This window comes from Ruditapes philippinarum, unplaced genomic scaffold, assembly GCF_026571515.1.
Source record: "Ruditapes philippinarum isolate M1 unplaced genomic scaffold, ASM2657151v2 ctg5516_1_1_1_1, whole genome shotgun sequence".
Lineage (NCBI taxonomy): Eukaryota > Metazoa > Mollusca > Bivalvia > Venerida > Veneridae > Ruditapes > Ruditapes philippinarum.
This window is the reverse complement of record NW_026854530.1, coordinates 1-67,803: the sequence shown is the minus strand read 5'-3', so window position 1 is coordinate 67,803 and position 67,803 is coordinate 1. Positions and strand designations below refer to the sequence as shown.

Here is a 67,803-nt window from a genome sequence, read left to right as displayed (position 1 = left end):
AAGGAAAAATTTCCTCGGCCACCCTTTCACAGAACAAGCCCGACCAGGCACTGTATTTTCAGAGGAAATAAAAACAACTGTTTAACAAATGATGGCAGTGAAATGTCTTTGGACAAGTAATATTCCAATCTAGTAGTCGACCACCCTAGTCGATTCAAATCCTAATTTCTAACTTTTTTAAGAAAAAATTTTTAAAAATGTCCAAGAAAAGTTTTTTTATAGAACTATATAATTTATGTATATACAGTATGTATTAAATTTTTTACTATCTACTATACTGCCCAAAATTTAAAAAAACAATATTTTAAAACCCATTTTCTCAGAAGTTAAAAACCAAGTGAAAAAATTGCTGGGGTTTGTATTACGTAAAAACCTATCAAAAAAAGCTTAAAGGGACTTTTATGATGAGTCAGGCCCTACCCTGAAAGTTTGTTTTTCAATTTTAAAGCAACCCATTCAAAAATAAAAAAGTTATAGCCACTAATAGAAAAAATAAAAAAAAATTTAAAATTTCCCTTTAAATTTAAATGGGGTCAAGTTAATTTAGTTTAGTCTGGTTTTTTGAAGGGTTTGTTGGGCCAAGTAAAAGACAAACCCCAAGATCTGAAAAATTTATACCAAGGTTAAATTTTGATGACGCAATGGGAAAGCCGCCCATACTAACCAAAAATTTTTAAAAATTTTGCCCTAATGAAAAACTGAAAATTCTAGCCAAAAACACTGTTAACTAGCTGTTCAGCATTTTTCAATAATAAATAAAGGGGAATTAAAGTCGGTAACTTGCAAGCTTCAAAACATTTTTACAAAGAATGAACTATTAAAATTTTTTTCCTTTTATTCTACAATGAGTTCGTCATTTATATTTTAACAAATATCGGGAAAGTTATAGATATACAGAAATGAAATTGGCCCTGGGCTTTAATGTCAACATAGAGCTCTTTTGCAAAATGTAATGGGAAGCAAACATCCCGCATGAAATTTTCAAGTAGCCAAATTTAAAAAAAATTTTTAAAAATACTTTTTCATATTCAATTTCTGCTGGAAATTTACCCCCCATGTTTTATAAAATTTTTTACAAAATAGCCTAAAAAAAAAATTAATTTTTAGTCTCTTTCCTTTTTCGCTTTCACAAGATTTGAAATTTTTCAATCCATGATTTTCAGAAGGAAAAAAAACTTCGATCATCAAAACTAAAAATTACTAACCAACTGAAATTTCAGTCTTGCGAAAAGGGTCCTGCCCCGGACCTGCCAAAAAAAAATCAAAAGGTCATGATAAATTTTTATACAGTTATCGAATATAAAAAGTACACAAATTAAATATAAATATTTATAAACTTTTTTCTATTTTTAAGTATCTTATACAATAGAAATGAAAAAGAAAATCCTACACAACAGTCAAACTGAAAATTTGGGAATGGGGGTCAGATGGGCCCCTTAAACGTACTGAAAGCTCGGCCCTATTAAAACTCAGCCGGGTCAACGGGGCCATAATTACATATTATTAAAAATGATTACTTTTCTTACTTTTGATATTTTTTCCCTCATAACTTTCATGGTTTAACATTTTCAACTAACAACATCTCTGTTGTGGTGGTCTGACCTAAAAAATATAGTGGTGTTTGACCTTTGGGGTGAGATGGGGCCCCAGTACCCCTCAGCCACATCCTGGTTTCCTGTTAAATGGAAACATTAAACTGCTCAGATTAATCTATCTGATTAATCCGTGTGTCAAAGTTCCAAAGAACTTGAACTTTTGTAAGTTTTTTATCATTATAGTTTTTATTTAAAAAGGGTGGCAGGGGGTGTTTAAAATTCTAGCTGGGCCTGTATTTTTAAGACGCTACCAGTCTTCGGACCACAAAGGTTTTTGTACCATTGTGGTTTCAAATTGGATATTTGATACGGTATATATTTTTTTTCTTCTATTGTTTTTCCCAAAAACCTAGAAATTTTTTAAAAGAAATTGCAGGGGAAATTTTTTAAGAGTGATATTTTCATAATATTGCTTTTTTCGGGAAAAGAGGTGGGTATTTTTTTTTGCATAATTAAAAAGGCGTTTTTTTTTTTAAATATTGTTATTTAGTTACTGTAAGGCCAATTTTGTAGATTGTGCGGTGTGGGGAAATAAAAAAAATTTTTTATTTCAAAAATTGGTTTACAGTAACGGAAAGGGGAAAATTTTTGATGACCTGAAAATTGCCAAAATTTTTTAAATTATTTGAAATAAAATATTGTAATAAGTAATTATTAATATGGAATGGCGATGGATAGGTCAGACACAAAGGCCCCCCACACAATAAATCAAATTTTGCGATTATTTTCTTCTGAGGAGATTGGGTTTAAAAATTTCCCGGGGGTTGTAAAAAAGGTTGCTGCTATTCCCCATTATGGGGGGGTGGCGGTGATTACAGGCGACATATTGTCTGCAATGTTGTAAAAGTTTAGGGTGAGGAATTAGATATGATAGATTTTTCCCCAAATGAGGTTTTGGAAGAATTCCCTAGGAACAGGGGGCTTTAGATATTACTGAGCTACTGAAGGGGAAGGGCCCCTTGGATAAGTATTAGGCCCTTGGGGTCAGTCATTTTTTATTTTTTCGGAACCCCAAACCCTGGGGCATAAAGCCTGATGGGGCCAGAGGGTAGCTGGGGTGAAAAGACTTCAGTATTTTGGGCGTAGAGAAGGTAGCCCTTATGGGGGGGATAGATGGGGGGTATAAGGGGCATATGTTTACACACCTGGGGTTTCCCCCAGGCTATTCCTGCTGATTTTGGGTCTGAGGGGTCTCTATGGAAAGAAAAGGGGACCACTCTTTGGGGGATAATGGTTTGACCCATTATCTCGGGGGGAGGGGAACCAGTTTTCGTAACAGCCGGGGTCAAGACTATCGTTAGAAAAAATCCCCACAAATTTAACTTTTTGATGGAAATTCATTTGGGGAAGCTTTCATTTTTAAAATTTTTTAAAATATGCTGAGATGTGCCGGGTCAAATGAGGATAAACTGTGTGGTTGTGTTGACGTTAGGGGAAAAAGCTTTAGATTTTATGAAATTTTACAAAATGTGGTAAAGTGCAATCGTATGCTTTTTTATACGAAAAACTGGAGGCTGGGGTTTGGTGACCAAATCTCACCAGGGGGCATCGGGAAATTTTTATAAGCTTTTAAAAACCCCCGGGCGAATCTTTGATGATTTTGCGACAGGTTAATCCCTTAGCCGATAAACCCTTTTTCGGGGGTATGTCCCCCCTTTTAACAATAGGTTTAAATGGGTTTTTCCATGGTTTATTAGCCCAACAGCGGGGTTCCTTTTACATGCTGACCCACCCCCGGTGAAAAACCCAAAATTATTGGCCCGAAAGTCCCAACAGAGCCTGGGGCCCTTTTTTTGGTAGGAGCAAAACGCAGTAAAAGGGTAAAGGAAAAGAGGGTTTCTTCAGTCGTATGATACTATGAAGTTCTTTGATGAAGATAACTCTTCTGTGACTTGGGAAACTGTGTAGAGGCTTTGAGGAACTTGAAGATAAGTTTTTGAAAAGGTTTTTTCACAGTTGATTGGGGGCCAAGGTCAAGGGGTAGCCCTAAAATTTTATAAAATGCTTTTAGGGTTTTTTAAAGGGTAAAGGTTGGGTCGATTTTCATTTTATTCTAATATTGGTTCTTCTAATTAAAAAGGGGGGAAGGGAATTGGATAAAATAAAATGTAGGAATGATCTGGGAAAATCGGGTTGAAAACATGGTGTTTGGATCCAGGGTGCCATGTGGGAAAAATTCAACTTGAGGGAAAATTCCTTGTATTGGAAAAATAATCTTGGGAATAAAAGCTCCCCTTTTACCATTTAGTACTGGTGGGGTGGGGTAGCTGCAAAAAGGGAACCGCCTTTGGGGGAAATTTAAAATTTTATCTGGGGGTTTAAAATAGAGAAAAAACTACCAGGGGGTAATTTAATTTATCTGGTAGTTTATTTTGATTGATCCCATAGACTGATCATCATATAAGGGGGTTTTATTGGGTTTTGGGAGCCAAAGGTAAATTTGGCGGGATGGTTGAAGGATCTAACCGGTGTAAGTTGCTGCAGCACAGATCAAATCGTAATCATGGTAAAAGGGGGATGTGATGTTAGTAATGTGGGAAAATCGATTTGGGGCCCAGAAAAAAAATTAATCATGGAAAAAATGATTAATTTTGGTCCTGGGGGAAAATTTCGATTTGGGGAAATTGCCTTGCGGTAGGTGTCAATTGTATATGAGGGCCCCCATGAATTGGGGGATCCTTTATTGAGATTAGATGTGGTGTATTGGCAAGTAAAAAATCACTTGGGTCACTAAGGTCTTGGGAAAAACCTGCCAGGGGAAGGGCCAAAATTACGGGTTTAGGTTAAAATCGCATCTGTTATTGAGTGTGTTACAATCAGTCTTGGTAATTAGGAAAACCCTTTGGGACGAATCCCAAAGGGGTGTAAGCTATTATTAGGAATCATTTAGTAATAAAAGGGTTCGAGCTTATTTGGTGATTTTTTTTCAAAAAGGCCCCAGAGTCCCTTTGGGGGTTTTTTTTCAGAAATCTGAGTCCAGAACTGAGTGTTTTGGGAACAATAAGTCCCATTTTTGGACGGTTAGCTCCCCAAAAGACAAGCAAGTTGCATCTGGTCAGTTAAGTTTACTGCTATGTAGGGGGTCACCAAGCACGCAGTTCCCGTCTCTTTAAACTAGATACTATAAAGTCATTTGGAGGTTGCTTGTTAGGGCCCAAAACATTTATATGACAGTTTAAAGGATCTATTTTGGGTGCAGGGATCTGTTAAAAGTGATCTTCTTTGTAAAAATTGGTTGGTGGTTGGGGGGTTTTTTTGGCGAAAAGTGGTTTGCAAATGAAAATTTTGTCATGATGTTATTGTTAGGTTGAGCTCTTGAAAAAATGTCGGTTATAAAAATTATCAAAAGGAAATGTGTTGTCTTTTTTGGGGGGGTTGTTAAAATGGGGATTTATGATTTTAGTGTGGTTATTTAATGTGGGTTTACAGGTTGTGGGTGAAGGTTATTTTGTTGGTTATTGAATATAAATCTAGTTTGGATCGTTTTTTGTCCCGATAAGGTCTTTATTGGGATTGGGTTTCCCCGGTGCCATGCTGTTAATGGGAGATGTGTGGTGTTTTCGGTGCTCTGTTAAACTGCTTCCCTTTCATCCCAGTGTGAACCAGTGCATGAGTGGGTTAGAGTGTTTTGGAGTGTAGAGATAAGTCTTCAGTGAATCAATTAGACCGGAGGTTTTATGTTTGTTTGGGGATTGTTGAGGCTAATGTTGGTTTTCTTTTTCCCGGGGGCTCTGGTGAAATTTTTTTTTTGTGGGTGCTGGTTTTATGAGGGGTCGTAGAATTCTGCTCGTGGGGCTGCTTAGGTGATTGATTTTAGTTTTGTGAATTCTGCATAGTCGGTGCTCAGGGGAAAATTTAGTAAGTCTGTGGGGCTGCTAGCTGATAAGTCATAGTGAGCTGCTCAGGTGTTGGTTTATGATAATCACCTATTTGGTACTTTTTACTGAGCAGGTTTCAGTACAGTATGGTAAGGATCCAGGAAATCATTCAATGGCTCGTATTGAGTGCTGGATTAGATACTAGAAAGGTCTTTTCTGGGAGCCGCCTTTTCAAAAAGGGCGGGGGGAGTGTGGTGGTCACTGACCCCCAAAAAAATAGGGTGTTTGACCTTGGTGAGATGGGAGTAGTATTCCCCCAGTCCACATCCCCGGTTTCCTGTTGAATGGACAACAATAAATGCTCAGATTTTCTTCTGATTACTCCGTGTGTCAAAGTTCAAAGAACTTGAACATCTTGTAAAATTTTTTAATTATAATTTACTATGTACTCAAGGGGTATTGAAAAGTATGTGAAATTTGTAAGAAAGAAAAGAATTTACAATTTAAAAGCATTTTATGCTATCCAGATTTTTTTTTAAAAATATCGTTAAAAAGGCATTTTTTTCCAAATTAAAAAAAAAAACCAGTTTTCAAAAAAATTAATGTCCCCAAAAATTCAATCTAAAACTCTATTTATTGTTAAAAATTTAACATATATTGTCTTGATATCTCCTTAAGATAAATTTTTATTTAAATAATTTCAAAAAAATATGTTATTAACTAAACAATTAAAAAATCTATATCCAAAAATTTTGGGTTTTAATAGGGAAGGGGTTTACCTGTCCCGAGTTGTATAGGGCCCAATTTACCCGAAAATTTTAATAATGTAAACAAAACCTTGACCTAAAGTTTTTCTAACAAATTAAATTGCAAAAAAAACGATTTTGAACAAAGAAATAAAAACATTTCCCCAAATTTGCGGTGTTATTCATCAGCAAAACTATGTCTTGGATGGAGAAATCTGAAAAACAAAAGTTATTCTGTCGATGGTCCGAAAATGGCGGGTGTGCCCCCTAGTCAAAACCCAAATTTTCCAAATTGCATCCCTTAAATTCCCGAATATTTTTTAAAAAACTTGATTGTAATCTTTTTTTTTATTATTTATTGATAATATTTTTGTTTCAAATTTGATTTTAAAGTTTGCGAACCCTTTTTTTTCGAAAATAGTACGCTTTTTTAAGGCCAATATTGTATCCCTTGTTTCCCCTTGAGTTATTGCGTAAAAAAAAACAGCGGTGGCAAAAATGTATCAAAAAATTTTCTTAATTTTAAAAAATAAAAACTTTCATTTCCTTGGTTGAACTTACATGTGAATTTTTCGCGCATCTCTGCTCAAAATTACACTTTTTATATTAATTTATTGTACATAGTACATTGAGGACACAAACTTTTCTTTGCTACATGGCGTAATAATTACTGATGTTTTTTTTTTGCCGTAAGCGTTTAGATTATGGGTTCATTGATGTAAGCTAACATTGAATATCATCATTTCAAGTTTTTTTTTTGAACATAGCTTTTTTCTTCAAGTCATCCACGTTCGTGAAAGTATACTATAGTTCTGCCTAGAACTACATTTCTTGGTCGCATTAAACTACCTTATTTTCTATTGAGCTTTAAACAGAAATGCAAAATTAGGTGTTGTTCGTTCTTTTTTAACATAGGCAGACCGATACTATAGAAAAGGAATTTTTTTTTGAAAAAATTTCCTTCCAAAAAACCAGAAAAAACACACCCAAAAAAGATATTATACTGCAAAGGGGGTATATTTTAAACCCTTAGATAAAAGGGTTTTTCGCTCTAAAAAGGAGCGATCATGCCCCCCCTTTCAATTGAAAAAATTAGCAACAAAAAACCCGATAAGATATTATATTTAAGAAATTTAAATACAAATGGAATGATTTTTAAAACAACATTTTAGATCAGGAGCCCAATTGCAAATTTACCTTTTTTTAAAAATTTATTTTTTAATGATTTGAAAAAACAGTGGGGACAATTTTGGTCAAAAATTTGAAACTTAAAATATTTTTAAACAGATGAAATTAAGAAATGTTAGTGCCCAAATTTTTTTTCAAAACTGTCAGTTTTTAAAAATGTTCTTTGTTTTGAAAAAGAAATTTTGTTTTAAAAACATTTTTGTTGAGGGGTTTGATATAGAATTTTGGGAAGAAGGTAATAAGTTTTAGAATCTTTAAGGATGTTTAATATCTAAAGACAGCTTATTTTTAGAAAAGGGTTGTTGTGAAAATAAGGTCCCCATTTTTTTTAAATAAAAACAATTGGTTTTTTTTTAGAAAAAAAAAGAAAAGGGGCCTTTTTAATTTAAAAAAAAACAGGAAAGAAATGTCTGAGATAGAAATTTAAAGAAAAGGTAAACCTAGAGATTTTTGGAAATATTTTAAAAAAGAAATGAACAATTTTAAAAAATATTACGGAAATAGAACAATTTAAAGAGTTTTTTCTAATATAAAGTAACGACTTTATTTGCTTTGTTTCAATGAGGAGGCTAAATTCAGTTTTTGGTAATTTAATAATATTTTTTATGAAGTCAAAAATGATTATTTTTCCCCAGAATTAGACCAGCCAATTACAGTTTGGGTGAAAAGATTTTAACCTCACCACCGGAGCCTGAGATGCGTTACTCGCTGCAAAAGTAAATCAACTGCTGTAAATCACTAAAGGGGTAAAAAGCGTATGGTAACGAACTGTTATTAAACGAGTATTTTTTAATTGAAAGTATAGATTATTTTACAGGCTCATATTCTGGGTGATTTATTTAATGGTTTATTTTAGATTCGGGTTATTTTCCCCGATTAACAATGGACAGAGGGTTTTATAATTCCCCTTTTACACAAAAAGGTTGTTCACGATGACGTTTAAATTTAATTACAGAGGGAATTTACTCTTGTTAGTTTATTGTCAAAAATTGTTTATATGTTATTAATAAATCGAATTGAGAAATTTTGTAAACGAAACATAAACACTATTTCGGATGCTCAATTATCGGAATTTTCCGTAAAGGAAAGGTTACTGTAGATGCATATTTGTATTATGTCATTAGTTGAAAAATTTGAATGAAAATTTAAAAGATTAATGTTATATTTGGTTGATATGGATGAAGTGTTGTTCTTTGATAGAAATGGTTTTTATGGTTAAAATGTATTAATTTTGGAAATACGGGTAAATTTAATTAAAATTGTTCGTTGAATATGTAACCCAGAAAATTAAGTCTTGTGTTCAAACTTTTAGTTCAAACTTAAATTCTGGTGAAATATTTTCCAATATGTGCTGTTTGGCCTCGCGTAAAGGGGAGGTTTAATGTCACCAGTCTACTTTTTTCAATTTTTTTTTGTAGAAAGACATTGAATTTTGTATCTTCAAAAATCCCGGATCAGGTTAAATATTAGATGATTATTGTTTTTTAATTCTTTTTCTTTTTCGCAGATGATTATGGCAATTATAGGCAAAAGCCCTGAGGAAATACAGGAACTTTTAGATCTTTTGTATTTATATTGTAAAACAACTGTGGCCTTAAAGTAAATACAACAAAAACTAAAATAATGGTATTTTGAAAAAGAGGGTCGTATTTTACCAAACGAGCAGTTGGAATATCTAATGGCCAAAAATATTGAAGTTAGTTTAAGATTTTAATTATTTGGGACAGTTTTTTAATTATACGGGGCAATTTTTACATTAAAAATTCGGAATAATTTGAGGTGGTAAACGCTTTTAAAGGCAATGAATGTTTTTTTGTAAATTGAAAAAAATTTTACTTTTCTCCCAGAACATTTTTATAGTTTATTTGACTCATTTGTTTCATCGATATTAAATTTTTCTGTTTAGAAATCTGGGGGGATATACTAAGTCTTTAAAGAAGCTGAAAGAATAATTTAAAAATTTTGTAAAAGGTTTTAAGAGTTCAACCCTAAACACTTTGGTAATGTAGTGTTATTGGCGAGAACTGGAAGATATCCGCTTTAAAATTTCATGGTTTTGTAAGGTAATTTAAATATATGGGTTTTAAAAATTGTGAAAACTTGATAAAAAAAATCCCTTAAGGGCAAGTATATAATCAAGCTTCTTAGATTGATAGAAAATGGTTCATAAAAATTTGGGGTTTTTCGAATGTTTAAAGAAGCTTTTGAATGATTTATGGATTTTCATATGGTTAAATTTGATAATTTTTTAATATTTATTTGAAAAAAAAAATATTTTTTTCTTGAATTTTAGAAGTCGGTGTTATTTTGATTCTTTTTAAACAAGGAATGGTTATGCTACTTTTAGATAATAGTTTGTATTGTATATGTACAAAAATGTTAAATGTAGTTTTTGGTATGAAACTTTATTTGGATTTTCTTGCCAAGATGTTTAAGTTTTATTTCTGGTAGATTAAGAATGGGTACTTTGTCTTTTGAGGATACAAATGGCAGATATTCTTAGACAATAGAATTGTTAGAGAAGAAAGATATTGTTTATGCTGTAAATACCTCAGACATTGAAGATGAATTTCATTTTGTTTGTATAATGTCGTTGTTATTCAGAGTTAGAGAAAAAAATTTTTGAAAATTAAATATTACCAGAAACCCGTCAGTTTAATAAATTTTTTTACAATTAATGAATTCAAATAATAAATATGAATTAAATTCAGTTATCAAAATTTGTTAAAGAAGCACTTGCTTTGAGAAACACACTGTTAAATGTTGAGCGTTAAACATCTGATAGCTTCATTTCTCCTTTTCGTATGTCTTTGCTTTTTAAGTTCGTAGTATACATATTTATCATTTAATTTTCCTTGTTTACTAGATAAATTAAGATAAAGAATTTTGAAAATGTCATGATTGGCAATTACCATTATATTGACGTTATGCTTGTAAAAATATTGTATTATAGATGATGTACTATGTACAAACCTTAATAAAGTATCTGTTCTGTTCTTGTTCTGTTCTGTTTTGTTTTTAAAAACTCGAAAATTGCTTTTGAGTAAGGGACGCACGTTTCGGAAAAAAACATGTTTTAATTCACTATATCATTTAAAATCTAAAATAAAAGATATTGGGATTTTTTTTCCCCGGGGATTGGTTTCTTTTTTTTCGTTATTTATTTTTAAAAATTTAATTGATTTTATTATTTAAAAATTTGGGCGGAAATTTTTAAAAATCATTTTCTTTTTAGATATACCCTGTTGTTGTTAAATTTTTAAGGGATTTCTTTTTCTACTATATTTTTTTTTCCCCTTTTGTTTTTCCCCTTTTAAAAACTGGAACCCCAAAAAAAAGGTTTGCTTTATCTGTGTAAAATTTGTTTTTTATCTTTTTTATTTTATAAACGTTAGGGGGTCCCTGGGCGCTCTTAAGTTTCTATTGAATATCCCACTAATTTGGGTATTGAAATGAAACGAATATTCTTATATTCTAACACAGATGCTTGGGACGTTGATTGGTCACTTTACTCACAACCCCCTCTAATACAAAAACATCAAAAGCATCACTAAAACGATGAACATTTTGTCGGCATATTTTTTTAAATTTGAAAATTAATTACTGAAGAGACAGAACAAAAATTTTGTACTACTTTCTAGTCCATTTTTTTATTGGTTGTTAATATTTAACATGATCTTCCTATTTTTATATACCTATCAATAAAATGCTCTTAAACATAAAAAATATATGTACTGTTTACTTTTCAGAAACAAAGTTCTTAAGATTTAGAGATGGAAGCTTCTCAAAACGAATCACGACGATCTGTACGAAGAAACATATCTCTTTTATCTGCCATAGCAAGAAGGGCTAATGAATGGACTGTCTTAGATGACCTTAATGATGAAGAGGTAACTACATTTTTGTCCAAAATTTAAACACACATTATAACATTTATATAACTAGAAAATTGAGCAAAGAATTTTCAAGTTGTGTTAAAATGTGTTAAATGATTCTTGTCCTGCATTTTATAACAATTTTACAACTGATTTATAACATGATGGTGCATTGCTTTTTCAAGTTAGACTTAAGAAATTATTGAGCAGTATGTTTAATAAATCTAATAATAATCGGTGTCTTCTCAACCGTGCAAGTAAAGATTATAAACACACAATGAAATTTTACCTGAATAAATATACAATCAGGCCAAGCTAAGAAAAATGCAAAAATCCGATCCCAAATCATACTGGAAATATTTAAATAGTCTTAAAACAAATAACCAGAGCAAAATGCCATCAATTAATGATTTTTACGAATATTTCAAAAATGTAAATTCGAACAATGAACAGTCAAACCTGTTCGAAACCAATGAGACTGATTTACGTCATAACGACAGCATTTTAAATATCCCTTTTACCGAAAATGAAATTTCTAATTCAATAAAAAAGTGCAAAAATGGAAAAGCAGCTAGTAAGTCGGATAATATCTTTAACGAATATATTAAATCTACAGAGAACATTATGTTGCCAATATTTACGAAACTTTTTAACATTATTCTTGATACCGGAATTATTCCTAATAGTTGGTCTGAAGGCTATATTATACCAATTTTTTAAAGGAAAAGAAATACTGATTTACCGGAAAACTATAGGCAATTACGATCCTGAGCTGTCTCGGAAAATAATTTACTTCAGTATTAAATGATAGGTTGACTAAATTTGTAGAAAACTCATAACATTATTCATGAAAATCAGGTAGGCTTTAGAAAAAATCACTCTACTATGGATCATGTATTTACCTTAAATTTTTTTGATAGAACTAATGCGTATGAAAAAAAGTAAGCTTTTTGTAGCTTTTTGTTGATTTTTTCCCGAGCTTTTGACAATGTAAATAGAGCCCAACTTTTTCAAAAATTGATCGATAATGGTATTGATGGCAAATTCCTAAGAATTATTCGCACATGTACAATAACATTAAGTCATGTGTTCAATCAAATGGGGAAGTTTCCTCCATGTTTTCGTGCGACTGTGGCGTGAGACAAGGGGAAAATCTTTCCCCTCTTTTGTTCTCACTTTTTCTTAATGACTTACTCGATTTTCTGGAATCTAAATGTAATGGCGGAATTTCTTTAGAATGCCAAATTGACAATATTGATAGTTTTTTAAGTATATTAGTGTTACTTTTTGCAGATGACACGGTTCTTATTTCAAAAAACCCGCAAGAATTCCAAAAATGTTTAAATGATTTTAACGATTATTGTCAAAGATGGGAATTAAAAATAAATACCAGCAAAACCAAAGTTATTATCTTTGGTTCAAATACACGTGGGGTACGCAATATGTCATTTACGCTTAATGGAAATGCTCTGCAAATAATCGATAGTTATAAATACTTAGGCGTTATGTTTAGTCCTAATGGGAAATTTAAGAAAGCAAGAGATCATTTAATTACACAAGCTAGAAAAGCAATGCACCTTTTGTACAAACGAATAAATAATCTTTGTTTACCTCTTGATTTACAACTCAAACTATTCGATAACACCATTGTTCCAATTTTGTTATTTTCATGCGAAATATGGGGAATAGAAAATACTCAAGACATCGAAAAAGTACATATTGAATTTTTGCGTAAAATAACAAATTGCAGAAAAAGTACTCCTGCGTACATGCTCTATGGCGAATTAGGTAGATATCCGCTTGAAATAGTTATCAAAACACGAATTATTAAATTTTGGAAAAATTTAGTGCAAGTTCATCAATATAAATACTCAAATTTTATCTACAAATTTATGTTAAATAGTGATTATACATTCAAATGGCTTGATTATGTTAAATCTACCCTTGATCTAACCGGTCACAGTGAAATATTCCTAAATCAAAATTCTTCGAACTTATGTAACGTTCATTTGTTAATTAAACACTGATTGATCAATTTATTACCGACTGGTTTAGTAGAATGCAACTATCAAATAAAGGCAAACTCTATAACTTGTTTAAATATCAGTTTGAGCGTGAAGACTATTTGACATCATTGCCAAAACACTTATACTTACCTATTCTCAAGTTTAGGACTGCAAATCATAAATTCCCTGTTGAACTGGCCGTTGGTCTAATATCCCATATGTTAATAGAAAGTGTCCACTATGCCAAAATGACTTAGGTGATGAATTCCATTATTTGATGGTTTGTAATTATTTCACCGAAAAAAGAAAGCAGCTTATTCCAAATTATTTTCACAGATATCCAAATATCATTAAATACCAAGAACTCCTTAAAAGTAGTAACAGCGATATCCTAAAAAATCTTAGTATATTTATAGCGCACATCATGAACACATTTACACGTTAGTTTTACTTTTTGAAATAGTATTTTACTCCGTCAATGACATTCCATAGTAACACTAATGAATGACGTAAATAAGTTTTACACGCTTTCCACGTGCTCCACTTTATCTCCTATAGAAATTAGACAGTTAAATATCGCTGTCCCCATACTTAAATTTATATTAAGTTTTAATGTTAAAAAAAAATGTTTCTTGTTGTATTACATGTACTAATTTTCGCTTGATTATCTATCATACTTGACGTGAAACATGTAATTGTTTTCTATTTGATACCCACGCATGTATTTATTTACTTGATTATTGTAATGTCTGTTGTTACAAATGTAACCTTGACGAAATAAAAGAATGTTGTATTGTATTGTATTGTATATTGTTTATCCAGCGTTATTAATGCTCTGACAGAGTAATAAACAGTCTAAATTTGCAGTATTTCAATTACTTTCTTTTAATTTTTTGCAGAGAAAAGCGCTTGATATCAAAGGTCTCAATGAAATTATTTCTTTTGACTTTCCGGAGGTTATCCGTAAATTGAAGCTAGAATCGTATGCAAAGTTCTTGGTTACTCTTGAAGAGGAAATCAAGTTTCCATTAATGTTCCGACCGACACCTGCTATGATTTTTAATCTGAATGAGATCAGTTTTCTAGGAACAAAACCGATGAAAGAACATGCTGAGAGAGTGAAATCAAATTTGATACAAGTCGTGACAAAAGAAATAAATAGAAAATATTGTGCAGACACACCACTAATACATCTCTCCGACGGTGAATTCAACGTGCTTCTTACTCTCCGACCCCTTCTTGATGGTGTCAAATATCCCGATACTGTTATGGCTTTACATTGGAAAGTTATCGAAAATAAACTTGACACACATTTGGATAAGCTAGCAACAGATCACGATTTTGAAATAGAGAATATACGCTGGATAATACGCCTTCAAACGGATGACAATTCACCAGAATTCATAAGAAACAAAGCTCTGAAGCTACGTAAACTTAACGAAAACTATGTGATTGAAAGGTTGTCCAAGAAATATGATATACAAAGCGATGTGCATGATTTAACTGAAACCGAGAAAATAGTTCTTGATAGACTTGATGTTATACGTAATAATTACCCTCCAGTTGTCGAGTGCCTTCATTGGAAAGTGGCTCACATTTTCCTATGCAAAGAATTTGATGATTTCAAGGCTGGAAACTTACCTGGATATTCACTGAAAATCATGCCTAAGAAGCTGAAATTCCTCATGACAAACGAGCGGGTGCCAGACAAAACTAAGGACAAGGCCAGAGAATTCAATAAGATATTGATGTGAAAAAAATGTTCACATACAAAAGTTGTATGGATAATTACACAACTTAACTCAAAATGAAAATTACATAAAGTAGTAGTTATATACGCTATATAATTTGTAATAGTTTTGTTACGATTCATCATTACTGTTATGGTTCTGGGAGTATCAATATTCTTTAAAGTATGTATTGTCGTTCAAAATGTTTGGTATACTTAGACAAATCATGACACAATTTTCTTTTTAAATTGTTATCTCAAAATTATCTCTTGATTAAAAGTGTAACTAATCCTGACTCAATAAAAGTCTTTATAATTAGAATGTTATGTTCTTAAGCAGTCGTACACAATGGATTAAAGTGAATCGCTTTTAAGCTACGCATTGTACATACAACAGTCTGGCATGAAAATGTTTATCATCAAAAATCGCTAACACCGTAAAAACATGTATATAAATTAGATAAACGAAAGATACGAAAAAGATACGAACTGAAAACAATTTAACAACTATCCAAATTCTAAATTATTCTAACACTCCGTGCAAAGTTTGCTTTTCAGCTTTAATGTCATTCTTTTGCGAACATATTGTTTTTCACCTAGTAAATGTAGGTGTAAGTGTCACGAAATACGAAAATGTTTATCTACCAAAATGAAATCTCTCTAGATGATGTCTTTTTTTGCGTTGTTATCATGTACTGCAAATTTAATCTTAATATTCAGTCTTAAATTATTACAGTTTGACAAGTGTGTTTTTAAAGTTGTTAAGTGCATGAATGGGTATCTAATATCTTTCTACACATACACAAAACATGTTCAGTTAATTTCTTTCTTTCACAATTCAGATGTTTAAAAAAGCATATCCAAGTAAATAACACCTCGCTGATTAGAAAACAATCATTCGGAACACCACGCCGATGACCAATCAACACCTTATCCGAAGTTTGACGGGAAAGGCATGATTACATCATACCATAGTTTATCTATTTTAAAAATAGATTTATTATGGCATTATGCCATTTTATTATCTCAAGTCAAATAACCAATGAATGATATAGGTAGTTAAGATAACCACAGTTTACCCGTTTATCATTATACATGTACACTTCATTATCAGATAACTCATGTATGACTTAACGCTTATTATATACGTTTTCAATGTGCAAATATGTAATACATGTAAATACATGTTATTCACATTCATTTGTACTTCGGGAGTGAAAAATAAAACATTTCAGTCTTGCTTGTATGTCAGATTTTGATGAAGTAAGTGCCTCTAACTAGTTACTTGAGTGATCGAATATGAAAAACACTAGGTTTTTATAGGCACATACTGAACGGTGTCCTTTTATGATTGATCTTAAGTTACAAATTATTATAGTTTAGATTTGTAAAAAGCTATAACAACAACAACATTTTATTTTGTACATAAAGGCCTCCGGCCCAAAATACATAATATAATCAAAACAGATATGCATATTTAGCTGTGTCTACAATATACGTTGTTATATATGACATGCTTTCCTATTTATATTAATTATCAACAATTTTCATAATTTCATGAACAAAAAAAGCAATATTCTTTATTTTTTCTTCATTTTGAGTTTTAATCAAATTACAAAAATTATGGAATGTATAATCATGACTGTACCATGGAGATATATAACGTTGTCTTTGTTGGGAAAATCTGTTACAAATAAAAAATACATGAAATTCATCTTCGATGAACGAATTGTTATAATTTTGCAAACAGTGATGACAAATTCGCTCATATCTTGGTATACCCAAATGTCGTCCACTTTATATATATAATTTATGACTAGAACGTCTAAATCTCGATAATGATCTTTTTACATAAAATGGCATATCAATAGATAAATACTTTTCAGGATTATAGATTTGAAAAATTTATAGGTGTCACATCGGGGTGAATTCTGAATTTCTTCCATCCAATTTTGTGTTTTACAATCAATAGTCCTTTGTTTAAAATGAAACAACAAATAACTAGATTGATATCCCCAATTTCTTGACTTAGCCACACAAAGCCAAACCCATAAGTATACAATAAGTTTTTTACTGAAGTTGCCCAATTTTTCTTTCCAACATTATCTTGTCTAGTTAACATCAAATAACAATTTCTAGGATATCTGTGTTCTGGCATACAAAGAAGTTTACACCAATATTTGATAATTTTTACATGACGATCAATACATGAAGGAATCCTTCCACATTCTCCCAGTGCAACATTATCATTAACAGAATAATATACACCTAGAAAATCTTTACAATATTGTATTTGAACTTGTTCAAGAATTTCGGAGATTTCACTTCGAAAAATTTCGGCCATAGGTAAGTATAGGTTTTACCATAGAGTCAAATTATTTAAAATAATCAGAATGTAAGAACTTTCCTTTCTTTTGATATGATTAAATAGCATAAATATATTTCCTAGCTTGTGCAGCAAGTTTAGTTTTCGCCTTTGTCCAAGATAATTTAGGTGTAAATAAAAAACCCATATATTTGTTCATTGAGGTAACATTTACTGAACTGCCGTTGAAGAACAAATTTTCATATGATCTGAGCGGTCCTCCATTTCTAAATACAATAATTTCAGTTTTATTCTCATTTATAGACATACCGGTATTATTACAAAATTCTGAAATTGAATTTAATTGAGACTGAAGTTCGTTTGCAGTATCGGCGCAATTTACAACATCATCAGCGAAAAGAATGCATAATATATCGGGAATTTTATCCGTAATGAATATACCGCGATGTCCCCTTATTACGCAGAAAGGGAGATATCTCATTTATATACAGGTTAAACATAATCGTACTTGTTACGTCCCCTTGTCTTGTACCTATGTTACATTTAAAATATTCTGTAGTTTTGGCAGTACTAACTTGTACACATCCACGCAGTTTTGAGTATATGAGCACGAAACAAATGACATGAACAGAACACGAAACAAATTCCCCCTAACGCCACATCTGTTATTGAATAAATTAAAATGTTTAAGTCCATCAAATGCTTTTTTAAAATCTACATAATGAATATAAAATCGTCCACCGGATTTGCTGATATATTTCTGTACCGTACTTTGTAATATAAAAATATTATCAATTGTAAAGTAACCAGCTCGAAATCCGGCTTGGGATTCATCTATTTTATCAAATTTCTCAGCCAAAATATATAACCTATCATATATAATATTAGAAAATATCTTATACATAACATTGATTAAGGAAATTCCTCTATAATTAGAAGGGTCATCTTGAGGCCCAGACTTGTACACGGGTACTATTAAACAATCCCTCCAAATATCTAGGAAAACCCCATTACTAAATATCCTATTAAACAATTTACAAAGGACAGGTGCGATTAATGACGAAGTATTTTCATAGAATTCTGCTCCGATGCCATCACTTCCCTGTGATTTTCCACATTTCAATTTATTTATACTTTCGATGACTTCACCAGAAGAAATTTCAGAATTTAAATACAGATTTTCCTCATCAGTATTAACTCTAAAGTCCTAATTACTTTCAAATATATTAGGCTGGTTACTTTTCAATAATAACTCATGAAAATAATCAAACCAAGGTACCGTATCTATCAATGAAGATTGTTAATTTATATTACCATTTCTAGATTTTAACAGTTTCCAAAAGGCTTTGGGGTTTGATCGTAACGTAATTAGTTGATCGCGCTTAGACTTTTGGTAAAGATACTTTTTATAGCACGTTTTTCAAAACGTTTTCGGAGCGCTACACATTGTTGAAAGTCTTATATGTTATTAGTCCAGCAAAATCGTCGTAGAGCTGCGTATTTAAGCTGCTTAGTTGTTTCACATTCTCGATCCCACAAGGGTTAATTATTATTTACACTATTTCGCGCTAAATATCTTACGCGCATATTTGCTGATGATTTGTTATAAATATTAATGATATGATGACTTGTATTGTTTATATTTAGATCTATTTCATTAAGTACATTCTCTCGTATAGAATTATACTCCGCGGTAAATAATTGTAAGAAATTCGCCATATACCTATCATTTCATCTATAATTGTCGACATGCACTTCATTAAAGGTTTCATTTTTCTTATAATATTTAACAAATGGTTGCCCTCGCTCTAAAGTCATTTTTGCACAAATTGGTAAATGATCTGATTCGTGACGCTCTTCAACGTTAAAAATATCAGACTAGACAATATGATAGTAAATAACACTTGCTCCATTGTAAGTTAAACAAGTAAAATTACATGCAACTTCATTGTACAAACGACCATTTAAAATGTGTGCCGAGTCCGTTTGATGTAAGTGGCCGCCTTTTTTTAAAAGTTGTGTATTTCACGGGAAGAAAATAATTGTGTCTGATTCAGAGGGATGCCATTAGGATTTGTTAGTCATACATCTTTTTAGAAGAAAGAAAACTTATTTGAGGATTGTTACAGACAATAATAATTGTTGACTGGTGTGTACACATTCAAAGAGTGGCTTGGAAATTGGAAAACATGGAATTACGTACGCTGGGTTCTTTACTTATTCTTCGTGCTTATGACTGTCATTGCTTTTCAAGTAGACAATTATTGCTCGTAGAATACTTTAATATGCACATCATGAGCAGTTTTGCATGCGGAATGAATTGCATTTTTTCAGACTGTAAAAATGAAAAAAAGAGACGATATTTGGTGATTGGTAATTTGAATGAATTGAAGCAAGTTTTCTTCATTTCATTACTTTTAAAATTTAAGTTATTTATTAATTTCAGCTTTGCTTTTCTCTAAACAGCCATGACAATGTCAGAATTGTAAACAGTAATAAAATTTAGGTACCACATGGGGATAATCTTAAAAAAATAGTCCCATAATTGTAAAGTGTGAATTATATTTTGATAATTTTCAATGTGAAATTATCAAATATAATTATCACGGAAATATCAGTAATCCACTGAAAAGCATAAAATAAATAAAAAATATCAAACATAGATTTTTTAAATCTTCAAATTTAAGGGTTCAACTTAGTATCTATACTTTAAGTATAAGTAGTAAACACTTTTTGTAGCAAATGTTAATAATATCTTAGTAATGAGACATTATAGACATTATTCATTTATCTGCAAGTACAAATAAAATAGCTGTCCATTATTTTGACAAATATTGGATACTTTTAACTTAAAAGTTTTAAGCAAATAATGGATAGTTTCAGTTTTTTCATGAATACATAATTGTAAAGATACAACAAAAGATGACTTCACGAACATGTTTTAAATATAAAGCACCCAAACAATGATGTTATCTACATGTATATAATTATGTTAAATCTGCATAGCATACTGATGTATACCACGGATCGTAATATAAATCGTACGTCATGGGTGATATGAGTTTCTATTTATTACATTTTTATCTCATTTCTTTTTTTCGAAAATGACTTTATCAAGGGCAAATTTTGTATGACTTAGTACCCTTCCTATTGCGACGGAGTATTTTATGCCACCGCATCATCTGCGATGCGGTGGCATATAGCGATTCACCTGTGTGTGTGTTGTGCGTGTGTGCGTGTGTGTGTTTGTGTGTGTGTTCTAAAGATTATATAGTGAACTTTAAAAATCTTTTTGTGAAAAACCACTAGTCCAATTTCAACCAAACTTGGCAGGATTGTTACTTGGGTGAAGGGCTTCCAAAGTTGTTCGAAGAAGTTCATCCCATGGAGAAATCTGGTTGCCATGGCAACCAAAAGGAATTATAAGAATACATTTAAAAGATTTTTTTTTGTAAAGACCCAAAAGGCCTCTACCAAGATTGTTCAAATTATAGCCCTGGGGTCAAAATCGGCCCCGCCCTGGTGGTCATTGATTTTCACTATATGTACATATAATAAAAAACTAAAAATACCTTCTTGTAAAGACCCAAAAGGCCTAGAGCTTAGATATTTTGCAGAAGGCATTGTCTGGTAGACCCTTACCAAGATTGTTCAAATTAAAGCCCTGGGGTCAAAATCGGCCCCGCCACGGGGGTCATTGATTTTCACTATATGTACATATAGTAAAAACTTAAAATACCTTCTTGTAAAGACCCAAAAGACCTAGAGCTTAGATATTTTGCATAAGGCATTGTCTGGTAGACCTCTACCCTGATTGTTCAAATTATAGCCCTGGGGCCAAAATCGGCCCCGCCCCGGGGCATTGGTTTTCCTTATATGTATATAGGAAAAACTTATAGTAAAATCTTTAAAAAAAATTCTTCTAGCAATTGACAACTGCTAGAGTTTAGATATTTTGCATGAAACATTGTGTAGTGAACCTCTAGCAAGATTGTTCAAATTATAGCCCTGGGGTCAAAATTGCCCCCGCCCCGGGGGTCATTAATTTTCAATATATATATGCATATAGTAAAAATGAAAAAATCTTATTGTCTGAAGGTACAAGGCTTAGAGCTTTAATATTTGTTAAATGATATCATCTATAGGTACTCTACAAAAGTTGTTCAAATTTTGCCTCTATTGTCAAAATTAGCCCCGCCCCGGGGGCCATAGGTTTTCCTTATATGTATATATTAAAAACTTAAAAAATCATCTTCTCTTAATTTACAAAGGCTAGATGTAAGATATTTTGCATGAAACACTGTGTAGTGAACTTCTAGCAAGATTGTACAAATTATAGCACTGGGGTCAAAATTGGCCCCATCCCCAGGGGTCATTGATTTTCACTATGTACATATAGTTTAAATTAAAACATGTTATTGTCTGAAGGTACAAGGCTTAGAACTTTGATATTTGGTATATAATATCATCTATGGGTCCTCTACTAAAGTTGTTTTAATTATGCCCCTAGTGTTAAATTGCCCTGACCCAGAGGCGATTGTTTTCCTTATATGTATAAAGTTAAATCTTGAAAAATCTTCTTCTCTGAATTGACAAAGGCTAGAGGTTAAATATATGGCATGAGACTTTGCGAAGTAAACCTCTACCAAGATTGTTCAAATTATAGCCCTGGGGTCAAAATTGGTTCCGCCCAGGGGCTCATTGATTTCCATTATGTACATACAGTAAAGACTGTTTACAGTGACCTTCGATGGGAGAAAAGAAAAAAGGTCATTATAGACAGGGAGTCACTGTGGACAGTCTCTACATTATTCGGATATACGAACATATAATACCAATATTTTGTTGAAAAGCAGGATAGTACCATACTAAGGGTTTAATTATATTTTTATTGATATTAAACATATAAAATATCATTTATAAAAAACAAGAGAGTGTTAAAATTGCATGTATAACTGGTTAAGATTATAAACTACACCATAACATTAGTATTTAAAAGTTACATATTCATTAAAATGTAATTTATATTGATAAATTTTTTTGTAAAAAAATGTTTAATTTCAATTTTACTAATGAGATGTTACTGTAGAGACATTTAATTTTGTATAATCAGACTGTTTACGTTACGGAGCTCAATGTATTAATAAAACATTAGATACAAATCTTCACATAATTTCTACAGATAAATGCTCCGAAAAAATTAACAATCGAGGTTTCAAACATAACCACACTTTTAAGACGTTTGGCATTGTTTATCTTCACTCGCCAAAACACCGCAGCAATTATGTATATGCAGGTGTCTTTAATCATTCTATCGGCGAAAATTGATTGAATCTGTCGCCATTTTGTGTAATTGTCAACAAACAGCCACAGTGTATTAGCATGTCGCTGATTGGTCAATGCAAACTGCCGTAAATACAACGCGCGTTCTGATTCGTCAATCACATGAATACGTAATGAGAAAGGTAAACATAGTGAACTCTTGCCTTGCGGCGTGTATTGAACTGTGTTGATGTTGACACGCGTTCTTCATTAGCGGATTAACGGTAATTAGTTGTAATTGAGAGGTAAACAAATTATTAACAGACCTAGCGGCGTAAATAAGTATGACGGAAAATTATAAAAATCGGGCGACTTTGAAGTTTGTTTTAGGAAAAGTCGCTGATCTGAAGGCGACTTCTTCGCCAAAGTCGTCACCTAGTTCAAGCCTTGCTCCCCTTGCAAAAGTCGCTGTTCACGGCTCAAATACCGTAACGGGTGACTAAATCATGGTCGTTGTACGGACTAGACAGGGAGTCGCTACATACAGACCATTTATATAGTAAATACTGTTCGGCGCACCAAACTATGGTCGCTTAAGACAGAACGTCGCTATAAACAGGGGGTCGCTAAGACAGTCTTTACTGTATAATAAAAAATTAAAAAATCTTTTTGTTTGAAGGAACAAGGCATAGAGCTTTGATGTTTGCTATATAATATCATCTATAGGTCCTCTACCAAATTTGTTCAAATTTTTCCCCTGGTGTCAAAATTGGCCCTCCCCGGGGACAATGATTCTCATTATGTACACATAGTAAAAACAGAAACTAAAACAAATGTTTTCTGAATGGGAGAAAGCTACATCTTAGGTATTTGACTTGAAATGTTGTTTGGTGAATCTGTATCAAAATTGTTTTGAATTAAATCCTTGGGTCAAAATTTTGCCTTGCCCAAGGGGACAGTGACCTACTTTCATGTCCTTTTATGTACAGCAATGAAATTTTGACCATGTGCAAAGTTTTAGTTGTAAAATTGAACTTTGATATCAGGTGACCTAGATTTTGATGAAGTGACCTTCTTTCTTGTCCTTTGATGTACAGCTATGAAATTTGAACCATGTGCACAGATTAAGATGTTAAGTGAAATTTGATATCAGCTGACCTAGACTACTATCTAATGTTGTAATAATGCGGTGGCATAGCATTTTTCTCAAATGCAATCTTGTTCTTTTTACAAAGCACAAACAGGGCTCTCAGAACCAGTTTTTGGGTCTTATAAGTATTACATGACGTACCTTGTATTCGATAGACGTTTCACCTAATGGTGGTTTATTAAGATTCATAATGTATATGCGCCTTATATCCCTTTCAATGGCCATAGCGTGATATTAAAACGTAATCACGGAGGTGGCACGATTTGGGTTCCGTCGATTCCGGATTTATTTTTTGGAGTTCTGGTGCAAAAAAAACAACAACACAACAACAACAAAGAACAAAAAAAACCCCATCAAAAGAACATTTTTCTGAGCATGTTTGTGTTAGGTGAATTTTCCTGTCAAAATGTTTTTCTTTCGAAAAGTAATATGGAAGAGAGCACGAGACACATAAACAGGATCACTATTTTTGTCGTGCATGTTTTACCATAGCACAATGAGCATGACGTAACTTCCCTTCAATTTCGTGCTTTTATTCAATCACATTTCCGTTTTGTTGACAGACCACATATTTGGAGGCGGGGGTCATTATGAAAATGCTTGAGAAATGGTTGGCCACTGAAAGGATAAAGACCCTTAATTAATTTTTTACATATATAATTCTTTATGACAAAATGTGTCTAATTAAGGATGAACTGGAGGAAAAAATATTTTAGGAAGATTTCTCTTTTTTTAATATTACATAACCTGTTGACCGAGTGATTTATTACTTAACGAGAGTGAAAAGTGAAATACCTCTACACAATATGAATGTTATAGGATAATGTTTAATACCATTTTTGTTCAATATCAAAATATATCTGGTATGCTTACATGATTTGTTTATTTGGTCTTAAAAAAGATTACATTTCACCATAAAAATAAATGTAAATAAATGATGCGCTCAAACAGAGATATGTGTACATTATATATCTAAACTGTCAAATGTCCGATAACTATTATCTAAGTAATTTTAACAATTGTTATAATAATGGTTTTTTATCACTACCACATTGAAGGTAATTATAAGTTCTAAATTATAACTCTTTCTTTGGTTTCTTTTCCCCCGAAAATTGTGATAATTATCAAATACCTTGATTATAGCTATCATTATATCTTTCTATATTGACCAACCTCGTCTTTTTTGTAAATGTCATATTGGGGTGTTTCGACCATTTTATTTTCAGTCGTATTTATATCGACGCCCATTAAAATTTTATCTATATAAGTATATATTGTTTTTTTTAAACAAGGTTTAAACAAAACGAAATTTGAATAGGAAGTTTATAAAAAAGAACGTTTTTTTGTTTTGGCTTTGATATAATAAAAAGCCACGGATTTGTAACTCGTACAGAGGAGAATCGTAAGTATTCTTTCTTATATAAAAATACTTTTGTTATAATTGACAGAATAATCAATGGTAAGATTTAACAATGATTATTAAGAAAAATGGAACACTGCTGTAAGATATATGTGTTTCTAAATGAAACTATCGCGTTTCGGAAAGAGAACTATATTCTAACACCAACATGTACGCAGTCGGTAGGCAATTTGATTTTTGAATACTTTATTAATATGCAAAAATATGTAAACATTACATCAATTGATACACTCCCGCTCTGATCTTTTATATGAATAACAATAGATTTAACCTCAAACATTGACATGTGCTCTTTTGTTAATAAATAGGTTGCGGTGAAATTCTTATTGTATCCACTAATCTAATAATTAGAATTTGACAGGTCAGGGATCTATGCATTAAACACATCAAGGATCATATTATAATATATTTGACACTTATTGAGCATAATAAACTAAGGGTACCTGTTAAGTTCGGATATTTTGGTGTGTTTATATGGTGGCTGATTTACGCTATGTGTTGTCGCTTCTTTGCCTCCAAAATGCGAAAAGATGAATGCTCAGCGTACACTCCATCGTCCACAGTGACTTCCGCTTGCGAGCGAAATATACATCGTAAAACGCAGGACAAGGCTGAAAAACTTGTAAAACTTGTCAAAATAGATAAATCATCGGATTTTTTTACTTATATGTGTGGTACTGACATAAACTAAATTATTCATAATCAATATGCTGATATTTTAACATATATTTTCAGACAAAATGCGGTTTCTCACACAGATTTCCCGAAAAAAAATCAAAATTGTTTGCATCAAACGAAGATTTCAAAGCTTTAAACCTAATATTTGAACAAATCTTTTTGATGCTATCGAGAATTATGTTCTAAGCACCAAAAAATTATGTTATTTGTAAACGTCTTGATTGCGAAGATATTGACAATAAATTAGCAACTGTTGATGTTCCCTCACTGTACGGTTACTTGCTACCCCTGTGTACGGTTGCTTATGAGGAGTTGAATAAAAACTGTACGGTTGCCTGGGAGCAAGCTACAAGTTTTGTTACAATTAAAAACACAATTCTTGAACAGTTGGCCCATTTCAAAGGTTACAAGTACAAATGTTGCTGCAATGCAGCAATTGAGAAGCTCCGCGCAAAAAATGCAATAATTACAGATAGCTTACCAAATTATTCATACGCAAAGGTCATGTTATATTCAGATTATGTTATATTGTTGATCTTTTCCGAATGTTTTGTAAACTTATTTTGCATAATTATACTTACCTTATGCACTGTCCATAATTAAAAAGAGGGGCCAGATATTTAATTTGAAAAAAATGCTTTCACTGATGCCTACCTGGTAAGAAAAGTAATTCCATTGAATACAAACAAGACTTACAAGACTTGTAAATGTTATGTGACAGGACTGTACTGTGTTCTGTTTGTGTCACCACTGTAGTCAGTAACATAAGATGATAAAAATATCAAAACTGCGTTATTATTATTATAATTGTAACAAATATACAAATAGTAACAAAGGGGCTAATATTATAATATAGTTTTATTACATGCATTTTTTTCCATGTCAAATTAAAAAAAAATGGTTTCTTGCAATACTGATAGAAGACTGTTACCTGAATTTCAGGCAGGTATGTGGAAATTCACTAACATCATGTTCGTGCGAGTCAAATTTATAAAAGCTACATAAAAAAGTTATTGTTAATTGATTTATTGGGAGATCAATATACTTTTTTGCTGAATTGCTTTAAAACCATTCATAAAAAAACAACAATACACCTCATGTTCAAATTGCAGATTAAAGTTACCTACCTACCTACCTCCTGATAAAATCCGGGCCAATGGACAAAAAAAAAGTAAACACAAATAGCTCCGCGCCTGTGGGCGCGGAGCAATAATGGCATTCACCATGCATTTAAACCATAAAAAAATTATATGTTGGTTTAATAACTAATGTATGTCAAACTTTGTGATGGTAAATTGCGACTCTAATAATTATATACTTTAAGTGATTGAATTTAATTGCAGTTAACATATTTACATGCCATGATGTTCAACGTATATTTAATGTTATTGTCAGGGCCAAAAAACCCTTCTTTGTAGAGGCCGCATATAGGCTGCTTCCCCAACCAAACTAGCCTCTTTTTCCCCCAGTTTTGTCCTCAAAATTCCCCAGTCTTTTGAAATTTCCCTTAGAATTTAGAACAAAATTAAATGATGGTGTTGACTTAAGGTCTTTTACTGCCTTATAAGTATTTCCCATTGCTTTTTGCTTTTCTGTTTTGAAGAACTTGTTAAAAGTTTGTGTTAAATTTGAGACCCCTTTTCCCAAAGTATGCCAAAATCACACATATTTCCCCAAGAATAAGGACGAGGCCCCTTCTCTTTTTTGTAGGTTAATACTAATCATGTGCAATTCAACCAGATGTCTTAGACCGTAGACCGTTTTTCTTTCTTGAAAGCTGTTCATATCTGAAGGCATATTGACATTTCAAACGTAATGTAAAATTTTGATAATGGACATTACGACAAAGATAAACCAGTGTGTCATTTTACAACCTAAGTTTTACATATTACTACAAAATGAGTCTTGTTGAAAATAAAAAATCATGGTAATATTATCAAAATAGTTTATTATTATTTAGAATTATTAAAGACATTAGAAAATGGTAAAAATAAATAAATAAATGAATCACAGAAAATCAGATATGATCACAGTATTAAAATAATGTCGAGTGTACCTGCTCAGCAATAATAAAATAAAATAAAAAATATAGTAATAACTGTACATGTATACACGTTGAAGAGATGGACTTTTATAAAAGTAAGTTTAAACAGACAATATACAAAGCTATATTTAAGTGTAACATTGATTGGTATGTTTTATCTTTTCAAATTCACATTGTCGTATTCTTAAATTGTCGCAAATGTATATTTATATTGTGTACCCGAGTCCTACATGTATATATAATATCAAAATGCAACTTCTATTTAAGATAAGTAATTATTAATCTTCATGATTGATGACCAAATATTTATTAAGTGAGTTCAGATGCCTAAATCACAACTTCTTGTTTTGTAAAATTCAAATGTCTAAAATAATTGTGATGATAATAACAAATAACACATTTATTAAGATCAGTTACATATACGCCGGTAAAGAGATGCTATATGTTTTATATGCTCTTTGAAAATCAAAATAATTCTTCAATTGTGTGCAGTTTTCTTATGATGATTAAGGCCTGGCCTCCATTTATAAAACTTGACACACTTATCACATTGAAGCTTTAGGCCACAGTGAACGACTTTCTTGTGATCTTTGAGGTGACTTTTGTTAGTGAAGTGTTGCTCACATTCGGCGCAATCATATTTGACGTCATCATGTATAATCTTTTTATGGCGGTCTAAACTGCTTTTATGTTGAAAAGTCAGGTTACATTTCTCACATTTCTGTTTGGTGTGTTTAACACGCGATGATACGTGTCCCTTATATGGAAGCAACTGGTTAAATCCTTTCTTGCAAATCTGGCATTTATATTTGAATTGTTTTAAATGCTCATTTTTTGTGTGCAAGGCCATTCCAAATTAAGACAAGAACTGCATTCCGCATACATCGCACATCAATGTAGTTTTACTTGCACTTTCGTCTGTATCAACATGAAGCTTTATATGTCTTTCTAGATTGTATTTCTTCCCAGTGTTATACTCACATATTTCACACGTAAACCGCTTTCTGTCATCTTTCTTTTTACAATTCGTATCATGTACATATATGTGTCGCGTTAAATTACCTTTCTTGTCGGTGCAATAATCGCATATTCAAAATTTATACTCTGGCATGGCCGTCGTTTCAACTTCACTTTCTTGAAAGATTTCGTCAAGCCCGTTTAAAACAAATGAGTCATCCATGATCTGAAAGGTAGTAGTTGTAGAATTAGAACTGTATAGAAACTGGAAGTTTTAAAAAGGTGTCGCTTTTGTTTCTATAACCATCTCTGCAACTATTTTAACATAGGGTAAAGAAAATTAATGTTCAAAGCAGACTTACACCGTTGAAACTTGAATATGTCATAATTTAATAAAGTAATACATTTTTAGTGTTAAAACATTGCTGAGAAGTTAATTTTCAAACTATCTAGACGATATATAATGCCAATATGCTCGCAAGCAACAGTACAGTGACCTCGCAAGCAACCGGACGAATTGTTTTTCAGATTTAGCAAGCAACCGTACAATGAGTAAACTACACCAGTGCCAGTTCTATTGTCAATATTTTCTTAACCGATGTGTTCAAAACGGGTATTTCTTTTTTATTTGGTACTAAGATAATAGATCTTCAAAGAATTAAGTGGATTTGGTCGTATATTATATGGTAAGCTTTAAAATCGTTGTTCGATGTCAACAAAAAGGGCATTTTTCTGGAAAATTGTGGTGAGAAATCGCATTTGTTAACGGAAAAAGATATTTTTACTGCAAGATTTAGGCTGGAAAAAGTTAATATCATCTAACTCTTACTTACAAAAGTAGAATTTTTCTTCTCTGGTTATTCTGTATTGAAATATTGTACCTGTTTTTCTCTCTACTTAACATAGAAAAAGGCTGAAATGTCTTTGGGCCGATTTAGTTTTGGGACGAAACGTCCTGTTGAACGTGTGTTTCGAAATACACTAACATATATAAAAAGCTGTAAATAAACTAAGCAGCAAAAGTATTTACCGTAGCCCAGCTTACACCCTTCTTCTTATTTTTCCTTGCCACAAATCGGACACTGTTTTAAGTTTCAAGTTGTAAAATCATTTTTTCAGCTTCATTGTCGCTTTTTGCTATTACAGTAGCCATGTTGGATGTAGAGGGCGGAGTTACGGTTATAACCGTAACCTTACGGTTTCTACCGAAACCTCTCCTCACTGGTGTCCCCGTAATGTACCTACCGCTAATGGTGGGTCAATAGCGATTACCGACGACAGAGTTATACTTTTTCGTCTCCTTGTGTTTTCGCATTTTTATATTTTGAACGCGAAAAAGCGGAAATATAACAGATGAAATGCAAATACACGACATATTTTTTAAGTGTCGTATTTTCGTTCTTCTTCTGCTCATCTTTTCGCTTTTTTGCCTCCAAAATGCTTAAAAGCAAAAACACGAACTTCGTGTTTTCGCATTTTAGCAAAGCGAAAATACGACATGGCGAAAATCAGCCACCATAGTTTTTCAATATTCTCATATGTACAAGAGTAAACTTACAGGATCGTGAACGTTATTTGTGGTCTCGTTAATTTGGAACAAATTTATAATTTAGTAAGTTCTTGTGTAAAATAAACTCAGTAAGTTGTTATGTAAATTAGAATGTTCAGTGTTAAATGTTTTGTGGGAGGAATATGGTTAAAAATCTAACTTGAAAGGTAAAGAACTACATGTGTATCCTTTACAAATTATTTTATAATGGCAAGAACTATCATTTTGAATTTTGAATATAGAACTATCCTTAAATTTTACTTTATAATGGCAAGAACCATCCTTAACATTTTATTCTAGGATGGCCAATGAGATTCCCAGACTTCAGTTTGTAATCTTAAATGGCCAATGGAAGTTCTTCTTAGATTTAGTTCTTCTCTGTAAATTTTACAGGAAACCGAATAAATTTTAGAGGCCTTCAGTAAATAAAAAATAATAAAAGAACACACAAAATCCAAATAACAAACAAATACATACAATAACGATAATGTAATATAAGATATGCGTTACTGTTTTAATCAAATCTTTTTCCGTAAGGTAGCTAAGGTGGCTTTCGCGAGTTATCTTAAAAACAAATATATATTCATTGAAATATTTTGAATGAGGCATAAAATATATGTAACAGACGCATGCGCTTATTTATTTTATTTTATTTATTTCGTTCAATTTGATTTACTATATTGGTCTGCTATTTTACCGTCTTGGTCGGTTTTTGGAATATATTGCTCAGATGCGCTGTTACCATTGCACAATTCCTATGATATTTTCACATTCCTGCATTACGGATATACAAAGTGTATACGTAGGTATAAGTAAGGAGAAAAGATTGTGGTTACTTAAGAAAAAAAATACTCAAATATTATCAGTCATTAAGTCATATAAATTTATTTACATTAACACATGTACATCAGCATGTTCATAACAGAGATGTTTTTGTCATTGTATTCAAATGTTTGTTTTTGTTTACAGAAAACGAAGTTTATAAAATTTAACGTACAAACCGTCTGAATGGACGACGACATTCTGGTCACAATATCCCAGAGGTATAATTTAGAAAGCAATGAAGACGAACTTACAAAAGCAGAGAAAAAAGCTCTTCTATCCATCAAGGTTATTGATGTATCACACGATCCTGTTGTCGTATCCTTACACTGGAAAGTTACTCACAGTTCCCTTTGTAAAGAGTATGAAGCTTTCAAAGCCGGAAATCTTCATCAAATGTCTCGAAGCTTGCATTTCCTCGCCACAGAAGAGGGAGTACCAGATGCAACTAGACTCGTGGCAAAACAATGGCTTGATCTTATACTAAACGGCATAGATAAGAAATATTGTAAGAACACCAGTCTGTCTAAACTGTCTCGCTGTGAATATCAAGTTCTTCAATTTATTCGCCCATTGTCTAACCACATAGTTTACGGAATGACTGCAGTCGCACTGCACTGGAAAGTTACCTCGTGCGAAATTGAAAAGGATCAGAAAAAACTGAACTCTGATCCGAATTACGTAATTCGGCATTTCCGATATTTAAACTTTTTGATAAAACATTGCAATGTTCCCTGTTTCATTAAACCTAAAGCAAATAGATTACATACAGTAATTGTGGAAAACATTACAAAACAAATTGACAACAGGTGCAATATTGGCAGTACTGTTGACGAATTAACTAACGGGGAGATAATCGTTATTCAAGAACTCGATTTAGTGAGCAATACTTTTAGTCCGGTTGTCGATCGTCTACATTGGATGGTAACACATCGCATACTCTGTGAAGAGTTTGATTATTTTCAAGCTGGACGTATGCCTTTCATAGCCTCAAAAATTGAAAGAAAGTTAAAGTTTCTTTCGCTAAATGAAAAGGTGCCTGCAATAATTTCAGATAAAGCAAAACTATTTATGGATGAAATTTTGAAAAGGAATCGTGCTTCTCAACAGATATGTAAGGAATACGAGAAGTGAATTTGTGTCTAATCATAGACGAAATACCCCTGTGATTGATATTTATAAGCATGTAAATTGTACAATGAACATTAATTTAAGGTATTTAATACCGAATGCAGAACCTCCTTTCTGAAGAGTATTCATTTTTAAAGAAGACACTTAGCTTATGTCGGGCGTGGTGTCAGGGCCTACTAGGGCTTTCATTATTCATTACTTGTTTAATCATTTTGTTTGGTCCATTTATGGTTTACATTATTTCCAAATCGGGATAGTAAACTTCTCTCAGTTTTGGATTGCATCTAGACAAATATTTTATGAAAATATAATTTGCCCATTGAAAGGTGAAAATTATAACCATCTTTCTGTTTTATCAAATCTGACAAATACGGGTTTCCATTCAGATATGCTTTTCTTTGGTTTGTTTCTTTTTATTTAAAAACTATGGTCCTAAAGTTAGATTAAGATAAAATTAGTAAGACTTATCTTTAAATGATGAAGACGTATTTATTTTTTTTCTACATAACTGATACAAAAATTATCTTCAATCATCTATATTTTTCAAACAAGACTGTAAACTTTTGTTATTTTTGTGTTTGTGTCAAGAATATGATAAAGTTTAATAATGTTAAGCGTAAGATGATTTTTTAAACATGTTTAGTTATTCATTTTAACAGGCAATTTGATAAGTTGATAGATTTAAGTTAAATAAGTTATTATACATGTACATTTAACTTGAATATGTGTTAGGGTGATGTTGAACATTTATTTATGTCAGGGAATGGATAGTGATTAATAAAAATGTACATGCATTTTCAATTGTTTTTTTCAAACAGATACATACTTTGTCTTGTTTTGTAAACTTAAAAACTTATAGATGTGAATAAATGAGTAGAAAATCCGTCCAGAAGTGTCACTTGTCTAATCGGAAAATACAAGCTAGGAAGCTGAGACCTTAAACTAAGTGTGAGAGGTGGGCATATTAAAAAAAAGTGAAAATAACATACAAACCCTATTACCTCTAGAAAATATGTGCGAGTGTTGTAAATATTCATTATTTGGTTTAAACCTTCGTCTGTTAGCCGTCAGTCCCTCAGTCTGTACGTGTTTTACCTCAACCGGGGAATTTGATAGTATCTTAAGATCAACCTATACCAAAAGCTTCATAATTTACACTTAATACAAAGTGAATGATCTTTACAAGCCACATGGCTTCTATCGCCAAATTATATCCCTTTCAACATATTGATAATAGTTATGGGTAGGCTATTTCTGCAAGTTTGATATTTATTTTACTTGTATACATTGTTAACATTTAAGTACATGATTTGTCGAGTTACCTAACTGGGAGGTCCACATTTTGAAGTTATTTCCCTTTTCACCTACAAGAAAAATGGAACCTGGTGTTGTTCTCCTATTGTTAAAAGTTTCATATATCTTAAGTTTTATTTGTAAAAATTGCACCATACTATGCATATCTAACGTACATGGGACATAACCTTGGCAAGTTACACAACTGAAGTTTCAGTTTTCATTTTTAGACGTTGAATATAGCTATACCAATAGCTTTATACTTAACACCCTTACTAACCACTACGAATGCCATGAAAGGTATTGTAGTATCCATTTTCTAAAAATTGGCTTCCCTTAATGCGCATTTAAATAAGGCATTTTGATTGTTCTACCTGTACAAATGACTTCATATTATACACATTTACACACTTATAAAGGAAACTATTATCTTGACAAATAACAAAAAGTGGTACCCATTTTATCAACCATTCTTATTTATACAGTAACAACAAAATATAAATACTTTATGTCTATTTTAGAAAGTTATGATCTTGGTAAGATACATAAGTTCAGTATTTAATTTTTTATTTGTTTTGTCTATGTGCTCTTTTTAAATAGATATAATATACTAATGAAAGTCAATGTAATGAATTATAAAGTGTATCCTGTAAAGTACAAACTTTTTTTAATTCATAAAAAACAATATGTCCATTATGCCTGTATGAGTGAAATGTTTGTGTATATTTTATTAAGAGTAATGACACATGCACGAAATATTTGCTTAACTAAAAATAGCAGTTTAATATTTTTCATTCCGATACGTATTATTTTGTTTAAGAAACTTATTTAGTTGTATTAAAAAAAATAGACATCCGGTATTTAAACTCTTTCATTAAAGACCATAATGTCATGGAAACAACATAAATTTACCGTATATAAATTATATTAAACATTCATTGGAAATGAATTTATATAACCAACCGGTACATAAGCATATATTCCTGGCACTATTTTATTGCACAATGGTAACATTGCACCATGGAGTCTATGACATCTAGACCCCTTGACAACTCGACCCCTTGACACTTAGACCCCTAAGACACTTAGACCCCTTAAATATACCTGACATTTCGACCCCTTAATTAATGTATTGTTATATTAGGAAAAACCGTGCGTTTTTAAAAATAAAACACAAAGTAATGACTAGGTTAGAACATTTTCAGCCTTTTATTAATTATTTATGTATATTATTTACAAAAAGAGTAACACAAAAAATATACATGTACACACATTACATTGAAATAACAATACATAGAATACGCAGACACTATCATTCTCTTTATATACATGCATGCAATTACTACAATATTTACAATATATACACTTTTTGAAACTGTATTTGTGTACGTCTTATTGCTCTACAGCGTCTATAATCTTTTTCCAATTACACATTTCCTTGTCTAAAAGTTTCCGTAAATCGACCCTATTTCTAGAAGGAATTCCTTACAAACAACATCATGAGTGTCATACATGTCCAATAGGTCCATCTTTTGCGTCCATGTTTATGTTAACTTCCCTTCGATAGCGAACGACGCCAGCTTACGTGACCAATTGTAGATGTATGTTCACTAGCTTTGCCTCTTGCAATAGTAACGTGAGAAGAACATAGAAGGGAATCACGCCTCGACCAGCCTGGCTATTAAGACGTCTATGCCATCCTAGAAAAATAACAACGTATATTCAATATTAGCAAACGAAACAAAAACAGTTTTACATAAAAATGTGCAAAATAAATTCTCCAATGTCTTTATATTTTATTTTTGCGTCACAATTCAATCATTAGGTTTTATTAAGAATGATTGACGACATTATCTGTATAAAATTAAAATATAATTTTACTTTTTATATATTACTTATTAATTTTTCATATTAACAAGATAACAAAAATAGTGCATACCCTCTGTATCGTTGTTGGTACGAACAGTCTCCAATACCTGTATTATAAAATATTTATATTGATATACTGAAATATGATGAACTGCAATTTAGTTAAATTCAATTCAAGTAAATTTCATTCATACTAAGAATAATAAATGATTGATATGACAACAGCAATGTAGTCTTGCTTCCGCCGACGAGACATCATAACGAAAAGAAGCGGCTCCCGAAATTGAATAATCAACGGCATTGTCATGATCAGGCGTTGCTTGGTCTGAAGGAGCGTCACTGCAAATAATACAAGTGAACTGTACGACGCTTAAACGTTTACGTGCCTTGTAATAATTGATTCTACTGATACCTGCAAAATACAAAGTTTTCATCTTATAACAAAATTAAAAAAAATAGTGTTTGAAATTATTTTTTGTCCAATAGGATTGTAGTATTTCAAATGAATCGTTACACATTTACTTTGGTAAACCGGCAAACTGTTAATCAGTCTAGTAAATGGACTTTTAGCAAAAAAACATTAAAAAACTAAGCTGGTTAAAATTTATTAGTACGTATTTACGCCTTACCAATTTAATTTTGTAAATACGTACTAATAAACTTTAAAGTCATGTTTTTATTGATAATACATGTATTATTCTAATGACCGATAATTTGATTATTTAACGGCACGCGCCGGTGTATATCCTATTACGTGTCACTGAATAAACACATACATGTATGACCGATAACTTGATTATTTAACGGCACGCGCCGGTGTATATCTTATCACGTGTCACTGATTAAACACATACATGTATGACGTTAAACAAGCACACGGGTTCCCTTAAACCTTATATCGTCTCCTTAACTAAGAAGAAACAAACAAACACAATTATCATTTCATAATTTCATATTTAATTGCGGAAAGCACTTGGGTCGCTATACTGACCAAACCACACATTTGTACATAATATCAAACACACACACACACATATATATATTCATTGTCATTATAATGTTTTTATTAAATGCACTACTGTCCTTCATTTCATTTCATTATTTATGAAACACATTGTCCTTCACGAATGAATCCATTCGCGAACTTTTAACACTTATGTGGTATATTAAAACGTTCATCACACATTTATAGATAAATATTCAAATTCTTCAAGAATTGTCACATACTATAAACATAATGATTTAAATTGAGACACAAGATTTGTTTCGCCAATATATCTACTTATAGAACGTAAAAAATAATCGACGTGTAGAATGGTCAGTAACCCAAAGCTGAACTGACACATAACTTGACTACCGTTACGCACGAAAACTTCGTGCGCTAATCGCGACCCCTATCGGAGACTTTACACGATTGAAGGGAAAATAATTTCTTTCTAATTCGTCTGCTCAAACGAAAGAAATTATATTTCCCTTAAACCTTATATCGTCTCCTTAACTAAGAAGAAACAAACAAACACAATTATCATTTCATAATTTCATATTTAATTGCGGAAAGCACTTGGGTCGCTATACTGAAAAAATTAAAAGAACGGGTTAAATTGCCGCACAGTACTGATTGCTTATAATATTGGCGAAACAAAACAATAATTCACATATGTATTAACATAACCACAGTATGGCATTATATATCACAAACCTAATAAACGAGACACAGAAAGCCTTTCTTCTAAATTATCTTTCACATATCCGTCTTTAGCTCTTTCGCTAACCCAACGCCCATGGCGTTTAAACATCCTGTCTTTTACACCGTTATTTGCAGCCGCCGAAGCGCCACCAGACCTCAAAGAATGCAAACAATATTGTGATAAATTACTAACATGCGGTGCAAAAGCCGCTTTAAACTGATCTCTTAATGTAGTATAAGACATAACTTTGTGATCCTTCCTAATGGTATAACCTTTAGCAGTACTACTTATATTACAAAATAAGTGATCATTGTTCTGAAAATTTGCCCATTCAATATACAAAAGAGTATTACGCACAGGGCATAAACAAGTACCCGATTTTGCAATCATAATCCACGAACCATCTCTATATTTATCAGTTTTACTTCCTTCAACAAAAATAGCTAAATATGTCTCTTCAAATATCAAATCAGATATCTTTATATTCAGTAATTCAGAACTGCGCATAAAACCTGCGAACGCTAATAAAGATGCACAAATAATTCTTTGGTTTTTTAAATTGCCAAACTCAAACAGCCTGTTGTACATAGCTAGTAAAATGTCTACTGTCATGGGTAGCTTTTTATTGGTAGGTTTTGCCAAGATTCTTTTGGCTGCTTCAAGAACATTAATCACGGTCTTAGAATCAGTCGGAGACCTCAAACCAAAAATATCATGAAACCATTTTAAGGCATAAAATGCTGTTATAATTGGACTCGGAGTATTTGCAGTCTGAATTAAAGATGTAAGATATATTGCTACAGTCAGAGTTTTAGCGGGCAAAATGTCCCCACTCCCCAGCCCGTTACACACGCCCCACTTTTTCCAACGAAAAAATGCATGTTCATACTTTTTGCACGTGTTGTCTGCTCGTGATCTTTGTAAAACGTCGGGGAGTAGGTCCACCTTGTCCGCCAAAACATCTGGTAGCTGTTCGATCTCTTCTCTATGGTTCTGTAAGAATAGATGTATAAAACAAAGATTTAATTATCATGTCTGTATAGAACATTATATAGAGACAATAATATATGTTCCTAAAATAACATAACTTACGGAATAATTAGTATATGAGAACAACAACAAACTAGAGTGTACAAATTCGTTACAATCTACTATTATAGTTTCATTAAATAGAGAGATAATAAGACACTTAAACATTTATAAATTGTTACGCCAAAGCCGCCATTATAACTTGTTCACGTCAAAGCCGCCATTATAACTTGTTCACGGCAAAGCTGCCATTATAACTTGTTCACGGCAAAGCTGCCATTATAACATGTTCACGGCAAAGCTGCCATTACAAATTGTTCCCGGCAAAACTGCATTTATAACTTGTTCATGGCAAAGCTGCCATTATAACTTATTCATGGCAAAGCTGCCTTTATAACTTCTTCACGACAAAACTGTAATTATAACTTGTTCACGGCAAAGCTGCCATTATAACTTGTTCACGGCAAATACTGCCTTTAAAATTTATTCACGACAAAGCTGCCTTCATAACTTTGTAAGGTAAAGCTACCTATAATTTAATCAACAAATAGATAAAGTTACAAGATATTTACAACATAAAATTGTCATGTGCAATCTAAGGGAGACAATTGATCATTAATACAAGTCCTATGACGCGCATCGCTGATCTCCCTTGTGCCTAAAATTAAGATTTAAAGCGAGCATTCTAAACTTCAGATCTGCATTACCAAATAGACCTTTTCCATTACTACATGCCGTATAATACGACCTATTAGTTGGCAAATCAAACCAGTCTGATACATTTGAAATAAAATTTCCATTTGGACACAAATCGGGCCAGAAAATCGCCGATGGCCAACATGGAACTACAAGTACACCTACTGCTTGATCAGCGCTCATTTTTCTAATAACTTTTCCTATAAGCGAGATTGGGGGTACAAACAATCCAAATTCAAATCCCCAGTTTTCGGTAAAAGCATCTACACCCGAGGATGAAGGACTCCAGAACCTTGAATAGAACTTGACCAATTTGGCATTGTGTTCTGAGGCAAACCAGTCTACTGACAAATGGCCAAAACGATTTTTAATCAAAAACAGAAGTTTATTTGAAATCCCCCAGTCGTCGTAGTCGACAACTTTTGATAAATAATCGGGTCTTTCATTAAACGATCTGGGAATCCATTCCATGAACAATTGTATGGACTTTGACATACAGATCTTAAAAATTTGTATTGCTATGCTTTGTAACTCCTTATTCATGGACCCTTTCCTGACTATTGATGTAACCCCTTGATTATCACTGAACCACTTGATACTTTGATTAGAAAAAATATGAGTTAATGAACAAATAACCCGAACAACTGCGGTCAGTTCTTTCCACGTGGAAGATTTGCTACTCTCATCAATTGACCATAAACCATGGGCAACTCCGTTAAACGTACTAACCTCGTAACCTGCGAACCCAGAATTACTTGCATCTGAGTAAACAACTTTTGAGCATCTGACAGTATCAAATAAGTGCTTGCGATTTAAGTGTTCTAAATTTTCTTTCCAGAAATGTAACTGATCTAAGCTGTCATCTGAAAGATGGATAAAACAATCCCATGACCTAGCATTCAAGATATCTATGCTAAGCGAACGGGTCATGATTTGACCTATTTGACCTATGACGATAGACATGAAAATTAGCTGCCCTATCAAACTTGCAACTTTTCTAACAGGTACTGTCCTGTGCACTTTGTGAGCATTCAGAATACAGTGTATTGTGAAAAACGCCTTTTGTATTTTCTGTTCAGGAATATACAGAACGCCTTCTGTGGAATTTAACAGAACACCTAAAAATTGTATGATCTGAACTGGAACCCAGACAGATTTGTCCACGTTTGGAATGAACCCAGATAAAAGTAAATCACCTTTTATTTGAACGCCTAATTGCTCTGTTTTACTGAAATCTTGGCCACACCCAAAACCATCATCAAGAAACATCAATAAAGACTTTCCTTCTCCTCTCCATTTTTTGACTAGGGGCCTAGTAACCTTAGTAAAAATATAACAAGCGCTGCTCAAACCAAATGGGAGTACAAGAAACTTGTAATAAGAAATCTTATTATCTTTATCAACCCATGAAAAACCCAAAAATTCGGTATGTGGCGGATATATCTCAATGAAATGGTACGCACTAGTGATGTCGAATTTTATCATGTGACAATCTTTCTTTAAGAAAGATAAAGCTATTCTTAAATCCTCAAATTTGACCGACTGTTTCCAAATATGCTTGTTTACTGCTCTTAAATCTAAAATCAATCGTTTCTTACTAGAATTTTCAGACACTGTTAATGGGTTGACAATAAACGGTGGAGTTGAACATTTTTCTATAAGAGCCCGATCTAATAAATCTTGAATTGCCTCGGAAACGAACTGAATTTCGTTTGCAGCAGACCTGTTATTTTTCAAAAAAGTCTCAGGTGGCAAAGAATAAAAAGGAATCTTATAACCGTTTTCTATCACATCAAGTATATACTGATTAGTACCAATTGAACGCCAAAAATCAATATGCTGCCTTAAACGGCCCCTAACAATAATTTTCTTTTGGCCTTGCTCATACTCAAAATAGTCACTGGTAAATCTTTGATAATCAAAACTATACTCATCTTTCAAAGAGTCAATGTTCATTAGCTCATTTGCTTGTCGTTTGCTGTTTCCACTGGGTTCTACCGCCTGTATTTGGACAGTCCCGCCGGAAGTGGCCGAGGTTTCCACATGCGTAGCATGGCCCTGATGCTGTACCGTAGTTCGCGCCTGAAACGCCGCCTTTTCCTGCCCCGTAGAATCCACGAAAGGACTGCATTCTCGGAAACGTATGTTGCTGCCCTGATTGAAATGAAGGTGCAGGTGCTCCCCATGTTTTGCCGTGATAGTTGCCAGATGTGCCAGGATTATTATCGTAAGACTTGCCGCCCTTGCCGCCCCTGAAATTCGACCTTTTTCGTTTAAGCGCACGGTTTTCTGCCTTGTTGATTTTGGCATCATCTTCCGAGTCGCTTGCGATTGGATTTGCCTCGTATGATCTGACCGTGTCCCAGCCCCCGGGACTTCCGTCGGCGATTCTAATCAACTTGTTGCGCTTTCTTAGTTTCTCAGTGAGTTCTGATAACAACTCCTTCGAATAATCGAATTTACAATGTTCAATAGCCCAAACAGCCTGTTTGGCTAATTCTTCGAGCTCTGAATTGAAAATAAATTGAATCTTGTTACCCTGGAATTTCCAGACGAGTTCTTGTTCTGATCTCAACTTCTTGACTTCTGAAGCCACGTTGAAGCTGTTGCCCTGAAGTTCTTGTTTCAATGATTGAACTTCTTCCCGCTGAGTTTGTAATTCGTCAAGAACACGTTGAAGTTGGTTTTCAACCCGTGAAGTTTCGCCCGGCGAAGACAAGCCGCCATTTATGTCGCCGTTTGCCACGTTGTCATTTTCCATCATGCAAAAATAATCGACGTGTAGAATGGTCAGTAACCCAAAGCTGAACTGACACATAACTTGACTACCGTTACGCACGAAAACTTCGTGCGCTAATCGCGACCCCTATCGGAGACTTTACACGATTGAAGGGAAAATAATTTCTTTCTAATTCGTCTGCTCAAACGAAAGAAATTATATTAGCCTGGGATTCAGGCGTTGATAGTTTTTGCTTATTTATAACATTTTTTTTTCATAACATATGCGCTAAAAAATTCCGTATTCGTTCGTCGTTATGATAGTATCAATAATCATGAGTGTCATACATGTCCAATAGGTCCATCCATTCACATTCTCGATTTGCCAAACAGAAACATAACATAAAATCGACAGACTGGAACCCAGGCTAGCACACGGGAGTTGTGCAATGATAACTTATTAAGGTAATTTTCATTTTTTCTGTGGTCAAAATATGTATGAAAGTAATTAAATGTGTATCAAAAATAAATCCTTTATTATTTGATTATTTTTTATTGGATACAGCTCTTTCTTATTTTCACCATTGCAAAAACGAATTTTAATTGCTTTTGTAGTGAGTCATGTATATTTTTTGTAAATATCTGACAGACAATATCATTTACCTAAAATTACTGATAGTTTGTTTTTTTATTTTGATAACTATGGGGGACAGTTTCTGTAAATTATTTCGCAGTCAATAATTACATTTCCGTAAACTATTACACACAATTCAATATTTCATTTAGTATAAACGTTCATTGCCAATGAAGCATTATTATGTCTTACAAAAAAATAAACTGAAGTTTACAAATTTTTGTTATTATTAAAAAAACAAATAATTGTTACTTAATGCGCTAATGATGAAATTATAAATAAGCACCATTATATTAAACCACGGGACTTTTATCCGATTTTAGTCCGTAATTAAACAAATGAAAACTGTGATTTATGTATTAATCACCAAAATTAAATTTAAAAAAATGTAAATTTTGCAACTGATATTTCAGAAAAAAAACCATATAAATTTAAACAAAAAACTTAGATATTATATATATATGTCTTACAATATTTTCAAAATATATTTACGGTTCTTTTAAAGTCCAACATTTAAAACAGGGGTGTCTTAGTCAGTAGGGGTCGAAAAGTCATCTTGCAAGGGGTCTAAAGGTCAATGGGTTTAGATGTCGTCTTAAGATCCTAAGGGGTCGAGAAGTCATAGGGTCTAGATGTCTTACTTGCGCACCATGACGTTTATATAAGCTATATACTATATACGGCTGTTGTGAAATTATGATGCTATTTCGTGTTTACCTCTAAAATTTAATGTTCAGTGTAATGAATTTTTAATCAAGATTATTGACAGGCTATGTGAACGTATACATGTATAAACGGTTGTTTACAATATAACCCTCGCCTAGCGACTTGGGTTTTATATACAAAAAGTTGGGCCAAATAACCTTCGCAAAATTCTTTGTAACTTTAAGTTTTTAAGCCACGACCCTGTCTTGCCAATAACTTAACTTTGAAACATCCTTTTTTTTTCATTTTTCTCTTGTATCACCATTTACTTTTATTTGTGAGTTGAATATAATTTCAACTCAACCAAATATCAATGACTAGCCAACACACACAAATGGTCACGACTCAGTCAAGCTTTTTAACAACTTTTTAACATTTTTCTTTCACAAAACAACACCATACAAACAAACATACCCCCTACGAAAAAAAAACAGAAAAAAAAACCCATATCAAAACGACATTATGACTGCAAGGGTGTATATTTTACCATTAGACAAAAGGTTATTCGCTCTTAATACTCACATATTGCTTGTAGTAAGTACGCACGTGCGAAATAAAATGTTTACATAACAATATCTTAATCATTAGATACGATATCTTCTAAATAAATGATATGGGGATTTTTCCCCGGGGATTGTACTTTCTTTTTCGTTATTAATTTTTCAAAAATGAAATGATTTTATTATAAATTTAGGGCGGATTTAAATAATCATTATTTTGAGATAAACCTTTCCCTGCTTGTTGTATTGTAATTTATTATTTTTTTCTACTTTCATTTTTTTAAAATTCGTTTTTGTTTTCCCTTTTAAAAACTGCTAGAAAAATTTAACGTTTTAGCAATGTTTTGTGTAAATTTTGTATTATCTTTTTTATATATCCCGTTGGGGGTTCCATTTCCGCTCTACGTACATATAGAAAAATTAAACCCCACTTATTTAAAAATAAAACGAAATTTTTTTTATTTCTACACAGGTGCGGAAACGTTGTTTGGCCCTCTACTCAAAACCCCTCAAAATTACAAAAACACCCAAAAAAAAACCCCAAAAAATAAACCTTTTTTGTGGGCATATTTTTTACCCTTAAGACCTTAGAGAGGTTATCCGCTCTTTATAGTTACGTGTATATTTATGGTAGTACTTGAGAAAATTCATATGTAAGTTAATAAATGTTTACTTCGCAATATATTTATTAATAGAAACGATATCTTTTTCATACGATTATAGTTTTCCCCAGATTGTACTTTCTTTTTCGTTTTTTAATTTCTTAATAATATACACATTTTATTTAATAAAAGATCAGGGCATATTAATGGGATTATATATATATACAGTAATAGTATAGCGGCGAGACTTTTAATTTGGAAATAGCATAGCCTGGCGCGACATCGAGTTTTTTTCACTACAAAAAAATAAGGCTAGTATAACAGCAACCGCCTTTTTATTAATATTTTAATCACATGGCAAAAAAATAAAAGAAAATAAAAAATATAAAAAATAAAGAAAATCCCTCCAAATGTCTAGGAAAACCCCAGTACTAAATATCCAAATTAAAAAATTAAAGGACAGGTGCGTTTTAATACGATGTTTTTCATGGGAATTCGCTCCGATCCCCTTTAAACTTCCCTGTGTTTTTTCCACATTTCAATTTATTTATACTTTCGATGACTTCACCAGAAGAAATTTCAGAATTTAAATACAGATTTTCCTCATCAGTATTAACTCTAAAGTCCTAATTACTTTCAAATATATTAGGCTGGTTACTTTTCAATAATAACTCATGAAAATAATCAAACCAAGGTACCGTATCTATCAATGAAGATTGTTAATTTATATTACCATTTCTAGATTTTAACAGTTTCCAAAAGGCTTTGGGGTTTGATCGTAACTTAATTAGTTGATCGCGCTTAGACTTTTGGTAAAGATACTTTTTATAGCACGTTTTTCAAAACGTTTTCGGAGCGCTACACATTGTTGAAAGTCTTATATGTTATTAGTCCAGCAAAATCGTCGTAGAGCTGCGTATTTAAGCTGCTTAGTTGTTTCACATTCTCGATCCCACAAGGGTTAATTATTATTTACACTATTTCGCGCTAAATATCTTACGCGCATATTTGCTGATGATTTGTTATAAATATTAATGATATGATGACTTGTATTGTTTATATTTAGATATATTTCATTAAGTACATTCTCTCGTATAGAATTATACTCCGCGGTAAATAATTGTAAGAAATCCGCCATATACCTATCATTCCATCTATAATTGTGGACATGTATTTCATTAAAGTTTTCATTTTTCTTATTATATCTAATAAATGGTTGCCCTCGCTCTAAAGTCATTCTTGCACAAATTGGTAAATGATCTGATTCGTGACGCTCTTCAACGTTAAAAATATCAGACGAGACAATAGGATAGTAAACAACACTTGCTCCATTGTAAGTTAAACAAGTAAAATTACCTGCAACATCATTGTACAAAAGACCATTTAAAATATGGATACTATGAATACAACATAATTCTACAAGAGACTTCCTAAATAAATTATATCTCTCAATATATTTGTTATTTTTATAGAAATTTCAAAATAGTCTGAATTATAATCAACTTCTGTATTAAATATTACATCTAAATTATCATGTGGAATATAATCTAACAAATCATTCGTACGTGCATTGAAATCGCCACATAATTATAGATATACATTTGGATACATATTATTTAATATTTCAATATAACTTTAAATGGTTTTAATTCCATTTTTTTTCGGACCTTTTGTCATAAATATACGTGAAAGTTATCAGGTGCGATTTAATGTACACTGAAACACCACTACTGTTACGTAAAGAGCCAGAAGATTTTAAACGTATGTTATGTATGTATCCCTCATTATAAGGTATTCACTTTAGGTTTATAACTAGTACCGAAGGCTTCAAATTAGCATATATACTTAACATGCACTATCATATTGCACAACTTTGCACCATAACGTTTATAATTATATACAATTAAAGACCGGTGATTATGTTGTTTCCATAACAATGATAACATTATGGTCGATAATACCGGGTGTCTCTTTTATTTAATAATGAATTATGAAGGAAAATATGTATAATATGCAAGTGACGCACCAACTGTTTGTGATTAATATATTACACTATTTCAATAAACTTGATATATCTGACGTAAGCGAAGTTTACGGTTTATATTACAACATATTTTATTGATCGATTTTAGATAAACCCTCTTCCGGTTTCGCTTTAGAAAAGGACAAACAGGGATTGTTTTAAAATAAAACAAAACTGTTGCTAGAATATCTGATCAGGTAATTTATATATTTTATGATAAATAAAGTAAAGGTTTGTTTTTCGTATAATTTCTTTAGTTAATATGTAATGTCTTTGTGCTACAAATATACAATCAGGCTAGGCTTCACATATGTCCTACCTGACATGACGACTTAGTTTATATATTTTGATACTTAATTTCCTTAACTACAAATGGACAGTTTCAAATAAAAAAAAGCTGGGTAACTATGTGTTGCAAATTCAAAATTAAAAAAACAGCGCAAGTTTATGTTGCAGTTCAACAGGTTAAGGTATATTTCCAAGGTAACGTTGGACTTTATATAAAGCAATGGAATTTAATCATGTATTTTCAAGTTATTTTGTCTTTTACGCATTCTTTGATAAAAGATTAACACTTTACGTTATTTAAATCTACAAACTTTGCACATATGCGTCTCTAAAATATTCTCTTTTTTATACAAAGGATGGTAAATTGATATATGAATACGATATATGTGGTTTTAACTTCAAAATATTTTAAAATGATTTGATTTAGTTATGAACTTATATTTTATAAATTGTATAACCTTTATTTGAGTCACGATATCTAACAATTTGTATTGAACTACTTCTTTGTATTCAAGACGGAAGTTAACCGACCTAATGTAATAAATCTAGTATATCATAAACATGCTAGCTATAGCTAGTGTGGCCTTATTTTAGTCAATTTAGAGAATGGTTAGATTCGGCAACTAATTTCTTCTTTACAAACACATTCGTCACCGAGTGTAGGGTGTGGGAGTCTGTGCTTAGGGTTAAGTGTATGTGGATTATTAGGTCGTAAAAAATTAAGGTGATTCTGCTTTGTCAGCCATGTTTGTTTTCACAAAGTCTGTCCAAAGTGAAAGTAGGCCAAAATTCATATAACAACAAAGCTCACATTGTTATATGATGAGCCATTTGCAAGTACACTTCCAGTTCTATGTTTTAAAGACAATTATAAACAAAAATAAAAATGATAACAATAAGAATATTTACCTTGAATGTGCCACATTTCTGAAGACCAAAAACATTCTGTTGCAAAGTTTTATACACATTTCATGAATGGCAAAATCCTTTTTAAAGTCTGTTTTAGTGCCTACAAAAGCTATTTTTTGCATAAAATACAAAAAACTTTAAAAAACATGAATCTTAGGAAAGTAGTTTATCTGACCTTGAAAAAACATGGCCACCATGACATGTGTAAAAAAAGTAGTACCATGAAAATAAACATCATTTACCTATTACTTGTGTGCATGACAAACAGACACACTTCACTGTTACACATAAAAAAGGTTAGATTTTAAAGTTTGATTGTGTTTTCATTTCAATTGTAGTTCATAAGGCTATAAATGATGATTGTTTTCTTGCACTACTTTTTTACAAAAAATAATGGAGGCCATGTGCTTAGAAGGACATAAGATACGGATTTATTTGGAGTTAAGTTTTGAAAGATTTTTGTATTTGCTGCAAAAAATAGCTTTTGTAGGCACTAACACAGACTTTAAAAAGGATTTTGCCATTCATGAAATGTGCATAAAACTTTGCAACAAAATGTTTTTGGTCTTCAGAAATGTGGCACATTCAAGGTAAATATTCTTATTGTTATCATTTTTATTTTTGTTTATAATTGTCTTTTAAACATAGAACTGGAAGTGTACTTGCAAATGGCTCATCATATAACAATGTGAGCTTTGTTGTTATATGAATTTGGCCTACTTTCACTTTGGACATACTTTGTGAAAACAAACATGGCTGACAAAGCAGAATCACCTTAAGTCGTATGTTCCTCAAAAGCGGAAATAAATCCGATTTATATTTGAATCGTAATTTAATACTTTGGACCACTATACCATTACCTAAAATTTGTAAAAATAAAGGAATTCCGGAAAACAAAAAGTAAAGCTTTAAATGTAGATCACAAACTCACCTTTTTAATCTGTTTCGTTGATTACATCTTCAGAAGAAGAATTTATCTTTGTAGATAAAGTTGCTGAAAATGGCGTCATTTCCAAAGGTTTCTATATTTTCACCCTCCGAAAAAGAAGAATGTCTCGAGACTGTAAGTATATTCAGACAACAGGAGGTGCTGGCTGTTGACAGTGAAGGAATTCAACTTGGTAAAGATGGACCTCTGACACTGCTGCAAATCGGAACCAAAGATGGGAGTGCCTATCTTTTTGATGTCATGCTTGATAAGGAAGAACAAGATAAACATTTCTTTGAGGATACTGGGCTTGATGATTTACTAGAAAGTTCTGAAATATTAAAGGTAAAGTTTGAAATTTGAGAACTTAGTTATATTCTAGTTAATATACATGTACATTGTATATCACAAAACATAATATGACATAAAAATGAAAGAAAAAAAAGGACTATGTGGCACCCTTTAATAAAAACTGTAAGAATGTTACACTGGCTTCCGGTAATGACCGAAATATCTAGCTCTAAAGTACGGTCTGCAAACAGTAACGCGAGAGCTCAGTGTGGCCATCCCACGTGACCCGTGACATCAGAAATGATGCGGTTCACAAAAACAAATCGATACTAATTCATATTTCTTATTTCAAAACCAATTAAAAACGAGTTGGGGCAGTTCAAAGCGCACAATTTACTTTTTTTCCGTAACCATGGTTTCATATTTTGTTCAACATTCGAACAGCGGTTTTGAAGCAGAATTGCAGAATTACAATTGAAAATAGAGATTTTGGTGTGAAGCATTCATGATTTATCATTTTATTGTTTATTGCTTCTATTGCCCTCTTTCGACATCTTCGGAGGTACATTTCTTGTACAAGCCTTGAATGTAACGTTTTAAACTGAAATTACATTCACAACACGCCGATTGGAACATATTTTACCTGAAATAAGCCCTATTTATTGAAAAATACTTCCAATACTTGACCTTATTTAGCTTACTTTTATCCAGTTTCAAAATATTGCATACACGTTTTTCCTCGAAACATCTGTGTAAGAAGTGTAAATATATATTTCAGTTGTTCTACAAACCCTATTTCATCATAAAATTTGTACAATTTTATAGTCCCGAAAATTTGTCATTACCGAAACCCGTTATTTATTGTCCGCATTTCAAATATAAATCGGGCTAATCGATTGACGTCGTCTTGATTAAAGCTTTTTGGCGGTAATAATTTTAAAAAGAAGTTATGGAAGGTGAGGAAAGCCACTTTAAAGGTAGGAAATGATTTATAAAGCAAACACAATATCTCCGTCATTAACGAACGAATCCATTCGATAAAAGTACAATATATATGTATGTTGAAATGTTTAAAATGAATAAATTTACTTTGTATAATTTAAGAACAATCTGTGAAGTATATTGTAAACAAACATGGCTGCCAATCGAAATAGATTAATATGACATTTCCTAAACAGTCATTACCGAAACGATATATTTTGTTATGGAAATGACAATATCGTTTTAGCAATGACAAAATGCCAACTCACAAATAACTTTATATTAGCGATTATTTGTAAAATATTATTACGATAAAGTAATGGCTTTATAGGTTTATTTTTTAAATAATATTAATTTTCCTTGAGACATGGAATATAGCATTGTATGATAAATGTCAGTTTTAATGGTATATATGCATAATTACACAAACGCAGCTTTATATAACAACCTTGTGCTATTACTTAAGTTTCCTAGTTTAAAGCAATTACATATACTCGTATTATAATAATAAATGAACAAGTGACAGAAGAAATATCAATAAAATAGTATGAAGTTTGTTTAAAATATTTTGATCTGAACATTTCACGTATTTTGACAAATCATGCTACTGTTTTTTTTCTTTTAGACCTCAAGAAAAAATTGTTCAATTAGGACAAATTCATTAGAGAATTAGAACAAACTTTAAAAACAGTTCTTAGGCAGGAAGATATTGAACCTTTTTCTAAACACATTTGTGGCATATATAACAGAATATTGGATAACAAAGATAAAAGAAAATTGTTTCAACTTAGGCTATGGCGTATCTGGCATTAACAAGCGGTGAAAGGACTGTACTCTGGCGCAAACGTCAGAATGAGGACCAAGAAAGGAATGCAAAATACAACGAGAATTAACGCCAGAGGTGCAAGAAGAGGCGTGGTCACTACAATTAATAAATAAAAGGCGAAACTTGCTTAAGAATAAAAACTCAAAGAAGCAAAAGGATGCTATGATAATTAAACATATACAACAACAGCTGATGACCCCCATAGCCCAACAGACAACTCTGCAAACGTTCTACAAAAAAGAACGAAAACGTACAAGAAAAGAAAACTTAAAAGCAATGAGAGACCTATTTCAATTGAGAGATAGATTTGATTGTGAAAGATGGCTCAAAGAGAAACAGGAAGGACAAAATGAGTTATCAGATAAAAATTATGTAGAAACAAAATACCGTTAAAATACATGCTAGGGAAATATGCTCAAAGAGTGCTAGCTATGAAAGTGAACCAGAACACAAAAAGGCAAATCAAACAAAAACTTTGGTCATGAATAAAAATAATATAAGTTGCAGACTATTTTGAACGTGAAGACAACTCAAGAATCAAAGGGAGTAAGAAGTGAACTGTTACACAACTGGGAACCAAAAGCGGATTCGCATATTAAGAGGCAGTATAAAGCATAAAAATTTCTTGAGTGAGCAAAAAAGTAAAATATCGTATAATCTTTTCTGTAAACTTAATCCATTCTATGTTATTTAACCAACATCAGCTATTTTTTTTTAATTGCACGTACCTTGACCTAAAATGAAATCATGTTTAAGTAAAAAAAAATTTTTTAATGTAATCATATTGAAACGGCATGTGTAACTCAAACTAAATTGTGTGCTCGATGTAATTTAATTTATTTTGGGATACACAAATAACAATCGCAAATTCCCTTATCAGACGTATATTTTTTTGCAAGAATACCGATGTTTGACAATTTCATATATTTCAGGACACAGTTTTGTGTGTAAGTATATGAGGTTGATGAATCTTTAATTGGAAGATACTGCACTGCTAAGTATGACCGATTGCCTTATCCAGGCATCATCTTAGATGTAGATGACAATGAATTGGAAGTAGAGGTTATGGACCGCATAGGAGTCAACAGATTTTTCTGACAGATTCTGGTATCAGAAAACATTGCTTGATGGTGAGCCAAAAACGTGACAAAGAAACATTGTCAACTTTACCAAGTTGAAGGCAACGCCATTACAGAAGAAATGAACATTGAATATTTATTTCTTTACTTTGCTGTAAAAATTCATAATTTAATAAAATGTTAACATAATTACGTAAAAATGAACAAACCATGACTATTGATCATTATATTCTTTCGTGTTCTTGCGCTGCTTTAATTCGTTTTTTAAAATTAGTTTTAAATAAGAGAGCTAGTTGGAAAATATGAATTGGTATCGGTTTGTTTATGTGTGCCGCCATTTAACTCCATATCCTTTCCGATATCACAGATAACGTTGGATGGCCAGTCTGGAGTTGCGTGTAAATATTTCCGTCTTTGACGACGGCCAGTGTTTGATTTTGTAAATTACACATATATCATACTTCGGAAATAAATAACGAAAACATATACACGTATTTACTCACTAAACCGTGAGTAAATCAATTATTTTCTATTCTCAAATACTTCTAAACAACAAAAACAACAACAAACATTATAGGTTTAGGTCGTTGTATTTGACAGAATTATCGAGCAAACAAAGAGAGAAAAAAAATTATAGAAAAACAACTCCATAAAGAAAACACTATTGAAGAAAATCACAAAACATTACAACCATTAAATTTTAAAATTTCAAAAAATTATAACTACATTAATTTAAAGACCAACAAAAGAAAAACAGAATAAACTATACTCGCCTTAATGAAAATTCTTTGTCTTAACTTTAATCACCTTGACCAGATCCAATCATCAACCAGAATCAATCATCATGGCTCTAACAACAGTCATCTTGACTAGATTCAGTCATCTTGCCCACACACCAGTCATCCTAACCCAAATGCAGCAATCCTGCTCCTATACAACGGTCATCCTGACCAAACAAAAACATTCAGCCATCCTGGCCTATACAACGGTCATCCTGACCAAATTCAGCCATCCTGGCCTACACAACGGTCATCCTGACCAAATTCAGCCATCCTGGCCTATACAACGGTCATCCTGACCAAACAAAAACATTCAGCCATCCTGGCCTATACAACGGTCATCCTGACCAACTTCAGCCATCCTGGCCTATACAACGGTCATCCTGACCAAATTCAGCCATCCTGGCCTACACAACGGTCATCCTGACCAAATCCAGCCATCCTGGCCTATACAACGGTCATCCTGACCAAACAAAAACATTCAGCCATCCTGGCCTATACAACGGTCATCCTGACCAACTTCAGCCATCCTGGCCTATACAACGGTCATCCTGACCAAATTCAGCCATCCTGGCCTATACAACGGCCATCCTGACCAAATTCAGCCTTCCTGGCCTATACAACAGTCATCCTGACCAAAAGTCTACAAAAGTAATCTTGACAAATATTTTAGTCATTTTGACTACATTCAGATATGCTGGCCTCTGAATGTCACTCACTGACTTAACTACCCTGGCCTTATCCTTTGTTTTTATAGAAGTTTGTGATTTCATTTTAACAGTTTTCTAGATAAATTAACAAGACTCTTAAACGTAATAAAATATTCATCTGAATATATATAATAGCAAATATCTCTTAAAAATATTAAAAATATGTAATTGCTTAATTTCTAGTATTGTACATAATAGAAACTAAATCAGAAATAATAACATAAATAACTGTTAGCATGTAATCACAAATTCTAAAGTAAGAGTCTAGGTTCGAACCCTAACTACTATCGTCTCCACAATTGCAAGATTGCAGTATAATTGCATATAAAAGATAAAAGAAATTGGCTTTTATCTCAAAATAAAAAGTGATGTATTATTTTTGTATAAAACAAATTAAAATAAATTGATTACTATTTAATAAGATTTGCACTATGAATGTTTTAAATCATCAAATTTCAATACAATCATATATTATAAATCTAAATTTAAAGATACTGATAATGTGTTTTCGATGAATCATTCACAATACCATCTTTAGCAGTCGCACTTTCCCATCTACCATGTCTTTGCCAAAGTCTATCACTTGTGTTAATAATTACACAATAATGCTACTTAAACTATCTGCCGTCTTATTCAGCGACCTGTTAATCCAAATAACATTTAAAGATCATTTTCTGCACATGACATAAACATTTTAAATGCGAAATTATGCAACACTAAATCTGTACTTCCTTTTTCTATTGTGCTTACGCAGTTCTTACTATCTGTATGTCATTGAACTGTTTTACCTTTAAATTTTGAAATAAAACTATCCAGACAAAATTGAATCGCTAACAGTCCCTTATACGTCGAACTCTGACAACGTTCATAATCTGACCATACTTTGTGTGCCACAGAACCATCATAGTCAATATATGCAGCACCAGCAACCGCTGACGCATTAGCATATAATTATTAACACTTCCGGTACATAATCTTTAAATAAAGATTTCTGAAAAGGAGAACTTAATATGTTTCTCCAGAATTCAAGAAATGATTTGGCATCATTTGCACGTTGAAATTTCAAACAGTTTTTTTTTAATAATAAATAATAGCTGATTCAACAAAATCCAAATGATCTATAGCTGACTTGTTATTTTTCATAATATAACTCGGAGGTTTAACTAAAAATGGTATAACATAACCATTTTCAATAACAGACAAATATATCTCTATCTACTTGAATAATATCAGTCCAATATTGCAGAAAACTTTTTAATCTTCCTTTAACAGATAAGTCAGAAATTGAGCAAGAGATTTCAAATTTGCTGTTTGTTGTTGTTGCATGCCTTTGTCCACAATGAATTGTTGTTGTTGTTGTTGCTGCGGGCTGAACTGAGAAGAGGGTGTGGCGACTGGTCCCAATGCTCCATGACCACGAGATCCGATTCTAGATGTTGCGACTCCGTATTCGGTGGCACAACCTGATGCGAGGTGTCCAATTTCTCCACATTTATAGCATACTACCTCCCCCAACTGCACGAAGCGCCGCCCCATGGGTCCTCTCGAATAGGGGGTGCTATTTCCTCTATAGCTGCGAAAAGAAGACTGCCCAGAAGGGCTGAAAATATCAGAAAACACAGCTTTCTTACGTTTTTCAATCTTATTAATAGCTCTTTCCTCTGCTTTTCTAATACGCCTATCATCATCCGAATCAGAGGCAAAGTCACACAACTCATACTCATTAACTGTACCCCACCCAGCTGAGGAACTATCAGCAATATGAATAGTTTTATTTCTATGCTCTAATTTTTCTCTTGCTTCCTTCAAAACTTGCTTAGCTTTTGAAGCATCTCTTTTACTAACTGCTCTATCACAAATGTCCAACAGCTCTAAAATTTCACAGTTAAAATCAAATTGCTTCTTATTTCCAGCAATGGAGAAAGAAATTGAATTGTTAATTCTGACCTTCTTTCTTGAAGTTTCAGCTGTCCACTCTACTTCTGCTTTCAAATCGTGTTTCAATTCTGAAAACTTCTGGTCGAAAATTTCTTGCATTTCTCCAATAAGAGCCCTCTTTAAATCTGAACTGCTTTCTTCTGTCATTTTACGAATTGTATTCTGTCAAATACAGACCTCGAGTGACGCTTTTACACATATACACTCTTATAAACAGTACACGCACGTGAAAATCGTTCAAAATGATAAAGGAATGTGCAACAGAGTAAATCGAATTATCGTAAAATCATTAATATTTGCCATAGATATAACAGATACCATAAACTGCGTATTGTTCGAAACGAAAATAATTTCATTTTCATTTAGCACTTTTTTCTTACAGACGGGTATGAATTCACATTTTTTATTCTGGCGACAAAACGCCGTAATCCTAGGCAATTCACAAAAAGCACACATGAATTATCTCATTTTAACGCGCGATTTGTCTTGTACGGAGAATGTAAGATGAGTTTTTCTAGCACCAGTGTAAAAAGTAGAAATAATGTCTTATGAAAGTATTTCAATTCCATCACATCTTTTAAATGTTTGTTTTTAATACACATACCCCTATCGATACAGTCTTTTTATACTTCAGGTTTTACATTCGTCTGGTGGAGACAGTGCTGCTCTTTTTCACCAGTTTGGTATAAAGCTGGAAAACGTCTTTGATACGCAGGTTTGCATCCTAAAATGTCATTGTAAACAAATATTTCCGGGGGTTACGATAGAAATAATATACTGCAATGGCTCTCCGCCTTATATCATTATTAATAATATGAAAATTAAAGTTATTATATCTAGTTTTTTTGGAAATAATTTCTTTGCAACGGAATATATTTGGAAAGGTTATTATCACAAATAGAGAACTATCGTAAACAATTTGTTATGAAAGATACACTTGTTTCAATTTATATCTATATATAATATATAGGTGGCTCATTTGGTAATAGAGGAACACAAAGGATGTAAAATACCTTTACGTGTAAAGCTAGAAGAATTGTTCAGCACGTACTTGAATGCAAGCAAAGAATACACAGAAAAAGATGTTGTGCAGGTAGTATTTGTATATACAAAACGTTTAAAACTTACATTAGATACTTTCTAATGCAAAATCTGCACAATTAAATGAAATGTCTTATAAGTAATATTTTATTGCTACTTTTTATTTGCAGAGGTTCTTTTTTTGTCAGCTTTTCAAATATTTTATTGCGGCAAGTCGCTTTAGTTGCTTCCCATATTCTGAAGCAAATGAAAGTTTGTAGTGAGCGTATCACACACTTAAATATTGTTTATTGTTACGCAGTTATAAGAGTTCCGAAATTGAAACCTCACTAAAAATGTCATTCCTTTCATAAACGGAACGATTCGTTATTATGTTCGTTTAGTTATAGTGTGTTTGCAAAGGAAATAATTAGAATGTCCAAATAGCGCAATGAATTGCGCGCAGTTAACGCAGATTTGTGCAATTCTGTAGCCGAAACAAGCACTTCGGAGAGTAATTGAACTGTGTGCACGTCATATTGAATGAAATGAATTAGCGCATACGGTTGCTGAAAAATTATGTTTTAAATATCATGTTTCCATGATTATGTCAATTATTCAAGAATGACGACCTGACTAGCATATTGATCATGACTTATGTTTCGTCGATATCTTTAAATATGCAATATATAGATTACTATATAGTTTTGGATATTCCGTGAGACATTTGCCAAACTACTTGTGTCATATTACATTTAAATAAGCCGATAAAATATGACTGATACCATTTTTACGAGGCAACGCCAAATTCGTGAATGGTGTACGAAACAATGTTGGTTACCTCATTCAAAGTAAATGCATCTTATTTGTCATGCTCCCTTCTTGTGTTATATGTCACTAGTAGTTTGGTAAATGTCTAAGGTATTATACTGAATATGAAGAAAATAAAGTTTTAAATGCGTATAATTTTTATGTATTAATTTTTTTCTTCGCCTTAAAAACGGTAGGGTGCTCTTCATTCACTCGAATTATCTAAAGAAGTAAACATATTCTTTTAAAATGTTTGTAATGCTAGTATTAATTATAATGTCATAGCAGCCGTTTGCGCTTCTTTATTTCCTTTAATCTAACTCAAGATAAAATATTTCGATACTTACTGTGTATCTTGTTTTGGCAATAGCATTGCACATATTCGGCGTTACGTTAATTTGTATTATTTGCACTTTCCTGCGGTACAGGATGTGCTCTGTGTAATAAGATTCAACAGAATTTACGCTTCAATTTTTCTTCTTTTTTTAATTATTACATTTATAATTTACACCTGAACGAATTGCAAGATCACAGTATGCTTGTTTATCTAATATGTGTATTTGCAAAAATATTATTTGGCCTCGGTGTGGCCGGTAAAATTTCGTCAATGTTCATTAACATACACTTCAGGTAAATACACTTCAGTGAAGTGAGTAAGTGAATTGATCTAAAAATGAAAGTCAGTAATACAGTTTGATAGTATTTAGTATAACATAACAATAAGCCACGAAATTTATTTACATTGGAGTTGAAATAGCGAGATACATGATCCGATATTACATACATGTATAGTTATACAGCAGATAATAAAATGTTCTAAAACAAAATATTATAAATCATTATATAAATATTCAATCTAAATTACTTTTTTCAAGCAACATTTTTAACGATATCGAAATGATACATTTCTATTGTGCTTTCTTCAATATTTGAAAAATTTATGAAAAATGGGCCTATTGTAGACCTTTTTACTTTAATGTTTTGTTATTACAGTTCTTAGTGATCTTTAACATTGACCTTTTGACATGGAAATTACTGTGATAGGTAATATTCACCAAGGCACAACCTACATCACAGATCTTACATCAATGCACTTTGATGAAATGGCCAGTTTAATTTTGTTTTACAGATCCTATTGATCTAGTGACCTTCACCTATAACCTTAAGACTTGAAAATAGGTATGGCAGGTAGAATCCATCAATGAGCATCGTAATCAAAATCTGAAATGACTTTGCCTATGCATTTTGCTGATAGATCTTGACCTTTTAACCTAAACAATAGGTTTGGCAAGATGTTTCCACCAACGAAGTTCAGTGTACTATTGTTGTTATATTGAAGTTAATGACCATAAACGAAAAACCAACGCCTTCATCGACGAATGGATAAGGACAATAACTCAAAATTTTTATCGTTAAGTTGAACTTAAAAGATATATTTTTCGCTATAATTGCTTTGATAAAATCCTTAAGTTTATTTTACTCCATCAATTTAAATTTTACAGCTTGAATTTCTGAAGAAGAATGCCAAATTTTGGGCTACAAGACCATTGACACAAAACATGATTGACTATGCATCAAATGACGTTTCTTCTCTTTTGATAGATGTGTATGTTCATCAAAAAAGGTATACTGTATTCTAATTGTCCTTATGTTAAAAAGAATCCCTTGCTTTGAAAAATACGTATGATACATATTTTACTGCTATTGTACCCATTATCATATATTTGGTATCATTTGATAGGTACCTGGAGGAAAATGAGCTTATGGCAACGTTCTCTGAAAGATTACAAGAAGAAATAGAATTCGAAATTGATGAAGTGAACAAAGAAAGACGCCAAAATAGATTCTCTGAAATAAAGAGAGACATCATAAGTACCATATGTGAACAGTATGAAGAAGGGACGGTTTTGGATGACCTTACCAGTGACGAAGTATGTTATGTGTTTTCAATTCTTGCTCCGATTTATGATAAAATAACGACGTCATTAACATACAAAATTACCAGTGAATAAAGTTTTACATCATGATTATCATGCAGATAGACTGGATTAAAGAGCCTGAATCATTTTGTCGTGATGCTCAACTGATGTCCCTTTTTAATTTTTGTTTGTTGTCTGTTAAATATTAAAACGTAAAACAATATGACTTTCACTTTTATTAAAACACTCAATCCGCGCGCGGCGGCAAACACGGAGACGGCAGCAACAACCACGTGCACCACACACATGGATCCGTCCCACAACACACGAGTCACGCACGCACGCAACGGCGCGCGCACACACACACACACACACACAAACAAACGGTATTAGTTATTACATAGTTGTTTTTTTTTCTTCTTCAGAAAAGAGCATTACTTTATACTACCCTAAACGAAATCAAATCTGCTAACTATCCCGAGATTATACGAAATTTGAAACTAGAATCTTTAGATCATTTCCTGCAAGATCTTGAAGAAAAGCTGAGAGATGCTGAGACATTCTATTTAAAACCACATGTGATGCAAAAACTGAAGGACATTGAATCCGCGGGAACAAAAGCTTTAAAAAAACACGCTTCAAGACTAAAGAAAACAGTACAACAGATTACAGTTGATGACATCGAAAGAAAGTATGACATAAATACACCGCTTACTCACATTTCCAGAGCAGAAATTAAATTTCTCCAAAACCTAAGACCACTTTATGATGATATTGAATATACAGAGACTGTCAATAAACTACATTGGAAAGTGATAGAGGATCACCTTGATGAAGACCTTGAGAGATTGGCATCTGATCCGGAATTTGAAGTACAGAATATCCAAAAGTTAATACGCTTCATACACGATGTTAGAGTCCCTGAAAACGTCCAACGCAAAGCGAAAGAAGTCAGAAAAATAAATGAAGATTCTGTGTTAGAACGGCTTCCTCACAAATATGATTTAGATACTTGTGTTGATGAGCTTACAGAGCAAGAGAAAATAGTTCTCGATAGGCTTGACGTCATACGTAATATGTACGATCCTGTCATCGTAGATTTACATTGGAAAGTAACATATTTTGTACTCTGCGAGGATTATGAAAATTTTATGTCGGGGAAATTGAAAATTCAGGGTTATATGAGTAAAAAGCTTGAATTTCTGTCGACAAATGAGAGGGTACCAGATATAACTAGGGAAAAAGCAAAAGAGTTCCAGCATGTGATTTGCCACCAGAAAACTACACGACGTGGAAAGAAGCATAACAAGTAAACCGAATACAAAAATGCACATCTAAGAAGGTTATTTCTGTAGTATATTACAAGTCAGTTAGCATAAACCCTTTTCTGAATGTTTCTCGAAAGCACTTTGTAAATGAAACATGCCAAAAGATGCCATAATATTTAATTTGCCATTGCATTGAAGTCAAAACTTGAAAGGATTACATGAACCAGATGATTGCGTCTTTAAAGATGATCAAGAAAAAAGACATCATGCTATATATACAAAGATTATTATTTAAACTTATCACTTAAATAAGTGAACAGTATACCAACTCAATCTTGCTGTAATATTCTAAGGTAATTTACCCGAGCATTTATTTTGGTTCTTTCATGATCACCCATTTTTTATGTAGTGTATTTTGAATGTATATGAAGGTTGTTTAATCGCACATTGTTTTGTTTTGTCTGCTTTTTGAATCATTTTACTCTCTGTGATACGGCAGCTTCAGAATCTTAAATTTGCGTTATGCTCCGGCTAGTTTTTTTCTCGTTTCCGGAACACGGGAATCATCAGTCGCTTTTCTTGTGGATTTTTGTTTTTCCTTTCACAAATCTATAATTACTGCTGAAGTAACACGTCTACGAATGTTTTTTAAATATTTGATTGTTATATATTTATGTGTAAAGATGATTTGACGGTAGCATACATGCTATAGAACTAGCTGAGCCACCGACATTTTAAAGTTTCCATTCTACTAATGTATAGATATATATGGAATTTTTATGTCTCATATCAAATAACATGTTCAACTTTGCAATGGTAAACATATCATTTATTCAATAACACTGTCGATATTGTATAATAAATGTAAGTTGCACGTTTGAATGTAAACAGGGATTGTACTTATGTTGCCAACTTATTGTACTCATTTTTCATTACTGTATATAGATATAACCATCTTATTACATTAAGGACTGATAACAATAAGGATACGTTTATATAAAGGGATATGAATCTTGAGGAAGAAAAAAATGGGAGAAAAAACAACAACACAAAAAAAACCATTTCATTTTAGAAAGGTTGTTTAATAAACATTAAGGCCTATGAGTAAATTACTTACATGTAGTTAATTAAATTTGCTGTTATTCTGTGTTGTTATTTGTTGTTTTTAAGTCTTATGACCTATTTATTTTTCATTGTAACGTATTTATTTTAGTCAAAAGCATTAACAGCTACATTTTTGTGAATATAGAATAAATAGGTTTATCACTAACCGTGCCGCTTTTGCGACTCCGTAAAAATTGAAAAATTTGTAATCAAGTTAAAATTTTATGAATAAGTTAAACTTACCAGTCATAAATATACATGTAGGATTTACTTCCCTTTGTTTACAATCGGACTCGCCGAGGCGCATGCGTAAACTAAAAAGCAAGCGTCCATAGGACCGGTAAAAGCATGCGCCCCTCAGTTTTACTGATTAAGTGAAAACAATTACACCATCCGAATATTACCAAGGCGTGGTGGTGGGAAACTAGTATGACTGGTAAGTTTAACTTATTCATAAAATTTTAACTTGATTACAAATTTTTCAATTTTATTTCACTCGTTAAACTTACCAGTCATAAATATACATGTAAGGATTGATTTCAAAGCAATACTCACCTCTGATGGTGGTGTAGGGTAATATCTACTGACAAAAATCTTTATGCAACAAATATGTATCTGTTCCCCAATTATGTACATGAAAAAACCATTCTTTATTCTCACTATGTACAGAAATATCTGTTTCCTCTTTGTATAAATGTACAGAACAACACTGTCAATACTGTTTCCACTTGTATAACACTATGTCCACTATATTCTCCAGAAACACTATCTTCACTAATGTACACAATATATGTATATTCCAATGCACTTATCGAGTGCCATAAAATATGAAAAATCCCTCAATAAGTTGATATAGCGACTCGCTAAAAGTTAAAATTTAATTTTAGTTCAAAAAACTTATTTCAAGTTTTCAACACTGTTGAAGTACTATTTACATTTCTTAGATAAAAACGTGTAAAAGTAGTCTCTCTACTCCAGTCTGCTGAAGCTAAAATTGATTCAATTGATGCACCCTTGAACAATGCAAAAGATGGACCAATAGCTCTGGTACTATGAGCTTTAACTTTAACCTTATCATCTTGAAGTGTTAACTTTAATGTCTGAACAATCCAGTTTGATAACGTTTGAGAACTAACTGGTTCTTATTTCATGCTTTCCAGTGTTTTATTGTAATATATTAGATGATTATATTCTGATAAACCACTAGTGAAATTTATAAAATATAATTTTCACTGTAGCCGGACTATATCCGAATGCAGATGAAAAGAAAATCATAACTAAATGGAATAACAGGCAGAAATAAATGCCGTCATACGTAAATTGTGATTCTTTAGGAAAAGAAAGTCGATGTCACCATACATCATGTTAAAAATGTAACAAAATTAGAGAAATTTAACAGAACTATATTTCAAAATTGATGATGTGACGTCATGATGTGATGACGTCACAAAGGAGAATGCGCGACGTTACGCGGCAAAATCAGTGAAAAATACTTAAAATCACTTAAAAAGCATGAAATAAAAAGAAAATTTATTTGTTTTACATATAAGATTGAAATATATTTCATTCGTGAACACCAGCTATTATATTTTCACTCGTGGCTACGCCACTCGTGAAAATATTGCATCTGGTGTTCACTCAGTGAAATTATATTTCAATCTTACATGCAAAACAAACAAATATCCTCTATATGTGGCTCATTTAACCCAAGGAAAAGTTTTGTTTCATCTTCACCAGTCCCAGACTTTCTATATTTTTCAGATGATTTCAAATAATAAAATAAACACCTTTTAGGATCCAATTTCTTATTTTCTGGAAAAGATGGTATGAAAATAGTTGCTCCGAAATGTGATGGTCTGTCCTGTTTAGCTAAAACCATGACGAATAAAGGTGATACCTTTCTGTTGAATATTTACTGAACCTTTTCCTAACTTCAGAGACTGCAAGTCACTACATCTCCTGAAAGTAGTTATTGCAAATAAAAAATACAGTTTTGTATGTTTAAAACCTTCAACGGAGCTTTATGTAAAGGTTCAAAAGGTGCTTTTTGTAAAGCTTTTAACACTTTCAGCAAATCCCATTCAGGAATCAATCTGACTGTAGGCGGTCTAGAATTAAAAACTCCCTTAAGTAGTTGAATTATATAAGGGTGTTGACCTACTTTGATGACCATCAATAGGGGGATGAATAGCTGATAACATAGACCTGTAACCACTTATTGTTCTATACTGTAAACCTTTATGAAACATGTCTGTAAGAAATTGTGATCTATTAATCAGAGATGAAGAATAGGGATCAATATTCCTTGTACGACACCAGCTATATTGAATACTCTGAAACTTGCTACCATAGTCCCTTTGAGTACCTGATCTCCAGGCTGCTTTGAGCAATTTTCTAGTGTTTTTAGAAAATCCAGTCTTTTCGTATTGTCTGTCGATAACAGCCAAGCTGTTAAATGAAAAATTTCCGGATTCGGATGTTTTATCAGAGTTTTTGGTTGAACTAGTAGATCTGGAATTACAGGTAGTCTTAGGGGACATGCTACTAACAAGTTCAGAATTTCCGGATACCAATGTCTCCTTTGCCATTGAGGCGCTATGAGTATATATTTGACAATTGGAACTGCTGTATATATATGTCAGTATTCTCGGTATCAGGCATAGAGGCGGATAAGCATACGCATACATGTTCTCCCATGAAATACTCAGAGCATCTATCGCAAACGCTCGATTGGTCGGAAACCAGGAGCAAAAAAATTGGAGTCTGATGATTGTCTACTGATGCAAATAGGTCTATTAGAGGAGTATCCCATAATTGAAAAATTTTCTGAACAACCAATGGATTCAGGGACCATTCTGTTGCCCTTATTTTGTGTCTGCTCAATTGATCTGCTAAAATGTTCTGTGTTCCGACTATGTGAACTGCCCTCAATGAAATGTTATTTTGAATAGCTAATGTCCATAATTTCCAAGTCTGAATGCAAAGTTTGCTGATTTTGTTCCCCCTTGTTTGTTTATGTATTGTACAACAGTCGTGTTGTCTGTTTTGATCAACACTGATTTCCCTGAATCTGACTTAGAAAATGGCTTACTGTTAAAAAGACAGCTTCCATTTCTAGAGAATTTATGTGCCAAATGATTTGATCTAATGACCATGTTCCCTGAAAATATTGGTTCCCTAGATGCCCTCCATACATTTTCTTGGAGGCATCGGTGGGTTAATTATTACTTCTGATAAAGTCTGATGTAATGAGCGACCCTTGAAAATGTTGGCTGGATTTAACCACCATCTTAGATGTGATTGAAGATGTTGAGTAAATGGAATGATCATGTCCAATGAATGACTTGAAGGTTTCCAAAAAACTGAGCAGATGTAATTGAATAGGTCTCATGAAAAGTCGAGCATTTGGAATAAGTTCCAAGCAAGAAGCCATGAGACCTAATAAATGAAGGAAATTTTGAGCTTTGTTCTTGCCCATTGACTAAGTCTAAGATGGCGTTCTGAATTTTCAAAAACCTCTCTTCTGTTGGAAGAATAAGACCCAATTTCAGATTGAATACTGCCCCAATGTATGTTATTATCTGTTGAGGTATCAAATTTGACTTTTCTAGATTCACCAAAAATCCTAGTTTTATGAGGAGATTGAGGCAAACATACTGATCTTTGAGTAAATGCTGATGTATTTGATTTTAACATAACCAGTCGTCTAGGTATACTGCTAGACGTATGTTTTGTGTTCTTAAGTGAGCTGCAACTACTGACACAATTTTCGTAAACACTCTTGGTGCTACAGTAGGGCCGAAACACATTACTTTCCACTGATAGCATTTCCCTTGAAATGCAAACCTTAGATACTTGCGATGTTTTGGGAAAATTGGGGATATGCATGTATGCGTCGCTGAGATCTATTGAAAATGCCCAATCGTTTGGCTTTACTAGATTTATTATTTTCGATAATGTGTCCATTTTGAAATGTTTCTTGACCAGATACCTGTTCAGAGGTCTCAGATTTATAACAGGTCTTAACTCCCCATTTTTCTTGGGGACAAGAAATAATGTACTGTAGAAACCTTGATTTTGTTGATTTAATGGAACCATTTCTACAGCATCTTTTTCTATTAAAGAAGAAATTTCTTTTGAAATTATAGGAATATCTTTTTGGGGAACGACAGTATGTCGAACACCCATAAATGCAGGAATTTTCTCGAATTCTAGTTTGTAACCTTCTCTGATTACTGAAATTACCCATTGATCTGTGGTTATCTTTTCCCACATTGACACAAAAATCTGAGACGACCCCAACAGGTATCTGGGGTTCTAGACAAAGAAATTTTTCTTACCTGGTCATTGTTTCTTTGGGATACGAAAAGTAGGTATAGCACCAGTGCTTCTAGGTTTCACACTTTGAGACTTGAAATCTTTCTGTCTATTTTCTTTATTTCCACTTAATGGAAAAGTCCTATTGTTAGATACATTGTTATGGAAAAGACTGTCTTTGCCCTCCAGTGTTATGCTGTACTTTAGCCTTCTTAAAATTTGACCTTTCATATGAAGTCTCAGGTTTCCTTTTCTGCCTTTCAAAAAATTCTGGAACTAAGTCTGTTAACTGGTCTTTTTGTTCTTTCCTATTTTTTAATTTAGACTGCAGACCAGAACCAAACACACCATCTGCCGTAAGAGGCAAATACATAACTTTTGACTGAATGTCTTTCAATGTATTTAAACCCGAATCTGATACTGCGGCCTTCCTACGGGAAAGATGATGAAACGCCCCTGATCTTCCAGCTTGATCCAAGGCTTTTGACGACATTTCAAAAATATCTCTAACAGTTTGAACTGCTTTGTCCATATTTGGTTCTTTTTTCCTTAAGAGTAGACAATAAGCTACCTAAACTCTTTTGAATATAAGAAATAGCAATAATGTTCAACCTAGACGCTAATTGTCCTTGGTAATTTTAGTGTTTCAATTGACTTTAATGGTTGAGTGCACAATTGTCTGCTTTTACCCCATGCTTTTGTCATTTTTGCACCATGTCGTTTTTGTAGCATAGGTTCCAATAATTCATCCAATCCAGGAACCCCTAGAAATTCGAAATTCTACACTTTTCTCGTGAACAGGAAAACAAGATTTATATTCTTCTTTATAAGCCGAAATACGCTCCGGATTTTGTGCTCTCCATGATTTATTAAGTATAGACACTTGTAAATCATCTAAAATTAAACCACTAGAAGCACCATCATGTTGTGAACTATCTGAGCCAAATAACTCTTGTAACATAATAGGAGTTTCTGGATTTAAATACCCCTGAAAAAGCATCATTACGAGGTGCTGAACTGTTCAGAAATAGATGAATGAATTGAGGCAACATCATCACAAAGACCAAAACTGTCAAGTCTCTCTTGATCTCTAGGATGCAAGGACAAAATATCATCTGTAACAGCATCATCATTAATGTTCATACATCTACGAGGTCTGTGAGCCAAAGTGCTACTACCCTCATCAACAGCTCCCAGCTGGGCTGAACCCACTGTGTGCTGTCCCATAGTATCAACAGTTCTCAGCAGGTCTGAACCCTCTGTATACTGTGACGTAGATTTTAAAGCTTCTAAAGACTGAAAAAAGTTTTTCAAAACCAGAGTCAAACTTACGTTCCATATCCGAAACTCTTTTATCCAAATCCTTGACACTGCATTTTGAAACCACTAGACGAAGCACGTGGTTTAGTGTTCGATTTCGAATGAAACCGATTTCACCCGAAGTCGAAGATTTGTCACTTTTTTCGGTATCAATAAAACTGTCATCCTTATCACTAGCGGCCGGAACCGCTGCTCCAGCCATAATACACAAAAAACAAATAAATAAAAGTCCAACAAAAGAAACTATATCGCTGTAACAAGCGTGCATAAGTGAAACGTCCGATTGTTTTCACGCTAAAAGTAAAACTGAGGGGCGCATGCTTTTTTACCGGTCCTATGGACGCTTGCTTTTTAGTTTACGCATGCGCCTCGGCGAGTCCGATTGTAAACAAAGGGAAGTAAATCCTACATGTATATTTATGACTGGTAAGTTTAACGAGTGAAATAAAATTGTATTGCGTAAATTTTGACGTGACGTCATTTGCATAACATATAGTGTATAGGCGAATCAATGTCAAATGATTCTTTTCATCTTTAGACAGTCTTTATTTTTGGTATATAGTAAATAATATATTATATTCGTGTACCTTCATTCTCTTTCTTATTATCATGTTTATATAGAATAGTGATAAATTTTTTCATGCATTTTAGTATAATAATGCCCGGTTATTGTTCAAATGCTTTGTAATCAACTTAGGCCTGCATACGAACTCGAACCATACATTATTCTACAATAATGCACCTTTAATTGATATCTATTTCCTTATTCAAACACCTAAAACTGACGGACAAGTAGTGATTAAATAATAGGATAATAATTGTCAGTAAATACTCTACCTGCTCATCCATTCATTTTTTGCTGATTTTGTGTGTTCTTATATATGAAGATTATCAAATTACTATTAGAAATAAACTTTACAGACATCTAATCACAAAAATCTGTAATCTATATGCGCTCACAAATACTGGATAGAAAGTGAAAGAACTGGTCGGCAAAGAAAAGATCGCCCCGGGGGGTAGCTTTTTTAAACTGTAAGCTAAGACATTTTAAGATGAAAATTTTTTTCAAATTTTATTATATGTGAGAAAAAACAATGTTTTTCGGGAAAAAATTCAGTTTTTCTTTACGAAAAACCCAAAATTCAGAAATTACAACAGCTACTGTCAGCTAAAAAAAAATCAAAAAATTTTTTTTAGCAGTTTTAAATTTAATTTTGGGTATAAAATTAACTTAATCTGTTTAAATTATAGGCCAAAAAACAC

General features: G+C 32.5%; 3 protein-coding genes and 1 long non-coding RNA gene across 7 annotated transcripts; 3 read left to right on the top strand and 1 right to left on the bottom strand.

Annotated features, from left to right (window-relative positions):
- The first annotated feature begins 11,120 nt into the window (after positions 1-11,120).
- On the top strand, positions 11,121-19,569 carry LOC132740383 (uncharacterized). Its single transcript, XM_060728278.1, has 2 exons — positions 11,121-11,237; positions 14,128-19,569. Exons 1-2 carry the CDS (start codon positions 11,121-11,123, stop codon positions 14,980-14,982), a joined length of 972 nt encoding a protein of 323 aa, XP_060584261.1. The 3' UTR covers positions 14,983-19,569.
- Positions 19,570-24,875: 5,306 nt separating this feature from the next.
- LOC132740387 (uncharacterized) lies at positions 24,876-33,244 on the top strand. The gene is made up of 2 exons (XM_060728282.1): positions 24,876-25,097; positions 31,313-33,244. The coding sequence occupies exon 2, from the start codon at positions 31,352-31,354 to the stop codon at positions 32,297-32,299; it is 948 nt and encodes a 315-aa protein (XP_060584265.1). The 5' UTR covers positions 24,876-25,097; positions 31,313-31,351; the 3' UTR covers positions 32,300-33,244.
- A 1,539-nt stretch (positions 33,245-34,783) lies between these two features.
- Positions 34,784-43,572, bottom strand: LOC132740385 (uncharacterized). Of its 2 annotated transcripts, XR_009627148.1 has the most exons (3): positions 43,451-43,572; positions 35,529-35,870; positions 34,784-35,289 (listed from the first exon to the last, which is right to left on the bottom strand). It is a non-coding gene; the product is annotated as an uncharacterized LOC132740385 (long non-coding RNA). The 2 variants fall into 2 exon arrangements; XR_009627147.1 differs by lacking the exon at positions 43,451-43,572 and having other exon boundaries at positions 35,529-36,118.
- A 1,124-nt stretch (positions 43,573-44,696) lies between these two features.
- Positions 44,697-60,121, top strand: LOC132740386 (uncharacterized). Of its 3 annotated transcripts, none has more exons than XM_060728280.1 (7): positions 44,697-46,250; positions 48,218-48,523; positions 55,417-55,497; positions 55,753-55,875; positions 58,115-58,236; positions 58,354-58,543; positions 58,957-60,121. In XM_060728280.1, the coding sequence occupies exons 2-7, from the start codon at positions 48,251-48,253 to the stop codon at positions 59,842-59,844; spliced, it is 1,677 nt and encodes a 558-aa protein (XP_060584263.1). In that variant the 5' UTR covers positions 44,697-46,250; positions 48,218-48,250; the 3' UTR covers positions 59,845-60,121. The 3 variants fall into 3 exon arrangements, with proteins under 3 accessions (XP_060584263.1, XP_060584262.1, XP_060584264.1); XM_060728279.1 differs by having other exon boundaries at positions 44,698-46,250; positions 48,236-48,523; positions 58,957-60,120; XM_060728281.1 differs by lacking the exon at positions 44,697-46,250 and adding an exon at positions 46,325-47,033 and having other exon boundaries at positions 48,236-48,523.
- Positions 60,122-67,803: the final 7,682 nt, after the last annotated feature.

Bases quoted from the DNA above. Each gene is read 5' to 3' on its own strand.
- LOC132740387 (XM_060728282.1), top strand. From the start codon at position 31,352: ATGGACGACGACATTCTGGTCACAATATCCCAGAGGTATAATTTAGAA.
- LOC132740386 (XM_060728280.1), top strand. From the start codon at position 48,251: ATGGCGTCATTTCCAAAGGTTTCTATATTTTCACCCTCCGAAAAAGAA. The intron at 48,524-55,416 runs GTAAAGTTTGAA...TTTATACTTCAG, and splicing joins AAAGTTCTGAAATATTAAAG to GTTTTACATTCGTCTGGTGG. The intron at 58,544-58,956 runs GTATGTTATGTG...TTTCTTCTTCAG, and splicing joins ATGACCTTACCAGTGACGAA to AAAAGAGCATTACTTTATAC.
- LOC132740383 (XM_060728278.1), top strand. From the start codon at position 11,121: ATGGAAGCTTCTCAAAACGAATCACGACGATCTGTACGAAGAAACATA. The intron at 11,238-14,127 runs GTAACTACATTT...AATTTTTTGCAG, and splicing joins ATGACCTTAATGATGAAGAG to AGAAAAGCGCTTGATATCAA.